Source organism: Primulina eburnea, chromosome 18 (assembly GCF_022965805.1).
Source record: "Primulina eburnea isolate SZY01 chromosome 18, ASM2296580v1, whole genome shotgun sequence".
NCBI lineage: Eukaryota > Viridiplantae > Streptophyta > Magnoliopsida > Lamiales > Gesneriaceae > Primulina > Primulina eburnea.
The window spans coordinates 18,668,320-18,740,408 of NC_133118.1; the positions used below are offsets into that span (position 1 = coordinate 18,668,320).

Here is a 72,089-nt window from a genome sequence, read left to right on the forward strand (position 1 = left end):
ACTCTGTCTCGATTGTCATTCTCATCTTACTGTAGTATACAATATATCACAGAAATCTCTGAGATCAATCTTTCTTTCCCCAGAAGGTACAAAGATTAATACTACAGCAATACAGATCCAACAGATAATGCATATCTCCATGCAACTCATTCCAGGATAATCTTAAGAAATGCATTAGTATATATCAATACATATGCAACATAATCATAAAAGATCAGTACATGTCACTATGTCATCAAGTGTGCCCTGGGTCTGTTCCTCAATCACATATCCAAATGGTCCAGCCCTCTAAGATCTTCGGGGACCTCTCTGTGGACAAACCTTAGCAAAATGCCCTGGTTGTTTACAGATATTGCAACGACCAAGCACTCCTTGGCAATGTCCTGTGGGATGTCTTCCCCCGCAAGTTCTGCAGTACACTCCAGCGTAACTCGAACTAGAATCACTAGAACTAGAGGAACCACTCCCTAACTTCTTGAATGGCTTCTAGTGAGCTTTCAACAAATCTTGCTTTCCACTCGTGTTGCCACGATCAACTCGAAGAGGGGATTGCTGTGTCTGGGGTTGCTTCACACACAACTTTGTTAATTGTCTAATCAAACTCGCCTCCGCTCTCTTCGTGCTACTCAAGACATCAGCAAAATGGTGAGGTCGTTGTATGTTCATCAATGCAACTATCTCTGAGTTCAATCCTCTGATAAACTGAGCCGTTACAGATTCATCATTCCCAGCTACCTAATGAGCAAAACGCATTAAAGTAGAGAATTTAGCAACATATCCTTCAATATTCAGCTGCCCTTGGCTCAAATTCTCAAATTCTTCTCTTTTGTCCTCTCGGTAGGAAACGGAGAAAAATCTTTGATAGAATTCAGTCTTGAAGACTTCCCACGTGATCATAGTACCACGTTGTGCTAATACTCCTTTGATTGTAATCCACCAATTCCTGGCGGCTTCTCGTAACTGATAAGGCACCATTCTAACCTTCTGTTCATCTGTACAAGCAAGTAAATCAAACAAGATTTCTATATCATCAAACCAGTTCTGACAATCTTCAGATGTCTCGGTACCACTCAGAATCGGCGGCTGTAATAACTGAAATTCTCTCATCTTAGCTTCTATCTGAGTTTCTGATGCGTCTGGCTGTTCAGTCGAAGTACTACCCCTTTCTGGAATTCTCCGAGGCGGTATATCTGAATATCAAACAAATCAATACCCAATCTATATAATCTGTCTCAGCCCTCCTCTGATCATATACCTCTGATTCAGACTCGGTTCTGATTCAGTCTTGGCAATTACATGCTATATCAACTCAGATAACAAACAACATGTAATAGGGAAAGCAATAAATCATGCTAGCACACACAATGTAAATCAACATTGAAATAATTATCATGCTAGCAATCACATGCAAGGAAAGAAAATTCAATCTACCCCGCTCATTCTCTTCTATCTCAGTCTAAAGGATCTATCGCTCTGATACCACCTGTTGTGGGGACCCGGACGCTAATCAAGTTCTTAATCATCGTTGGGACTAATTAATCAATTATAAAACAGGGTCTAAATTTTTTTTTTAAATGCGGAACGTAGTGAAATCAACTAATATACAACTCAGTATAAAATAAAGTACAAGTCCTGTATCGTCTACAAATCAGTAAAACTAAGGTTCAACATTTAAATATCAAGTGTCAAAACCCTATATACATCCAAGTCCGAAGTCTCCACTCTATCACGATCTCTCCTCATCTTCTGGACCCTGATCCTGTCCCACCTGTTGTCATGTACACATACAGACAAGACAACAGCCGGATAACTCCGGTGAGAATAAATCCCAGTATAAATCAACGAAACATGCAATCATATAAACAAATATAAAGCATGTAATCAGGTAACAGATATATGTATCAAAATCTGAACATAAGCAATCATAGACTGTCGACAATGATCATAACTCTATCATTCAGACTAGACTCAATCCTAGTCTAGGGATCCCGGTTTCCAAATGTGGTATTCCTATATCGAATTCCGTAATAGAAGGAACTCTGTTCCTATTACTCGATATAACCAAATATGGTGTTCCTATATCGAATTCCGTAATAGAAGAATTCCAATCCTATTTACTCGATATAACCAACATCCGGTGTCCTGACCTAACCGTCATGGACTGTAGCTCCATCGCTAGCATCCTATCTTGAGACATCGTGCAATGTGCCCGTGGCGATCCCGCCACTCTCAGGCACTTCCGTCCCAAGATTTCTATACTATCTTGTGACATTGTGCAATGTGCCCATGGCGATCCCACCACTATCAGGCACGGTTGTCACAAGATTACTCGACTGATACCTGTTGTCTATCTATCAAGAGAACAAGTAATCTGATACCTGCTATCTATATATCAAGAGAGCAAGTATATCAATTAACACGTGCAAAATCAATGCAATAAAGTAAAGTATGTGATTTAGAGAAACCCAAGTCTAAACCGACTCAAGTCCATCTCTCAATACCACATTGACTTATACCTTTCGTTTATAGTCTCGGTCTAAAGCAATCGAAGTTCTGAACTCAAGACTGTCTCTGTAAATCTGAAACGATATATCAAGAATCATAATATCAATATTTTATTCTCAATTCAACTCTGAATCTGATTAATCTGAATTAACTCAAATCAGCGACATAACGGCACAATCTCAGTATTCCCGTCAATACCATATCACCAGATATTAATTAGAAATCATAACCCATATTCGATACAATTTGTAATCAGTCTATAATCCAAATCTATTCAATTTCAATTAATATAATCTGAAAAATCATAACAATTTCATAATCAATCTGTTCTTCGATCTGACTTCGATTTTACGATGTCTAGTATATCAAGAACACTATATATGAAATATATTCAATTCCATCAACATCATAATTTCAAATGATAATAAAACTCAATGAAACTTACGTCCAGTTGTAGCTATCGACGAGAGGAGTACGGTACTGTGTCCGGATTTAATTTCTGATATACGGATCACACGAAATCACAAATCACAACAAACTAAAGTTGAAGGGATTTCTCGGAGAATTGGGCTCGGTTATTGCTGAATGAAGGAAAGTGAATATCTATATATATTAGGCATGCATGATGTGACAAGTGTCCACTCAAGTGCTAATTGCACTTTAGCCCCTGAAATCTTCAATATTTGCAATTCGGCCCCTATTCAATCTTTTCGATTCAATTTCAATCCTAAATAAGTTCAAACATCTTGGAATATAATTCAACACTCCATAATTCTCTAATTCAATAATCTCGGTTTAAAATAATATCATTTCTATAATCTCGGACCTTACATACCAGGTAGGTATTTTTCTTTAATTTATATTATTAGCTGATTTGTTTGTGTCAGATATTCGAATTTGAAATGACAGGTATTGTCAGATGCACACTGTAGTAGATTCAGGGTTATTCTGGTAACAGGAAATGTGTGATAATTCGAATAGACAGTTTTGATATAAACAGATGAAATCAGTGATGTCAGAATTTGTATTGAAATGTCTAAATCGCTGACAGATGAAGACAGAAAGATAGAAACTTTTAGATTAATGATCTTGATTATTGATTTCTAAATAGAAATGGGAGTACATTTCTATGGATCTGGTGATGGAATTACCGAAATCTTGCCAAGATTGTACCGGTATGTGGTTATAATTGAACGCTTGTTCAAATCTGCCTATGTTATATTGTACAGGATGACGTACAAATATGACCAGACGATTGAGAGGTATATCAGAAACAGAGGTCTGATGGTATTAATGCCAGAATTGATTATATTATACCATAAATTTTGATTGATTTTGCACTTTTAGCAGAATGTATAGCATGATTTTTCATCTATGAATTATAGATTGAAAGATAGTTGGAACGAACTATCTAAATACTGGAGGATATCCAGGAACTGTAGTGCTGGATTTTAGCACTAGTTGACGTGATTGATTGTAATTTATGAATTTTCGTACAACGAGAGCTATCAGATGAGTATTGAGATGTTGTACAGTCAATTTCCGTGGTATGTAGATTTATATTTCAATAATACTTGAGATTGAATCTGATAGGATCAGAGATCTGATATCGAAAATGCAAGAGAATCAGAAACAAATGAAGACGACTCGAAATGTTACATTAAACAAGCCAACGTCGGATGATGACTGTTGGTGTTTAAGGTTGAAGAATGAATATATTCTTGACCGAGATAAACAGATTTGATAACAACTGATAGTTTTGATTTGTTATAAACTGTTGACTGGTATATACGGATGTTGTATAGCCAATAGTGGTGATTGATTCTATCACAAGTTATTTCGAGTAGGATTATGATATTATACTCCTTGAATGATTATTCCTGTCTAGAATCAAAGATTCGTGAAAGAAAGATATTTCCGGATGAAGATTATTTCGCTGTTGGAAGTACATTACAGTCATTGGGGCATCGAATAGACTACCTGAAGGACAGAATATAATATGAGATTGATTTCAGAATGGATTCCTTGAGATGAGTTTTCTGATTAAACTCCATTATACATTTCTTCTAATATATTTGAATTAATTGCCATTGATTTCGGGGACAAAATCATATCTTAGGGGGGGAGAAATGTAATGCCCGAGAAATTAATTATCGTAATCTGAGACGATTATTGATTATGAATGGATATAATTATAGACGGGCTATTACGAGACCAGATTGGCCAAATCATATGAAGGGTGCGATTTTTGGACAGAACCATTGGCGCCCGAGCGGTAGAAAATGACCGCCCGAGCGCCAATGTTCAGCAAGGTAAGCTTTGGGCAGAGGATGTGACGCCCGGGCGGTAGTTTTTGACCGCCCGAGCGCCAAGGATGAGTGTGGAGGACAGAAACTCCCGCGCCCGGGCGGTATGTTTTAACTGCCCGAGCGCCGAGCAAGCGCCCGGGCGGTAAATTATCACCGCCCGAGCGCCGGCGGAAGTTTAATAAAATGAGACACGTATCATTAACCGAGCAACGTGTGAATATATATACATATATTCCTTCAAATTCATGGTGAGAATTGAGAGAAGTTGAAGGCTTGGGAAAAATCCTTACGCCTTTATATTTCAATCCGTCCGTCAAAATTTGAATCCGACTTCAGTACTGTAATCCTATCGACGTAGGCTACAACTGGACGTAAGTTTTGCTACGTTTTGACATGCTTTGAAATTATGTCATTTTCAGAATTGAATAGGATTCATGTATGATGTTCTTGATATGTTAGACATCGTAGAATCGAAGTCAGATTAAAGAACAAACTGTTTATGTAATTGTTATGATTTTTGGAATTGATTTGAATGAGAATTCATATCAGATTTGTATTGTTATTGAGATTATGAGTTGTACTGATGCTGATTTCGAATTCTGGTATTATATCTGTGATGTTTGGATTGACGGGGTTATCGAGACTGTATTGTTATGCCGTCGAAACATCAGTTGATTGAGCTACAGTCCATGACGGTTAGATCAGGACACCGGATGTTTGGTTATATCGAGTAAATAGAATTGGAATTCTTCTATTACGGAATTCGATATAGGAACACCATATTTGGTTATATCGAGTAATGGAATCACTGTTCCTTCTATTACGGAATTCGATATAGGAACACCACATCTGGAAATCGGGATCCCTAGGCTAGGATTGTATCTAGTCTACAACGTAGAGTCACATGCCTGAGTGACAGTTATATCATATTGTATTGATTAATACTGATTTATGTTCCTGAATATGGTATATGTCTATTTATGTTCCTGATATTGGTACATGTTTAGAATATGATTTATTCCTGTTATTGATTCATATCATGATTTTGATATATGATATGATTGTCTGTTATATGCTATTATATTGTTTATATGATTGCATGTATACATGATTTATACTGGGAGGGAATATAATTCTCACCGGAGTTATCCGGCTGTTGTCTTGTTTGTATGTGTGCATGACAACAGGTGGGATAGGAGCGGGGTCATGACAAGAACGAGGCTGAACTAGATAGCGTGGAGATCCGGGATCAGAAGCAACTTAGGATTCAGTACTGATATGTAATTGAACCTAGTTGAATTATTGTAGATAACATCAGATTTGTATGCTTATGTTTAATATGTAATTTGAGTTAAATTACATTAAGTTTCCGCTTTGTATTTAAAAAAAATAAAAAAATTAGACCTTGTTTATTATAATTGTTTGAATTATTCCTAAAGATGATTAAGGAATTATTTAGCGTCCGGGTCCCCACAGATAAAGTGAGGATTATTTGTTCATTTGTGAAAATCTGAAATATTTTATAATATTATATTCACATCTTACTTGATATGTTCATTTCAAATTATGAACAACTCAATATAATTTAATATGAACATAATGTGAATATTGATTTACAAAAAATATTTTTTAATACAATTTGCATAAATACAAATATAATATTAAATTTGCAGGTCCATATCAAATAAATATCCATAATATTTGACACAATATTTAACATGAAAAAATAATTTTTAAAATGTATTGAGAATTGCATCGAACTTCAAATTTTTTAATGTGTACAAATTATTTGACCAAATGCTATATGTATACCAAATTATACATATAACTTAATAACACATTAATTATTAATTATTTATTTATTATATTATTATTATTATTTTTATTTTAAAAATAATAATAATAAAAACATAATTATAACAACATGTGGGTCCCACAATAATAAATTTTTTTTAATTAATCATTTACGAAAAAAAAATTGAAATTGTGAACAATTGACTTGTACGTGACAATTGACTTGTACGTGGGTCTCCTTCAATGTTAATGCTTCGTCTGATTAATAATTCGCATTTCACATGCTTTTCTGAATGAATCATTACAGAATGCATTAATACTTCATCACTTCATCTTCTTCATGCAACTTTTGTGACCGAGAATTTGCTCTCAAAAAAAATTCTCTTTCAAATTCAGAAACTTTATACAATTTTCAAGATCTCATCCGAGAACTCCGAATTGCAACGTGAAGAAATTTTCCGAAGGAATTTTCAGGTACGTAAACTTTCTTAAAGTTCATATCCAAACTTCAAGCTTCTTAAAAAAAAATTCAAAGCAGAGGTATAACGTTGCTCTGATACCAAATGTTAGAATTTTTATCAAAATCATGTTTCTACATGTATATAAACATGATATATAATATGCGGAAGCTTAAATCGAGTGTTACCTCCGGCCATTGAAAATTTTGATTTCTCGGCTTTTCCTCTCGGTTGAAGCCTTCTAAGCACTGCACGCTCTCTTTAGATGGTGTATATTTCTTATGAAGTGTGTGTGCTTAGCGACCTCAATCATTGCTATCTATAGGCATCTCAGACCATCAACGAGAAATTCTGGGAGCATTATTTTCAAATGAATAATCGTGTACGCATCTCAGTTTCTGAAGTTGAGTCAGCGTACGCAATTTTTCGTCAAAAATTGTAGGCTTCTTGGCCGTTTCCAACTCCTACACGGTACATCTTCCTTTCTGATATGAGCCATTTTACTTGCATATATTTTTATTGACTCTTCAATCAAGTCATAATATGATTTTTAAACATCACATGATCATGGTTTGATAGCCAAAAACTGAAATTTTTGACAGCACCAATATTATTGAAAATTCTACACAGATTTTGTTCCACGTTGTGCTTCACGGTTGTGCATGGTTTTAGTGATTGCAGGGGTTGGCTCACGTCCAGGCTTTCCAGGCTACATCTAGGATTGATATAGAGTGTATTAAGAAGGGATTTGACCATTGGTGAAAGCCTCTTTTCCCCCCAGCAACTCGAATGGCAGCAACACTTCCCTTAGTGTCATATTGAGTTTCGAATTTGCAGCTTGCTGTCAAGTGGGATGAATCTGATCTTGGCTGCCCCAGGGGCTATAGCCATGGATGGAACATCTCCTTATGATGTCTAAGATGTGACCAAGTTGGCCTTTAAAGGCTTGGTCCATGGTTGCATCGGTTTTCAAATCAAAGAACAAAAACAGCCCCTTCGCCCCTTTGAATTCTGCATGTATCCCTCGGTTTTGGGTGGTTTGGGATGGACTTCGGTTGGCATCTGGCCCTTAGCCCTGGTTCACACCATACCCCTTGATGTCTAGATTGTGCCATGGTCAACCAAATGGCCACTGGAAAGGTCCATGACAGCAAACGAAGCGAAACTCCCCAAGCGTGCAGATTACATTCTCGGCTAGGAGTGTGGTCGTGTTTCTGGTGTGGTTCGGATTGTGGCTGGCCTAGGCCCCTTAGCCATGGTTCAAATCATTCCTTAGGACGTTGGTAAGAGGTTCTGGTCGGTGGTTCAAGCCCCAATGGCCATTAGCCTCGCAAACGACGCAAGCAAACACAAGCGCTGCAGCTGTAATTCTGGACAGCAAGTTTTCACGTTGGTTCGGAGGCTCGTTTGAGTTCCTGGTCGGTTTTAAGCCTATGGCCTTGGACCAAACAGCACTTCATCAAGTTGGGAAGGCCATGTTCTTGGCCGTTTGTGATTCGGATCATTTTAGAGGTCGTACGAGAATTTACGGTGAAATGTGCCAAAATGACTCTCGAAAGAGCGTTTCATGTTTTTCACCTCCGTTCACTAAATTTCGAGTACTGTAAATTTAGGAGCATTATTTCATCATTTTAGGCGTATTTTAATCATGACTAAATGATGGTTCGATGTCGGTTCGGGCTTGTACGGATTCACGATTAAATACGAAGTCGTTAGGCGTAATTGTCTCAGTTTTTGGATTCAATTACAAAGTTTGGTAAAGTTAAATCATTTGCATATTTTTCATGTTAGATTTAAGTTGCAACAAGCCTGGGAGCGATCCAACCCAATTAGTAAAATTATTACAGGATATTTAATGATGTTATTTAATTATATTACGTGCAAAATATTCATTTTTGAGATTTATGTGATATTGCTTGTGGTCAAATACTATCATGGGATTATTACTTCACCCGGTCGCCAGTTACCGGTCAGTTCAGTTTGGTAACACCCGGTCTCCAGTTACCGGTCAGTTCAGTTTGGTACCACCCGGTCGCCAGTTACCGGTCAGTTCAGTTCAGTTCAGGGGTCACTTGCGTAGACCATAATCTCGCTAGAAAATTTTACAAGCTATTTCATTACAGGTGTGGGGACCCGGATGCTAATCATCTTTTTAAACATGATTGGGACTAATTAATCAAGTATAATAAACAGGGTCTAATTTTTTTCTTTAAAATGCGGAAGGTAATGGAATCAAACTCCTATACATATCAGTATAAAAGTATAAATCTGGTAAAATATACAAACATACATACTCAGGTTCAACAACTACTATCAAGTGTTTAAACCCTAGCTCTAGTCCAAGTCCGGTATCACCACTCTAATCTCGATCTGTCTTCACCTCTGTGACCCTGTACCTGTCCCACCTGTTGCCATGCACACATACAAACAAGACAACAGCCGGATAACTCCGGTGAGATATAAATATCCCAGTATAAACAATGTATTACATGCAATCATACACAACATATATAAAAGCATAAACAAACATTGAAACATGTATCTAATCTGACTACATGAATCAATGACTCGTGATCTAATCTTATCTTATCTCAAATCTAGGGATCCCAATCTAAATTTAGACTTTGGTATACTGTATCGAGTGTCTACATTAAGCGTCGATCTACATTTAAGCGCGTCGATACACCATGAGTCTAGAGTCTTATCGGTTCTGAAAGAAGACTCGGCTGTTCTGCCCTAGCTAGGCTGTTCTGCCCTAGACTCGGACTCTGACTCTGTTCTAAGTCAATACATTAACAAATCAATCTGATAATCTGCAAATATCAATGCAATAAAATAAAGTATGTGATTTAGGGAAACTAAAGTGAAACCTACTTGATTTGTGCAATCCCGAATCAACATTTATTTATACCTTTCTTGCTGTCGTTCTGATACAATCAAAGTCTTGATTTAAAGTCTGTCACTGATCAATCTGGCAATAACAATATTAATATTCTGTATCAATATTCTAATCAAATCACAACATCTCTGTTTTATCAAAATCTGACGGTACAACCGTACAATCTTGTGATACTGATAATACTATATCAGTCTATATCAATTCCACACATTTACAATCAACCACGGTACAAATCTGATATCAATTCTAGTCAATTTCATTCTGAAATTCATAACAATTCCATATGATATCCGTTTCTTAATCTGACTTCGATTCTACGTTGTCTAACATGTCAAGAACAACATATATGACGTGTATTCAATTCTAACAACATCATATTTTCAAAACATGTCAAAAGTAGTAAACCTTACGTCCAGTAGTAGCCTGCGTTGCTAGGAACACGGTGCCGTACTCGGATTCAAGTTTGAACCGACGGATTGATCATAAATCGGATTATAAAATCCAAAAGCACTTTTTCCCCAAAGCTCTCGATTTTATTCTGAGATTTCTGAAGAATTATTACATGTATATATATATATATATATATATATATACACGAACATGCATAAAGCCAAGTGGCCCATTTCCGTGCAGCATGCCGCGCGCATATGCGCCACTCTTCTCGCGCATATGCGCCGATCCTTCTGGACAGGTCGCGCATATGCGCGACTTATCTCGCGCATATGTGCCGAGATGTTCGGCCGAACATCTTGAGATGTTCGGTTGAACATCTTTGCTCATAATGTAACGATGCCCGTCTTCTTCATTCAAGTTTATATAACCTCAATCATGTCAATTGATCAATAATTCATTCCAGATTAATCTTAAATTACGGTAATTATACCCAAATCATTTCATATTACGGTAATTAGATTCTTGGGCCTTACATTTCTCCCCCTCTTAGATCTGAGTTCGTCTTCGAACTCACAAGCATTTCATTCGTATCACCCAGGAGTATATATACAAAACTGTATAATAAATTACATCATCGAAATAACTCTGGGAATTCTTGTCTCATATCTGATTCGGTCTCCCAGGTTGCTTCTTCTACACCATGACGAGTCCATTGAACTTTTACAAGTGGAATCATCTTCGTTCTGAGTTGTTTTTCTTTGCGATCAATAATCTGAATCGGTTTTTCAACATAACTCAGAGATTCATCAAGCTCGGCTTCGTCTGGTTGAATAGCATGTGAAGCATCAGGAAGGTACTTCCTTAATAACGATACATGAAAGACATCATGTATCCCAGATAATGAAGGCGGTAAGGCGAGTCGATAGGCACGATCTCCTATCTTCTCGAGAATTTCATAAGGCCCAATATATCGTGGAGACAGCTTCCCTTTCTTGCCAAATCTGACAACTCCTCTGAAAGGTGAAATCTTCAAAAATACTCGGTCTCCTACATCAAATACCAACGGTCTACGTCGAACATTGGCATATTTGGCCTGTCTATCTTGTGCTGCCTTCATTTTCTTTTGAATTAGCTTCACTTTTTCTGTCATATCTCTGATCATATCTGGTCCAATTTCAGGAACTTCAGAGATATCATCCCAATATAGAGGGGATCTACACTTCTTTCCGTACAACGCTTCAAATGGTGCCATCTCAATACTCGTCTGATAGTTGTTGTTGTACGAAAACTCACAAAGCGGCAATGCATCTTGCCAAGTAGTGCTAAAATCTAGCACTACTGCTCTCAGCATATCCTCCAGTGTCTAGATGGTCCGCTCTGACTGTCCGTCTGTCTGTGGATGATATGCGGTACTCAGATGTAACTTCGTACCGAGAGCCTGCTGCAAACTCTGCCAGAAGTGCGAAGTAAATCGAGGATCACGATCTGATACAATCGACTTCGGCACTCCATGCAATCTAACCACTTCTCTGACATAGATCTCTGCCATCTGGTCAAATCTGTACGTCATCTTGTACGGTATAACACATGCGGATTTGGTCAATCTGTCGATCACGACCCAAATCGCATCACAACCTCGGGAGGAACGCGGCAATTGCGTCACAAAGTCAATGGAAATGTGATCCCATTTCCATTCAGGAATGGACAAACTCTGTAATAAACCTCCTGGTTTCTTTCTTTCTGCTTTCACCTGTTGGCAATTTAGACATTTGGAAAAAAATTCTGCAATATCATTCTTCATTTGTTTCCACCAGAACTGTCCTTTCAAATCATTGTACATCTTTCTGCCACCAGGATGAATACTAAATCGACTGTTGTGCGTTTCTGGCAATATCTGTCGTCTCAAATCTGAAACATCTGGCACAACTAGACGATTATTCACGTACAAACGTTATCACGTACCTGATACTCTGATCGATGTCCTGTTCTAACCATTGATATTGATTTCTGTACATTCTGATCAACCTTCTGAGCTGCCTTAATTTTCATAATCAGCTCTGGTTCTACTTGCACCGTATAAAGTCTCAACGGTATATAATCTGTTTCAAATTCTAATCCAGACAAACAGCAGTCTTCTATCATATTTGAAACACCAATCGTTGACAAGGATAAAGAACATAACTTTCGACTTAGTGCATCAGCTGCTGCATTAGACTTCCCTGGATAGTATTTGATTTCACAATCAAAATCTTTAAGCAAATCAAGCCATCTTCGCTGTCTCATATTCAATTCAGATTGTGAAAACAGATATTTCAAACTCTTATGATCAGAATATATCTCAAACTTCTCCCCGTAAAGGTAATGTCGCCATATCTTTAATGCAAAGACAATGGCTGCCAATTCTAAGTCATGAATTGGATAACGAGTTTCATGTGGTTTAAGCTGTCTTGAGGCATAGGCAAAAACATGCCCTTGTTGCATCAGCACACATCCCAACCCTCTGTGAGAAGCGTCGCAATAAACCACAAAATCACCAGTACCGGATGGAATAGTCAACACTGGTGCACTGGTCAATCTCTTCTTCAATTCCAGAAAACTGGTCTCACATTCTTCAGACCAAACAAATGGAGCATTTTTCTGAGTTAGCTGAGTAATTGGTTTAGCTATACTCGAGAAATCTTTAATGAAACGACGGTAATATCCCGCTAAACCCATGAAACTGCGAATTTCAGGCACTGATGTCGGTCTTGGCCAAGAAATCACGGCTTCCACTTTACAAGGATCAACTGATATACCATCTCCAGATATAATATGACCCAGAAATACTACCTGTCTTAGCCAAAACTCACATTTCGACAGTTTAGCATATAATTTCTCAGCTCTTAAAATTCGCAACACAGTTCTTAAATGCTCAGTATGCTCACTCATATTCTTTGAATAAATCAATATATCATCGATGAAAATAATCACAAATTCATCGAGATATTTCTGGAATACACGGTTCATCAATCCCATGAATACAGCTGGAGCATTCGTCAGACCAAACGGCATGACAATAAATTCATAGTGTCCATACCTGGTTCTAAATGCCGTCTTTGAGATATCAGAATCTCTGACTCTCAGCTGATGATATCCCGATCTTAAATCAATCTTGGAATATATTGAAGAACCCTGCAACTGATCGAATAAATCGTCAATACGAGGCAAAGGATATTTATTCTTTATCGTTGCCTTGTTCAGTTGCCGATAGTCGATGCAGAGTCTCATCGAACCATCTTTCTTTCTTACGAATAATACTGGAGCACCCCAAGGAGACACACTCGGTCTGATGTACCCCTTGGCCAGTAAATCTTCAAGCTGGTCTTTCAATTCTTTCAATTCAACTGGTGCCATTCTGTACGGAGCTCTAGAAATCGGTACTGTACCTGGCATCAGTTCAATGCTGAAGTCTATCTCTCTAACTGGAGGTAATCCCGGGATCTCTTCTGGGAAGACATCAGCAAATTCACGTACCACTGGCAGATCTGTCAATGCTGGACTCGACTTCAGTAAATCTACTGAATATACAAGGAATCCTTCTGCTCCTGTTTGTAACAATCGAGTCATAGATAATACGGATACTAAAGTAATTCTCGATCTAGAACCCTTCCAATAAAATTTCCACTCCTCAGCCATATCTGGTCTGAATCTTACTATCTTGTGGAAACAATCAACTGTTGCTCTGTACTTGGTTAGCATGTCTATACCGATAATACAATCAAAATCGGACAATCCAAGTACGATGCAATCTAATTCAATCTCATGCCCGTCATACTGTAGTATACAATGGTTAACCGAATTTACGGATATCAAACCCATCCCCAACGGAGAAGAGACAGACACTACAGTAGCTAAAGACTCTACAGGCAATGCATGACTTAATGCAAATCGTTCAGAAATAAATGTGTGTGAAGCACCGGTATCAATTAGTACGTAAGCAGAGTAACCACATAAAGCACAGTTACCTGCCACCACGTCATCTGGTGCTTCCTGGGCCTGCTCCTCTGTCAAAGCGAAGACTCTGGCCTGCTGTCTTGGAGGCTGCCCAACTGTCTGGCTTCCTCCTGGCCTCAGCTGTGACTGAGCTGGCGCTGGCTGAAATGTGTGAACAGCAGCAGATCGTCTCTCAGGCTGTGCTGCTGATCCTGATGACTCGGCCCCCTGTGATCTTTGGGCACCTCTCTGTGGACACACTTTAGCAAAGTGTCCCGGCTGTTTACAGAAGTTGCAACTACCAGTCACTCCCTGGCATTGCTCGGTTGCATGTCTTCCTCCGCAAGTCTTGCAGTAAACTCCAGTGTAACTCTGGCTCAGTCTGGAACCACCGGAGCTGGAAGAACTACTCCCCGATTTCTTGAATTGCTTTCCCTTAGCTTTCAAAAATTCCTTCTTTCCTCCACTACTGCTGCCGCTCTCAAACCTGGGAGGTGTCTGCTGTGGTCTCGGTGCTGGAGGCACAAATTAAGCCCCTTTATGTCTCATCAGACCGGCTTCTGCTCCCTTGGCTCTGTTCAGGGCATCAGTAAAATTATCCGGTCGCCCTGTGTTCACCAATGTGAAAATGTCGGGGTTCAGGCCATTGATGAACTGGTCAGCAGTAGCTTCTTCACTGTCAGCCACATGTGGAGCAAATTTCAGCAAGGAGGAGAACTTGGACACGTATTCTTCTATGTTCATCGGTCCTTGCTTAAGGTTGGCAAACTCCGCCCCCTTGTCCTTCCGGTACGACATTGGAAAGAAACGTTGGTAGAATTCAGTTCTAAATATATTCAAAGTAATCATCGTACCTCTATGCTCCATGGCTCTCTTCCTCGTAATCCACCAGTCCTTGGCAACGTCGTGTAACTGGTGTCCAATCAATTTCACCCTCTTCTCATCTGTATACTCCAAGGATTCGAACAGCATCTCTATATCATCGAGCCAACTCTCACACTCCACAGCGTTCTCTGTGCCTTTCAAGGTCGGCGGATGAAACGACTGAAATCGTTTCAGTAACGTTTCCATTGGAGTCGGAGTGACATCCATTGGAGGATTGGATGTACTTCCCTGTTCTGGTACTCGTCTCGGAGGCATATCTAATAATCAAATAGATTAGTAACAAATACAACAATTCTGTTTCAACCCTCCTCTGGTCATCTTACTGTTGATCTAGAATCAGTACTGATCCAATCTCAATAAAAAATATTACTATATCAATCAGATAAAGAAGTAACATGTAATAAAGCAGTAAGACATGCTAGCATTCAAAAGCAGGAAAGAAAACATCAATCTACCCCGCTCACTAATCTCTTCTATCTCAATCTAAAGGATCTATCGCTCTGATACCACCTGTTGTGGGGACCCGGACGCTAATCATCTTTTTAAACATGATTGGGACTAATTAATCAAGTATAATAAACAGGGTCTAATTTTTTTCTTTAAAATGCGGAAGGTAATGGAATCAAACTCCTATACATATCAGTATAAAAGTATAAATCTGGTAAAATATACAAACATACATACTCAGGTTCAACAACTACTCTCAAGTGTTTAAACCCTAGCTCTAGTCCAAGTCCGGTATCACCACTCTAATCTCGATCTTTCTTCACCTCTGTGACCCTGTACCTGTCCCACCTGTTGCCATGCACACATACAAAAAAGACAACAGCCGGATAACTCCGGTGAGATATAAATATCCCAGTATAAACAATGTATTACATGCAATCATACACAACATATATAAAAGCATAAACAAACATTGAAACATGTATCTAATCTGACTACATGAATCAATGACTCGTGATCTAATCTTATCTTATCTCAAATCTAGGGATCCCAATCTAAATTTAGACTTTGGTATACTGTATCGAGTGTCTACATTAAACGTCGATCTAAATTTAAGCGCGTCGATACACCATGAGTCTAGAGTCTTATCGGTTCTGAAAGAAGACTCGGCTGTTCTGCCCTAGCTAGGCTGTTCTGCCCTAGACTCGGACTCTGACTCTGTTCTAAGTCAATACATTAACAAATCAATCTGATAATCTGCAAATATAAATGCAATAAAATAAAGTATGTGATTTAGGGAAACTCAAGTCAAACCTACTTGAGTTGTGCAATCCCGAATCAACATTTATTTATACCTTTCTTGCTGTCGTTCTGATACATTCAAAGTCTTGATTTAAAGTCTGTCACTGATCAATCTGGCAATAACAATATTAATATTCTGTATCAATATTCTAATCAAATCACAACATCTCTGTTTTATCAAATTCTGACGGTACAACCGTACAATCTTGCGATACTGATAATACTATATCAGTCTATATCAATTCCACACATTTACAATCAACCACGGTACAAATCTGATATCAATTCTAGTCAATTTCATTCTGAAATTCATAACAATTCCATATGATATCCGTTTCTTAATCTGACTTCGATTCTACGTTGTCTAACATGTCAAGAACAACATATATGACGTGTATTCAATTCTAACAACATCATATTTTCAAAACATGTCAAAACGTAGTAAAACTTACGTCCAGTAGTAGCCTGCGTTGCTAGGAACACGGTGCCGTACTCGGATTCAAGTTTGAACCGACGGATTGATCATAAATCGGATTATAAAATCCAAAAGCACATATTTTCAAAACATGTCAAAGCTCTCGATTTTATTCTGAGATTTCTGAAGAATTATTACGTGTATATATATATATACACGAACATGCATAAAGCCAAGTGGCCCATTTCCGTGCAGCATGCCGCGCGCATATGCGCCACTCTTCTCGCGCATATGCGCCGATCCTTCTGGACAGGTCGCGCATATGCGCGACTTATCTCGCGCATATGCACCGAGATGTTCGGCCGAACATCTTGAGATGTTCGGTTGAACATCTTCGCTCATAATGTAACGATGTCCGTCTTCTTCATTCAAGTTTATATAACCTCAATCATGTCAATTGATCAATAATTCATTCCAGATTAATCTTAAATTACGGTAATTATACCCAAATCATTTCAGATTACGGTAATTAGATTCTTGGGCCTTACAACAGGGCTCCAAGGAGCAAACATTTCAATTATGATATTTTCATTTCAGTTATGCACGTATTATAGTTACTCATGAAATGATATTTTACGTTACACCTCATGACATGATATTTTCACTTGCACGCGATTTTATTATTTATTTACTCGTTATTTACGATATATGCATGCTGAGTCTTTAGACTCACTAGACTTGATTGTTGTAGGTACTGATGATGTCGGGACCGAGGACGGAGAACAGTGAGCTAGCTTGGGTCGACAGTAGTGGAACCCGAGGACCTCATTTTTAGCATTTATTATTTTCCGAATTCAATTTTTATCTGTTGATGGATTATTTGAAATCGATACTTTGCAAACATTAAATTATTCCGCTGATATTTTGAATATTAATCTTTATTTATCAGTTTATCTTATGAATGAGACATTTTAATTATTTAAAAAGAAGTTTTTTAATTTTTCCGCAAATTTTTAAACACGAATTTCGGGCCTTCACAGTTGGCATCAGAGCCTATGTTCCTGTAAAGGGTTGTACTACTACTGACCACGAGAAGCTCACGAAGTCACGTCTCGGCCTGTAAGTTTTAAATTTACGTATTTTATTTAAAGTATGAATTATTTTATCAGCATGCCTTCATGAAATATTTTACGTTCAGATTTTATTATGCAGTGTTTATTTAAATTTAAAATAAATTATGGAATTATGCATGTTAATTACATATGGGTTTTTTATGGAATAGTATGCCCCCTAGACGCCAGGTTGGATGCCCGAGAGGTGGCGGTGAGCACCGTCATGAGGACGGCGAGGATCAGAGGCAAGAGAGGCAGGGACCTCCACCCCCTCCACCTGATATGAATGCCCAGATGCTAGCTGGGATGAATAGGTTCTTCGCACAGTTTGCAGGGAACAATGCGCCAGCTGCCAGGCCGACGGAGCCTGAGGCTCTATGTGAGAGGTCCATGAGGATGAGACAAAGGAGTTCACCGGAACGACAGATCCCCTGTTTGCCGAGGACTGGATTAAGTCCTTCGAGGTTATTTTCGAGTTCATGAGGCTTGGAGATGAAGACAGGGTTTGTTGTGCGACCTATTTGTTTGGAGGAGATGCCCGCTTGTGGTGGGAAGGAGCATCTAAAACCCTGGACTTGGCTACCTGAGCTGGACGCGATTTACGGAGGTATTTTACTACAAATATTTTCTGAGGAGGTGCGTTCCACGTTGACTACAGAGTTCATGACCATGAGGCAGGGAGATTCGACTGTTACAGACTTCATTCGGAAGTTTGAGAGGGGCTGCCATTTTGTGCCCCTTATTGCAAATGATGCGGGTGCCAAGCTGAGGCATTTTCTAAATGGCCTGCGACCGATCTTACGGCGAGATGTTAGGGTAGGTGGTCCTACTACATATGATGTTGCTATCTCCAGAGCTCTAACGGCAAAGCAGGATCAGCTTGACATTGAGAGAGGCCGTCAAGGGAAGCGACCATTTCAGGCACCACACCGTCCTCCTCCTCCTCCTCAGCAGCAGCAGAATAAGAGGCCTTTCCACGGCCCACCCGGAAATCGCGGTCAGCAGCTGCAGCGGGGACGCGCAGTCCCTAAGACCTTTGAGCACCCAGTCTGTCCCAAGTGCACTCGCCGCCATGCTGGAGTATGTATGTATGGCTCAGGGAAGTGTTACAAGTGTGGTAGCCCAGACCACGTGCTGACGCAGTGCCCTCAGAGGAACCTGCCTACCCAAGGCAGGGTGTTTTCTCTCCATGCAGCGGAGACGAACCCGGAGACCATGATTTTGACAGGTACCTTTAAGCTTTAAATTAATATTTGAATTTCAATGTTTCGGAAAACAGGATTAAGATTTTGAACTTAGAAATTTCGATAGGATTACATGCTCTACTCAATATTGTTTTGGGGAAACTAGGCTAGAAGAACTGTGACCTTCGCATGTCTATAAGTTAGTCCTTGTAACTATTGGGTTAGCATGATATTCCAACCTTTCAGGGAGAATTTTTATAGCTCGTTCCGCTACGAAAGCCTTGATAGATTCAGGGGCTACCCATTCGTTCACCTCAGAGGTCTTTGCGAATTTCCTCAAAATTAAGACCATCGGGCTTGATACAGCGTTTTCATTGGTATTACCCTCTGGAGACGAGATGACAGCTACGAATGTGATCCGAGACATAGACCTCGAGCTCCATGGAAATCATGTTTATGCGGATCTTATTGTATTGCCGACGCCGGAGTTTTTACATCAATCTGGGAATGGATTGGCTACTGAGGAACAGAGTTTTGATCGACTACCAGCGGAGATCTGTTCTAGTCCGACCGCCAGGGATGGAGCAATTCCTATTTGAACCAGACATGTACTTTCCTTTATCGCGCATTATACCTTGTGTCTAGGCTAGGAAGCTCATGCGTAAAGGGTTTCTGGCATTTTTAACGACTTTCATATCAGTTCCCGAGGCACCCAGTCAGTCAGCCTCAGATGTCCCATTTGTCAGGGATTTCATAGACGTTTTTCCAGATGACGTCTCTGGTTTGCCACTGTGTGAGAGGTGGAATTTTTTATTGAGCTTATGCCGGTACCGCACCGATATCAAAAACACCGTACCGATTAGCACCGACAGAGATGGCAGAACTCAACAAGCAGATCAGGAACTTCTTGACAAGGAGTTCATCCGCCCAAGTTGTTCACCATGGGGGGCGCCAGTTTTGTTTGTGAAGAAGAAGGATGGCTCGATGAGGCTCTGCATTGACTACCGGGAATTGAACATGGTTACAGTGAAAAACAAATACCCACTCCCGCGGATTGAGGATTTATTTGATCAGTTGCAGGGAGCTTCAGTATTCTCCAAGATTGATCTGCGTTCTAGTTATCACCAGTTGAGGGTGAAAGACGCCGATGTTTCGAAAACTGCTTTCAAGACTCGTTATGGCCACTACGAGTTCCTTGTGATGCCATTTGATTTGACGAATGCGCCAGCGATCTTCATGGATCTCATGAATCGCGAATTTCAGCCGTATCTTGATCCGTTCGTGATAGTATTCATAGACGACATTCTTGTCTACTCAAAGAATCACGAGGATCACAGCAGACACCTGACCACAGTGTTGCAGACCTTGTAGAAGCACAAGTTATTCGCCAAGTTCAGTAAGTGCGAATTCTGGTTAGAGAAGGTGGCATTCTTAGACCACATTGTTTCTAGCAGCGGTATTGAGGTAGACCCAGCAAAAGTTACAGGAGTCAGAGATTGGGTTGTGCCGCAGAATGCATCTGAGATCCGCAGTTTTCTTGGGTTAGCAAGATATTATCGGAAATTCATTCAGGGATGCTCCTCTATCGCAGTTCCACTTACATCGTTGACAAAGAATAATGTGAAGTTTGTGTCGAGCGATGAGTGTCAGAAGAGCTTCGATACGTTGAAGCAAGCTCTTATTTTAGCACCAGTTTTGGCCATGCCATCAGGGCCGGGCGATTTTGTCTTGTATACCGATGCTTCGAAGCTCGGTCTTGGCGCTGTATTGATGCAGCATGGGAAGGTGATAGCGTATGCTTCTCGACAGTTGAAAATTCATGAGAAGAATTACCCCACCCATGATCTAGAGTTGGCCGCCGTAGTTTTTGCCTTGAAGTTTTGGAGACATTATTTGTATGGAGAGAAGTTCCAGATCTTTACCGACCATAAGAGCCTCAAGTACTTCTTTACGCAGAAAGAGCTGAACATGCGTCAGAGACGTTGGTTGGAGCTTGTTAAGGATTATGACTGTGACATTAGCTACCACCCGAGAAAAGCTAATGTAGTTGCCGATGCTTTGAGCCGGAAAGTCGCAGTGATGGCTCCACTAGCGATTTCGAGACCTCTTCAGTCTGAGATACAGATGTTCGAGCTAGAGACTTATCCTCGAGATAGAGTTCCCCGTCTATCTACCTTGACTATTCAGTCTTCCCTTCTGGACCGTATTCGCAGTGTTCAGTTAGCAGATGAGCAGTTGGACAAGTGTAAGAAGAGAGATGAGGCCAAGGGCAGTGTGTTGTATTCAGTCAGCGACGGTATAGTGAGATACCGAGACAGGATGTGGGTTCCTAGCAGTGATACTATCCGAGCAGATATTATATCAGAGGCCCACATGTCGCCGTACTCTATTCATCCAGGGAGTACGAAGATGTACAGAGATCTGCAGTTATTGTATTGGTGGCCCGGAATGAAGAAAGACATCAGACGTTTTGTATCCGAGTGTCTGACATGTCAGCTTGTGAAAGCAGAGCATCAGACACCAGCAGGTATGCTCAAGCCCTTCCTATTCCCGAGTGGAAGTGGGAGAATGTTATCATGAATTTTGTTGTCGGTTTGCCGAATTAAGTCAGAGGATCGAATGCTATATGGGTGATTGTTGATCGTCTTACCAAATCAGCGCACTTCTTGCCGATTAAGACGACTTTCACCATGCTTCAGTATGCAGAATTGTATATCCGTGAGATAGTCAGACTTCATGGTATTCCCTTTTCGATAGTATCTAACCGAGATCTTAGATTCACTTCCTCCTTTTGCATTCAGCGATGGGTACGAAGTTTTTTTTTAGCACAGCTTTCCACCCTCAGACAGATGGTCAGTCAGAGAGAGTTATCCAGATTTTGTAGGATCTTCTCCGTGCTTGCGTCATTGATTTCTCAGGGAGTTGGGAGTCGAAGCTGCCATTGGTAGAGTTCACCTATAACAACAATTTTCATTCGTCTATAGGTATGGCTCCGTATGAAGCATTGTATGGTCGTAAATGCAGATCGCCTATTCATTGGGATGAAGTAGGGGAAAGAGCAGAGTTGGGTCCGGAGATCATTCATCAGACCGCCGATGTAGTGGTCAAGATCCGTGATAGGATGAGAACTGCTCAGATTAGACAGAAGAGTTATGCAGATCAGCGAAGGAGAGATCTAGAGTTTGCAGTCGGCGAGCATGTCTTTGTGAAGATAGCACCTATGAAAGGTGTTATGAGATTTGGGAAGAAAGGGAAGCTGGTCCAATGAAATCAGCGAAGGAGAGATCTAGAGTTTGCAGTCGACGAGCATGTGTTTGTAAAGATAGCACCTATGAAAGGTGTTATGAGATTTGGGAAGAAAGGGAAGCTCAGTCCGAGATTCATTGGACCATTTGAGATCCTCGACAGGGTTGGGACGCTAGCTTATCGTGTTGCTCTTTCGCCGAATCAGGCCGGAGTACACAACGTGTTCCATGTCTCTTCGCTGAGGAAGTACATGTCAAATCCTTCGCATGTCCTGAATTTCGAACCGTTGCAGCTCACTTCGAACCTGTCTTATGAGGAGAGACCAGTGCAGATCCTCGACAGACAGGAGAAGAAACTTCGGAACAAACTGATTAAGCGAGTCAAAGTCAAGTGGCTTAACCATTCAGAGGAGGAAGCTACGTGGGAGTCTGAGCCAGAGATGAGGAGTCGGTATCCCGAGTTATTCGGTGAGTTTTAATTTCGAGGACGAAATTTCTTTTAAGAGGGGGAGAGTTGTCGAGCCCGATTACGTATAAGCCATGCATAATTACTATTATTTAAATTAAAGCGATTTTTTTTTATGAGTATTTAATTCATTATAAGTCATGATAATTGATTTTAAATCGTAGAAGTTTAGTTTTATATTTTTGGTTAAATATGTGAGGCCGGACCGGAGTTTGGAGATTTGAGATAAGATTAATAATAAGAAAAATTCCTAAATTTAATTTAAGCCAAGAAATAATTTATTTTAAAGATAAAGAATGTTTTAGGATTTTATTTAATTAATTAGACTTAAGTTATTAATTAATTATCTTATGTTCGATAGTTAATTAAATCTTAATTAAAAGGTGTAGTCAATTGAAATAAATTAATCTAGGCCTGATATACTCCAGAAATTATAACCTAACATTTAAAATGCAAGAATTAAGTAACATTTTTTACCTTCATTTTTATTAGATAATTTCGGCCACCCCTTAAGCAATTTAATTATGTTCAACTCTCCATTCTAGACTACCCTTCCATAACCTTCTTGGTATATTAACTCCCTCATTTTTGTTTATCACCTATAATTAATAATTTAAGCAATACCTCATCTTGCATTCTAGAAGCTCATTTCGGTCATCACTCAACACAATTCACGTGCAGCATTGTGGAGGGGACCATGGGATTGACAATCAACACATTCTTTGTACCTAGCATCTAAATGTATGACTTGACTTCTACATTTTTCCTTGTATCTTTCCCCCTTCATTCCTTAACACTCCCTACCCTTCCCTCATTCGAAAATATCAGTAAAATAGCAGAAAAACCGTGTGTGAGCAGCAGCATCATCGAGAGCTTCCAACAAGACAATAAGAAAAGAAAAAAAATCCGACTTCGTCGTGCCGTGTTCGTCTCGTTTGTTTGTTTTCTTCAAAACAAAATATCCAGGCATGTGTATGTTTTCCTTGACTCTTCAATCAAGTCATAATATGATTTTTAAACATTACATGATCATGGTTTTATAGCCAAAAACCGAAATTTTTGACAGCACCATTATTGAAAATTCTGCAACGATTTTGTTCCACCTTGTGCTTCACGGTTGTGCATGGTTTTAGTGATTGCAGGGGTTGGCTCACGTCCAGGATTTCCAGGATACATCTAGGATTGATATAGAGTGTATTAAGAAGGGATTTGACTATTGGTTAAAGCCTCTTTTCCCCCTAGCAACTCGAATGGCAGCAACACTTCCCTTAGTGTCATATTGAGTTTCGAATTTTCAGCTTGCTGTCAAGTGGGATGAATCTGATCTTGGCTGCCCCAGGGCCATAGACATGGTTAGAACATCTCCTTATCATGTCTAAGACGTGACCAAGTCGGCCTTCCAAGGCTTGGTCCATGGTTGCATCGGTTTTCAAATCAAAGAACAAAAACAGCCCCTTAGCTTCGCCCCTTTGAATTCTGCATGTGCAAGAAAAATTCCATACAACAACACCCATACGACAACGGTTTTTGTGCAAAACCGTTGTCTTTTGGGAATCAAAGACAACGGTTTTTTAAAACCGTTGTCTTTGAGGGGCCAAAGACAACGGTTTTAAACAACTGTTGTCTTTGGGGGGTCAAAGACAACGGTTTTAGGGTCAATGACAACGGTTCTATGAACCGTTGTCTATTAGCGTATTTTTTTGGAAAATAGACAACGGTTTTAAGAAAGTGTTGTCGAATAGCGTGGTTTTTGGACAAATAACAACGGTATGGGAAGACGTTGTCAAATTTAGCAACGGAATTTCAAACAGCCGTCGCTAAAATTAGCGACGGTTATTGACGGTTTGACAATAACCGTCGCTCAATTAAGATTAGTGACGGGTTTGAATAAACAGTCGCTAATTATATGAACTATTTTAAATCAAACCGTTGCATGTTTAAAATTAGCAACGGTTTAATTTTATCTGTCGCTAAATTTAGCAACGGTTTTTAAATCACCGTCGCAATATTTCGCGACGGTGTGAATTGCAACCATCACAAAATTAAAACATGCGACATTATTTCAAAACCTGTCGCTAAATTTCACGACGACGGTTTTATATACCATCGCAAATGCTACTTACCACAACAGGTAAAAACCGTTGTCGTTGAACAGACTTTCAACAACACCCTCAGTTACAACAGTTTTTAAAAGGCTACGACAACGGTTTGGGATGGACCTCGGTTGGCATATGGCCCTTAGTCCTAGTTCACACCATATCCCTTGATGTCTAGATTGTGCTATGGTCAACCAAATGGCCACTAGAAAGGTCCATGATAGCAAACGAAGCAAAACTCCCCAAGCGCGCAGATTACATTCTCGGCTAGGAGTGTGGTCGTGTTTCTGGTGTGGTTTGGATTGTGGCTGGCCTAGGCCCCTTAGCCATGGTTCAAATCATTCCTTAGGACATTGGTAAGAGGTTCTGGTCGGTGGTTCAAGAACCAATGGGCATTAGAATCGCAAACGACGCAAGCAAACACAAGCGCTGCAGCTGTAATATTCGAAAGCAAGTTTGCACGTTGGTTTGGAGGCTCGTTTGAGTTCCTGATCGGCTTTTAGCCTATGGCCTTGGACCGGACAACACTTCATCGAGCTGGGAAGGCTGTTTTTGGCCATTCGTGATTCGGATCATTTTAGAGGTTGTACGAGAATTTACGGTGCAATGTGCCAAAATGACTCTCGAAAGAGCGTTTCATGTTTTTGGCCTCCATTCACTAAATTTCAAGTACTGTAAATTTAGGAGCATTATTTCATCATTTTAGGCGTATTTTAATCATGACTAAGTGATGGTTCGGTGTCGGTTCGGGTTGGTACGGAGTCACCATTAAATAAGAAGTAGTTAGGCGTAATTGTCTCAGTTTTTGGATTCAATTACAAAGTTTGGTCAAGTTAAATCATTTGCATATTTTTCATGTTAGATTTAAGTCGCAGCGAGCCTGGGAGCGATCCAACCCAATTAGTAAAATTATTACAGGATATTTAATGATGTTATTTGTTGCGACTTTGATTGTTGCACTCCCAAGAGCAGGTTGTCCACAAGTAGTATAACTCGATGAGTTCGAATATCGTATCCACGAGGAAGCTAAGGTAATTACAAGTCCACTACAATGTCTTTTTATTTATTTTTTCTTTTAGTTATTTGAATCTTTAATTGGTAATTTTTACTTGTTCAAATTTTAATTTAAGTAGTTGAGATTAAAGGATCAACTCTTGGTATTTTAATAAAGTTAACATTAACGAACATTATTGAAATTCACTTAATAAAATGGTTCCAATATATTAAATAATCATATTTATATTATGTTATATATTGTTATCTCATAAGTATATAATATATACCAAAACTTATAAATGTGGTCAAGTATTTATTGTGCTATATATATTTGTAAACACTAAATCAAACAAACATTTAAATTTACTAATAAATTAATACTATGATATATTTATATATAGTAAATCAAGGTTCCCACTTTAAATGGTTAGTAAAACCGAACGAACATTTAAATGGTTCCAAAAATTTAATATTATAATATATTCATATATAATAAATCAAGGTATCCACTTTAAATGGTTGGTAATACCAAACTAACATTTAAATGGCTCCAAGAATTTAGTGTAATATATAGCAACAATAAATCAAAACTCTCATTTATAAGTAGGGTATAAAAATGCTTAAAGAAATAAATATAACATAAACAATAAATAATGATTAAATAATATAAAACATAGATTCTTAATTTTTAATAACTTTATTATCATGCCAAGAGTTTCACCTTATCATCTCAACTTTAGGAAGTTAGCTATTCATTATTCAAAGTGTAAAACTTTGAATATGAAATTAACATGCTAATTGTATTTAAATGAAGAAATAAAGAAAAAAATATAGAGAGGAATATTATGAACTCAAAGGTTTGTTCATAGAATGAGGGATAGTTCAATACATTACAATACACCCCTATTTATAGCCAAATTTGTGGAGACAACCACAAATAAAATATTATTTTTTTACACATAAGTCTTCATTGGTGTTCCAAGATATTATATTATATTACACATCACTTTTGAAAATCTTCATCTCCGAATTTGCTTCTTCACATAAAAAGAAACATGTGGATAATTAAGTTGTCTAGTTGTGGTATTTTTTTCAAACCATTTGACCAAGTAATTTGAGAGATATAGTCAAAATACTAGAGCATGGTAAAAATGCCACTCCTTTGGTAACTTTATTTGTTGCTTAATTTGATCCCAATTGTGAGAGGATTTTTATCTCATGATTGCCACCAATATTGTAGATATTAACATCAACTTTCTACAGGTCCAAGAATCATCTTAATCTCATTTGCAACGCCAAGTTTATTCTTGTTATATCGAACCTGTAAAAATTAGTAAAAACTTGTAATTACTTAACAACTTATATTTTATACAATTTATTATAAAACATATAATTTTTTTTTTTATTACAACTCACGCAGGGGAGGGGGATCGAACCCGGGGAGGGAGGCCAGCTAATCCAGCGGGTGAGACCATTGGCATAAAACATATAATATTTAAACATTTAATAAAACAAAAATTATATATTTATATTATAAAAAATTTAATTATTGTACATTTTTTATGTTTATCACAACTCCCAACCAGCTTATTGCTAGTCTCTAGCAATTTAAGAGTTAATAGCAATACAAAACATATTGATTAATTTAAATAGAAATGTAATCAGAACTATCTAAGTGTTTAAATTAAATTTGAAAAATGTCAAAGTTATATCAAGATCATCATAATTATAATTTATGATATAATTTGAGATGATCAATTCAAAGCTTATTTCAGGTAGTTAAATGTACACGGCCTTCAGAAATTCCTAGTAAGAGTCTCAACTCCATATCCTCACAGGTTAATAAATGTTTCAATTTATGACAATGATTTCTCTCATGGAGTTGGAATACAGAAAAATACTCAGAAAAATGGTTTACAGAATGCAGACAGACAAACGAGCCAAACTAATCAAAAGATAGAAAATCCATTGATTCAAAATCTAGTTGTTCTTATTATATATTTTTTTCCTGATTTTTTTTTTCATAACATCATGGAATCAGACTAAGTTTATGCTTCTTGACCACATATTTATTTAATTTGTACAATAAATTTATCTCTTTCTTTTTTTTTTTTATGAGAGATATATGGGTCGTAGCATATAACTTAAAAATTACATAGATCTTCAATATCTTTCTTTTTGTATTTTTCTCTTTTTTTTCAGGAAATATAATTTTTTTTTTTCAAAATAAGAACTCAAGATCTAAACAATAGATAGTCTCTCTCATGATCAATAAAGGCTCAAAAGCTGTTTTCTCAGTCCTCTCCACTCACTCACAACATATGTGTGAGTTTAAAATTTTAGGCACCATTATAAGGTATTGATGTCAACCGGGCAAATCGGGTAGTAGCCGGGTGTGCAATTTGCCAAGTCGGGTGCGTGGATATGCTTGCGATTGAATATTTTCCAGTGTAAGTTGCTAGTAATCCTGAAATCACGGAACGTTAGGGGGAGGGGGGGCGCCGAAAGTTATTCCGGCGTACCCACTCCGACGCTCAAGTCAGTAATGTACGCAAAGGAAAACTTTGAGGGTTAATCAGAATATTAGTGAGTGCTTGTGAGTAGGAAAAGAGAGGATACCCTTGTGAAATACCAACGGAGGGTATTTATAGATGCAGCTGGTAGATAACTTGCCCACAAAGTTCGGATGGTGGTCCATGATTCGGGGTCATGAGCCACGTTGCAAGGTAGTGGGCCACGTGCTAAGAGCTGACCTGGTCATGGAACATGGGAGAAAAGGGCTCCGTGATGTCCGGAAGACGTGGTGATCAGAAAGAGAATGTATCCCTATCTCGGGTGTTTTCCACCCGGGTGCCTCTGAGGTACTTCTTGGGCAGGGAAGTTTTTACCCCGGGTATTGGTTGGATACTCCCCGGGCGTTTTAAGATCCGGGATCCTTTTTCAACACCGGGTCGCTGAAGGTAATTGCACTTCGATATCTGTTCCCCGTTCTGATCTTGCCCGAGTTCGAGAACCTTCCGGGTCAGGGTCTTTACCCGGGCCCGGGTTCCCTTGGGGGCATCACCACCGAGCAGGCGAAAAGACAGGCGCAAATATCGAGATTTCATAAATCATATTTTTATAGTGATTAGAATATAAAAACTGACTTTTTTTCCAAATAAAAATTAAACATACTTAGATAGATTAATACATTTTCTAATTTAAATCTTTCAAATATGTAATGTATGATATTTTTGCAAAAATTACAAATATACAAGCAATAAACATGATTTTATTATAAAATATTTATATATATATATATATAATTTTTTTTAAAAATTTTTTCTCCCCCCAATCAGAATATGACATTGTCCCTAATGTCAAAATAACTATTAATAAGGAGTACATAATGAAAGAGATATCACCTGGAATTTTATTGAAGATAACAAACTGAAACAAACGCAAACCAATCCACAACTTTTGAATCAATGATTCAACTTTCTTTTCTAACTGTTTGATTGCGACCAATTGATCTTTGTTATCATCGGATCAGGCTTATGAACAAAAGCTTCCAAATCATCAATTAATTGGTCGAAAGTCGAAGCACAGATGAGCATCCGTCGTGAATTTTCTGAAATGAAATTCTGTTCGACAGCTTTATCAAGAAATGTCAACAAACTGTCATAATAATTATTGATATTCAACAAGCCCACAGGTTTATTATGCATATTAAGTTGTGCCCAAGAAACAGTATAAAATTTTTTTTTTCTAATGTACCAAAACCACCTGGTAGTGCGATAAAAGCATCAGAATTTTCAATCATTTGAGTGATTCTTTCATACATAGAAGAAACTTTTAATTCCTCCCCAACCATAACACCTGTAATATTTCCTTCGGCTAAAGTTGTTGGAATAATACCCAAAACCTGACTTCCTCAAAGATGAGCAGATGTTGAAACAGATGCCATTAACCCAATATTACCTCCCCCATATACCAAGTGAATTTTTCTCTCAGCCAATATCTTTCCAAGATTATTCGCTGCTTCTACAAACACTTCATTTTTTCCAGAACTCGACCCACAAAATACACAAATATTTTTCAATGTTTGTGTAGAGGATCCAGCCATGTTTTTACTTTCTTTTTTTGGTCTGCGAAAATAGAGAGAAAGATGAGAGATTTTATAGGGGTAATATGATATCATGACAAAATATGGTTCACAGCTGTAAACAGAATAAATAGTATAAACAATAATGACACACATGCATATAAACAGTAGTGTGATTGTGGCTCACAATTTTCCTCTGGTTTTACGTCTAGAAACGGCTTCAACGCCTTCTATGAGTCGAGGATATGCTTCCCATCCAATTTTCTTATAAATTGGCAAACAGGATCTTTTTTAGTCGGATTCCCAAGACTATGACGCTCATCTTGGAATTTTTTCCATAAACGGAGAAGTTCAATATGCACATGTCCACTAGAATGCGTCTCAAGAGTCAATAAGATGTTATCTAAAGACTCCTTACTCAGCCCATTCTTAATGAAACGAATTTTATCTTCTTTGTTATTAGAAACACATCCCAAAGATCTGCATCGTTTGTCACAAGTCCATCTTGCACACTTATGACAAAACCCTAAACTTTTGGCCCTTCATTTTTTAACATAGTACTTTTTCCTAATCCAGGCAAATATCGAATGAGCAATGATTGTGGAACTTCTCCTCCTAATCGGACCTTAGCTTCTATTACAAGACGAATATCTTCTGGAATTCCTTTTTGCATTAGCAATCTCAATCTTTCACACCTTCCTGCATAAATTTTTCTTAGAACATTTTCAAAAACAGAGGGAAAATATTTACAAATTTTTGAGAGAATTTCATCCATTTTGAAAAGAAAAGAAATGAATTTTTTTTATTTTTGTGTCAGCAATTGTGGGAAACTGATTTAACAGACTATGAGAGTCACGGAGTACCGTTATCCGACATTTAACCGGGAAAATAAAAAGATTAAGAAAACCTGAAATATAAAAAAAAAACAAACTTAAATGCAACACAAAATTAAAAAAATCAAGGATCAGAAAGGGAAATAAACTCTTCTTGAAAGATTTCATATTCTAAAAATGGTTTAAACCTTTGTCCATTTACTTTAAAAATATCACCATATTTAGGATTTTCAATATCCACAGCTCCATAAGTATACACATGCTTTACAACATATGAGTCTATCCATCTAGATCGTAATTTTCCTGGGAATATGTGAAGTCGAGAATTATAAAGCAAAACTTTTTTACCAATCTCAAAAGATTTTCTAAGAATTGTTTTATCATGAAATGATTTGATTTTTGCTTTATAAATCCTTGAATTCTCATACGCGTCATTTCTGAGTTCATCAAGTTCATTAAGTTGCAATTTACGCAATTTGTTGGCATCATCCATGCTTGAGTTTAAAGTTTTGATCGCCCAATAAGCTTTATGTTCCAATTCCACAGGCAAATGACAATGTTTTCCATAAACCAACCTATAGGGAGACATATTCAATGATGTTTTAAAAGCTGTTCGATATGCCCAAATTGCATCATTAAGTCGCAGAGACCAATCTTTTCTATTTGAGTTAACAGTTTTTTCCAAAATTTGCTTTATCTTCCTATTAGCTAATTCAACTTGTCCATTTGTTTGAGGATGATAAGGAGTAGTTACTTTATGAGTAATACCATATTTTTTCATTAATGAAGTAAATGGTTTATTAACAAAGTGAGTTCCCCCATCACTTATCATGGCTCGAGGAATTTCAAATCTACTAAAAATATTTTCTTATAAAAATTTTATGATGATTTTATGATCATTTGTTCGACATGGAATTGCCTCTATCCATTTGGAAACATAATCAACTGCAACTAAAATATACAAGTATCCAAACGACGGTGGGAAAGGTCCCATAAAATAAATTCCCCAACAGTCAAATATTTCAATTTCAATGATAGGATTCAAAGGCATCATGTTTCTTTTTGAAATCGCACCCAATTTTGACAATTTTCACAGATCTTGCAGATTTCGTGGGTGTCTTTAAACAAAGTGGGCCAATAAAATCCACACTGCAAGATTTTTGCAGCCGTTTTATTTGAAGAAAAATGTCCTCCGCATGCTTCTGAATGACAAATTTTAACGACACTACTTACCTCATTGTCGGGTATGCAACGTCGAAAAATTTGATCTGGACAATACTTGAACAGATACGGATCATCCCAATAAAAGTCTTTTACCTCATTCAAAATTTTTCTTTTATCTTAGGAACTCCATTGCGGTGGCATTTTTCCTGTCACAAGAAAATTTACTATGTTAGCAAACCAAGGTGTAGTAGTAACTGAAAATAGATGTTCATCAGGAAGATTATCGTTAATTGGTGTCATTTCACAAGATGATCCTGTTACTAATCTCGATAAATGATCGGCTACGACATTCTCGGTTCTTTTTTTATCTTTGATCACAATGTCAAATTCTTGGAGCAACAAAATCCATCGTATCAGTCGTGGCTTTGCATCCTGTTTGGTAATCAAATATCTAATAGCAGAATGATCAGTAAACACAATATTCGTTGATCCAATCAAATAAGAACGAAATTTATCTAATGCAAATATTACAGCAAGTAGTTCTTTTTCAGTTGTGAAGTAATTCATTTGAGCATTGTTTAAAGTTCTACTTGCATAATATATCACATAAGGCTTACCGTTTCTTTTTTGACCCAATACTCCACCAACTGCATAATCACTCGCATCGCACATGATTTCAAATGGTAAAGACCAATCAGGAGGTTGCATGATAGGATCTGATGTTAAATGTCGAATGATTTTATCAAAAGCATTTTGACATTCTTGAGTCCACTCAAATGCAGTGTCTTTTGTTAAGAGGATACAAATGAGATTAGAGATTAAACTAAGGTCCTTTATAAACCTCCTATAAAATCCATCATTTCCCAAAAATGAGCGAATTTCTTTAATAGTTTTTGGAGGGGTAAATTGGCAATGACATCAACTTTTGCTTTATCAACTTCAATTCCATGACATGACACGACATGTCCCAAAACAATTCCAGAAGTAATCATGTAATGACATTTTTCCCAATTTAAAATAAGACCTTTTTCCTCGCATCTTTTTAAAACTTTTTCTAAATTTTCAAGACAATTATCAAATGTATTCCCAAAGACAGTTAAATCATCCATGAAAATTTCCAAACAATTTTCAACCATGTCGCAAAAAATTCTTAGCATACATCTTTGAAATGTTGCTGGGGCATTGCATAATCCAAATGGCATCCTTCTAAATGCAAATGTTCCAAAAGGACATGTGAATGTAGTTTTATCTTGATCTTCGAGTGCAATGGGAATTTGATAATAACCTGAATATCCATCAAGAAAACGGTAGTATGGATGACCTGCTACTCTTTCTAAAATTTGATCTAAAAATGGTAATGGAAAATGATCTTTTCTAGTGGCGTCATTTAATTTTCTATAATAAATACACATCCGTCAACTAGATGGGACTCGACTTGTTAACAATTCACCTTTTTCATTTTTTTATCACTGTGATGCCAGATTTTTTTGGAACTACTTGTGTTGGGCTTACCCACTTACTATCAGAAATAGGGTAGATAATCACAACATCAAGTAGTTTGAGAACTTCAGTTTTCACAACATCTTTCATGTGTGGATTTAATCTCCTTTGTGGTTGTTGAGATGTTTTAGCATTTTCTTCTAAGTGAATTTTGTGAGTGCAAATTAGTGGATTAATGCCCTTAAGATCTTTTAGTGTCCAACCAATTGCATTTTTATGTCTTTTAAGCATATCAACTAATTTACCTTCTTGATTACTTGATAGTTTGGAAGAAATTACCATCGGATATGTTTCATCTTCTCCAAGAAATGCATACTTCAATTCTTCTGGCAAGGGTTTTAACTCCAATATGGGTGGTTCGTCTTTGTTCTCATATTTCGCCTCAAATTATTTTTCTGATCCTGGTAACGGGAGATACCTAATAAAATCATCAAGATCAATTTCAATATTTTCTTTAACAGTATCGATTGAACAAATATCTAATTGGTCACGAATACTCCCTTCTTGAATCTTTTCTTCCACAAGAGTTTCAATAAGATTTTCATCTTCACTTTCATCTCCTTTGTCATGTGGTTGCTTACAAAGATTAAACACATTAAGCTTCAAGGTCATGTTACCAAATGACAACTTCATTATTCCATTCCTGCAATTTATAAGAGCATTAGAAGTTGCTAAAAATGGACGACCTAAAATTATAGGAATTGCATTACAAGCTTCAATAGGTTGTGTATCTAAAACTATGAAATCGACATGATATATAAAGTTATCAACTTGGACCAACACATCTTCTACCATACCTCTTGGCACTTTAACAGATCTATCAACAAGTAAAAGTGTTACCGAAATAGGTTTTAACTCGCCTAGATTGAGTTTTTGATAAACTGAATATGGAATTAAATTCACACTAGCTCCAAGGTCAAACAATGCTTTTTTAACTTTTCGTTCTCCAATAATACAAGAAATAGTAGGACAACCTGGGTCTTTGTATTTCAAAGTATTATTATTTTGAATTATTGCACTTACTTGTTCGGCTAAAAATGCTTTCTTTTTCACATTCAATTTTCTTTTCACAGTGCACAAGTCTTTCAAAAATTTGGCATATGATGGTACCTGTTTTATTGCATCTAATAAAGGAATATTAACTTTTACATGTTTAAAAATATCATATATATCAGAATTCAAATTTGAATTTTTTGTATTTTTCAATGCATGAAAGAATGGTGGTGACACTGTCTGTTGAATATCCTCTTCGCAGGTTATGGGTTCCACTTCCTTACCCTTTGAAGTTGATTTATCATCATCTTCACAAGGTTCAAGAATGGATTTTTCCACAACCTTACCACTTCGAAGGGTAGTAACAGATTTTACCTGATCCATCGGTTGAGTTCCAGAAGTTCCAGTTTGTGAATGATGATCCTTGGGATTAGGCAGGGGTTGTGAAGGAAATTTACCTTTTTCATGAACATTAAGTGCAGATGCAAATTTAGCAAGAGTATCTTTCAAATCTGTCATGGTTTGAGCAGTTTGAGTATTGATAGACTCTTGCTTTGCAATGAAAGAATTCAATATATCTTTTAAACTCCTTTTAGGTGGAGGAACATAAGGTGCATAATTTTGAAAATTTTGTTGATTTTGGAAATGTGGTTGTGAAAATTGTGCAACATTATCATTTCTCCAACTAAAATTTGAATGATTTCGCCAACCTGGATTGTAATTTGAGAAAATGTTTCAAAATTTGGCCTTTTGAAATTGTTTAAAACATTGGCTTGTTAATGGAGACATTCTTTAAAAGAAGACAAACTGGGACAATATTTTGTAGAATGATCACTTGTATCACAGATGTGACACGCAATTTCTTGAACAGATTTTAATTGAACATTCTTTTTCAATTCAAGTGCCTCAACTTTTCTTGCCAAAGAGGTAAATCTGGCTTGGAGATCATGTTCATCCTTGAGAGTGTACATACCTCCACCAGATGTGGGAGATTTAATCTTGTTTGATGGTTCAATTATACCTACCGTGTCCCAATTTTGAGCATTTTCTGCTAATGAATCGATATACTCAATTGCCTTGTTTGGATCTTTATCTTCAAATGTTCCATTACACATAAATTCAACCATTTGCCTATCTTTAGGTGTTAAGCCTTCATAAAATTGAGAAACAACTCTCCAAATTTCAAAACCATTATGTGGACAAAGATTAATCAATTCTTTGTATCTATCCTAATACTGATAAAAAGTTTCTCCTTGTTTTTGAGTGAAAGCGATGATTTGCCTTTTGAAAGAATTTGTTCTATGAGATGGAAAATTTTTTTCAAAAATTGTTGTTGCAATTCATCCCAAGTTCAAATGGATCCCGATCTAAGATTTTGTAGCTAAGTTTTATCTTTATTTTTTAAAGAAAAAGGAAAAAAGCTTAAGTCGAATGGTGTTCATGCTACAATTTAGATCATTATATGTGCTGCACACTTCTTCAAACTCTCGTAAATGCATGTATGGATTTTCAGAATCTAAGCCATGAAAATTGGGTAAAAGTTGGATAATACCAGGCTTAAAATTGAAATGAGATGCGTCAGGGGGAAAAACTAGACATGAAGGTGCACTAGTACGTGTAGGATTCATGTGATCTCTAAGTGTTCTTCGTCTATCATGATCGTGTTGAGATTGAATTTCATCTTCATTTTCTTGGATTGGTTCTTCCGCCATGTTTTGTAAAAATAAAGGGTTATTTCGAATGAGTCGACCACTAAGTTTACGTGACCAAATGCTCATGCAAATGCAAATGCAAAAGAATAAAAACACAAAAAAGCAATAAAAATTCAAATAAAGAAAAATAAACTATAAACAAAATTAAATAGTCTTGAAATTAAATTACACTTCCCCGGCAACGGCGTCAAAAACTTGTTGCTACTTTGATTGTTGCACTCCCAAGAGCAGGTTGTCCACAAGTAATATAATTCGATGAGTTCGAATATCGTATCCACGAGGAAGCTAAGGTAATTACAAGTCCACTACAATGTCTTTTTATTTATTTTTTCTTTTAGTTATTTGAATCTTTAATTGGTAATTTTTAATTGTTCAAATTTTAATTTAAGTATTTGAGATTAAAGGATCCACTCTTGGTATTTTAATAAAGTTAACATTAACGAACATTATTAAAATCCACTTAATAAAATGGTTCCAATATATTAAATAATCATATTTATATTATGTTATATATTATTATCTCATAAGTATATAATATATACCAAAACTTATATATGTGGTCAAGTATTTATTGTGCTATATATATTTGTAAACACTAAATCAAGGTTTCCACTTTAAATGGTTGGTAAAACCAAAGAAACATTTAAATGGTACCAATAAATTAATACTATAATATATTAATATATAGTAAATCAAGGTTCCCACATTAAATGGTTGGTAAAACCAAACGAACATTTAAATGGTTCCAATAATTTTATATTATAATATATTCATATATAATAAATCAAGGCATCCACTTTAAATGGTTGGTAATACCAAACTAACATTTAAATGGTTCCAAGAATTTAGTGTAACATATAGCAACAATAAATCAAAACTCCTACTTATAAGTAGAGTATAAAAATGCTTAAAGAAATAAATATAACATAAACAATAAATAATGATTAAATAATATAAAACATAGATTCTTACCTTTTAATAACCTTATTATCATGCCAAGAGTTTCACCTTATCATCTCAACTTTAGGAAGTTAGCTATTCATTATTCAAAGTGTAAAACTTTGAATATGAAATTAACAAGCTAATTTTATTTAAATGAAGAAATAAAGAAAAAATATATAGAGAAATATTATGAACTCAAAGGTTTGTTCATAGAATGAGGGATATCTCAATACATTACAATGCACCCTTATTTATGGCCAAATTTGGGGAGACAACCAAAAATAAAATATTATTTTTAACACATAAGTCTTCATTGGTGTTCCAAGATATTATATTATATTACACATCACTTTTGAAAATCTTCATCTCCGAATTTGCTTCTTCACATAAAAAGAAACATGTGGATAATTGAGTTGTCTAGTTGTGGTATTTTTTTCAAACCATTTGACCAAGTAATTTGAGAGATATAGTCAAAATACTAGAGCATGGTAAAACTGTCACTCATTTGGTAACTTTATTTGTTGCTTAATTTGATCCCAATTGTGAGAGGATTTTTATCTCATGCTTGCCACCAATATTGTAGAATTAACATCAACTTTTTACATGTCCAAGAATCATCTTAATCTCATTTGCAACGCCAGGTTTATTCTTGTTTTATCGAACCTGTAAAAAATAGTAAAAACTTGTAATTACACAACAACTTATATTTTATACAATTTATTATAAAACATATAATATTTAAACATTTAATAAAACAAAAACTATATATTTATATTATAAAACATTTAATTAATGTACAATTTTTATGTTTATCATTATTTAATTATATTACGTGCAAAATATTCATTTTTGAGATTTATGTGATATTGCTTGTGGTCACTTACTATCATGGGATTATTACTTCACCCGGTCGCCAGTTACCGGTCAGTTCAGTTTGGTACCACGCCAGTTACCGGTCAGTTAAGCTTGGTACCACCCGGTCGCTAGTTACTGGTCAGTTCAGGGGTCACTTGCGTTGTAAGGCTCGAGAATTATCCGTGTCATCGATGTGAGAGTTGAAGAGGATTATGCATGACATGAAAAATATGAGTTTGAGCAAGCATGGCCGAGACAAGACCGCACCTGCGGTATTAACATCACCGCACCCGCGGTGTAATGCCAGAAAAATGAGATTTGGGCGAGGCCACACCGCACCCGCGGTGTTAACATGACCGCACCCGCGGTCATGGCTCTTGAAAAATTAATGAGGCTGCCGAGGCACGAGCGCACCCGCACTGTTGTTCACGCCGCACCCGCGGTCTGCATGCGAAGTGCCACCTTTGAATTGTACGATGACACATGGCAGGTTGTATATATATTTGGCAATGAAACCTCACTTCTTCCCTTTCAGCAAGAAAGAACCGAGACAAGCCATCAAATTCCTTCAAGCTTTTGCATATTAGAATTTAGATTGTGCAACAATTTGCCATCCGATTTTAAATCCGAGTAGAGATTCGTGTTCCTCTTGACAAGGGCTACGAAAGGACGTAAGTTCCTTATATTTTCAGCATGTTTCGAAATATACTTGTTGGGGAAATTCAGATTTGAGTTAGAATATGTGTTCTTGATATCTTGAGCTTGTTATATTTACTATCGGATTAATTTTCGGATATCGTATGCTTTTGTTCGAAATTCCAGCATGTGTTATGTGAAGATTTTACAGATTCTAGCTGGTGGATTGATGCTTAGATGAGATTATGAGTTGTTGGGATTGATTATGATATTGTTGTGGTGAGATTGTATTATCGGTATTGAAGAAATACGTCGTTATGCCGTCGATTTGATACCAAATGTGATTCTTGAGTTGTACAAGATGGTTGAGTTGTTTGATATATATAGCACATTCATTATCCCATTTCAGATTAATCTTGGCAGAGTTGACATTCCGACTTTGAGACTTCGACCGAAGATTCGACAAGAAAGGTATAATTCATGTGGTCTTGGGATTGCACAACTCGATTCAGATTTGATACGAGTTTCCCTAAATCACATACTAGATTGTTATTACATTGATTATGTAATGTTTCGTTTATTGATTTATATTCGAGTCTTGAGATAGGAGATGTTGGCAGATTTGCCAAAACTAGACGTTTCGGTGTATCGACGCATAGGAGCAGATTTGCTATATGTGTAGACCCTCGATACAGAGTTGACCGAAGTCTAGGAATAAGACGTACCGTTGCCCCGAGTGGTTGGGTAGGTGACAGACCGTCTTATTCACACCGGGATCCCTAGATTAGAAATGAGTCGAGTCAAGATTTAAATGTTGAATACAGATTTGTATTCTTCTACATGTTTAGATTTACATGCATGTTACTTGATATATATGCTATGCTTTGTACATGATTATTACATTGCATGCATCCATGTTTTATACTGGGATATGTTCTCACCGGAGTTATCCGGCTGTTGTCGTGTCTGTATGTGTGCATGGCAACAGGTGGGGCAGGATCAGGGTCACGACGAGAAAGAGAGAGTTGATAGCGTGGAGATCTCGGGCGTGGAAGATTCCTAGTGTTTCCTACTGGACTTGTAGCACTTATGTTTGTAGTTTTTATTGAACACTAGTGTATGTTTGTACGCACAGACTTGTATGTACATTACGTTGTTTAATTTCTATTGAGACATGTGATGCTTTCGTTAATACATTTGAATTAAAGTTAAAAGCAAATTTTTGACCCACATTTTCGAACAAAGATCCAATTAAATCCCAAAAGAATTGAGTTAGAGCCCGGGTCCCCACAACAGGTGGTATCAGAGCAGTAGGTTCTGTAGACTGAGATAGAATAGAATGAGCGGGGTAGATCGAGTCATCTTCCTTGCTTTTGAGATGCTAGCATGATTTATTGCTTTCCCTACTATATGTTGTTGTATTATCTGAATTGATTTACAGAATTTCAAGCCTGAATCAGAACCGATTCTCGATCAGAGGTATATGATCAGAGGAGGGCTGAGACAGATGATATTGATTGTGTACTAATCAGTTGTATGATCAGATTTATGCCGCCTAGACGAGTGCCACAGCCAGAGCAGGGTAGCACGTCCGGTGCACAGATGGATGTTACCGCTACGCCGATGGAGACCTTATTGAAGAGATTTCAGTCTTTCCATCCGCCTACCCTGAAGGGCACAGAGAGTGCAGTAGAGTGCGAGAGCTGGCTTGATGATATCGAGATGTTATTTGAGTCTTTGGCCTATACTGATGAGCGACGTGTGAAACTGATAGGGCATCAGATGCAAGAGGTTGCCAAGAGCTGGTGTGAAACGTCCTCATCTCTTATTGCTTTAAAAGTACTAGAAATTTTTTTTTTTTTAAAATCTCTCACATTTTCGGTCATTGCATGCACATGCACATAAAAATAATCTTGCACCATTTTAAAGTAAATCATCCAACTAGTATTTGAAAATTGAAAGGGAATAGTCAACCCAGAAATCGTAAAACGTTTTACCAAACCTAAAAAGCAATAAATATTGAAAAATGTAGCCCATACTAAACTCTCCAAAAACCTCTCAAAAGCATAAATAAATAGTCTTAAAATCTTTAAAAGAAATCATAAAGCGTAATGCGGAAAATAATGCGCTGGTCCTCGGGTTGTGTGCGCCATCAGTCCAGTAGTATCACTCATCAAGACCTTCCTCAGAACCACCTGCATCCATCACACCTAGTGAGTCTAAAGACTCAACACACCATAATCTTTATAACGAGTAATACATAATACAGTTAACATATAACGGTGAAAAATACTTGTACTTAAAATATCGTTTTCATGAAGATGCATAAACTTTAAACATAAACGTTTTCGTAAACATTTTCATGATGCATAAAAACATTTTCAAAAGGCATAAACATATCACTTAAACATATTCATATTCATGTCCATATTCGTATCCATATTCATATTCGTATTCATGTTCATGTTCGTGTTTGTTGAATTCAGATCGATGATTGTGACTTTCATATACGTGTTAGGCGATGGATCCATCTACATGTAACCACAGTACTGGGCGGCGGGGGACACCAGCAACACTCTCACCGGTCAACTGGGCCCTGGCCTTACGTAATATCATGTCATCATATACATATACATATCCGTGTCCGAGGAAATACGATCGTCGGGCTCCCACTGGGACCATAACCCTCACGATATCCCCAACATATCATCGTGTTAGTCACAATCCTTTCACATCCTTCAACATGTTATCATCACTTAAAAATCATACGTATAACGTTTTTCATTTTAAACCAAGCATGCAACATGTCTTTTAATTTCCATATTAAATCATAAAAATCCATAATCATTTAAAAATCATACTTTAACATATAAACTCCATAAACGTTTAAAATAAACATTTTAACATTTTAAATCATAAAAATCCATAAACTTTTAAAATCGACATTTTAACCTATTAAATCGTAAACATTTAAAATAAACATTTTGACATAAAAATCCATAACCATATAAAATAAACGTTTTAGCATATTAAAAATTAATAAACATTTAAAATAGACATTTTAGCATATTAAATCATAAAAACATCCATAAATTTAACATAATCATATTGGCATATAAAAGAGCATTCAGGGCACTGCCATGACGTTTACTAATTTCTAGGTGTAAAAAGACCGTTTTACCCCTACACTCGACATTTTACATTTTCGACTTTTTTCTTGATTTCATGACTCTAACATGTCCCAAATAATTATTTAAGCTTACGTGAATTTTTTGTGTAATTTTATTTGGTTTACAACTTAGACTTTTTCAATTTATCTTTTATTAGTGATTTTAACGGTGTTTTAATCCCGAAAAATACCAAACGTTAATATAAAATTCCTAAATTCTAAATTTAGTCTTTTTATATTATTTTAGCCCTTATGGATCACGACTCGACCCCCGTGAGTCGTTTTCCAATTTTTCTTTTTTTTAGAACTCAATTTGGCACCTAAACTTCGACCCCGAGCCAACTCCTAAATTTATCGAGTTACCCCCGAACCATATCGAGCCAAAACTTGCCCAACATATTAAAATTACCTACTGGACTCTAAGTTAGACAAGGAACCCACCCAAAACCCAAAAACGAGACAACCCAACCCGCTGCTAGTGCTGGCCGAGAAAACCTATTTGCATGGGTTCTATGTTTTGATGTCTAGACCCTAACCCAACGACCCAGCCCTTGAACCCCGGTCAAGGACACTTGCTTAGGACCCTAGTGAGTCACTCTAACCCAGGCCCAGCCCCTCCAACCCCGCCCCCGACCCCCTGGCGAAGGATGGAACAGACAGCGCTGCTGCGCGCTGTCTCTCGGCGAGAGTCCCTCCTGCACGGGACTCTTCGCTGATCACCCCAACGGGTCCTAGCCTGGCTAGGACTCCTCCTATGGCACCCCCACACCCTTGACTAGTCCTGGAACCAAGCCAAGCCTCCCCAGCCCTATCGAATCCCTGACCCGATCGCTCGAAGCTTGACAGTCCAAGTTGATTTCGAGTTCTTGACAGTTCTTGATCTTCTTGCTATATTTGTGGGGCGTGTGTGCGTCTTAGGTTAGAAGATTTATCGCCTAGTTTTCCCTAGACATCATGGCAGCCCTCACACACAATAAAATCGTGAATCCATGCATCAACAACTTGGTAATTCTCGGTGATTTGAAGCATGCACAAGAGGGGTCCCTTTTTTTTCTTTTTCGAAAATTGCTAACAGTTCATGCATCAATTAAATAAACAATACTATGGTATCATGGATGAGAAAAGGGAGATTAGAGGGTGCCTTTGCGTTATATACGCTCGAATAACCGACGACGACGAAGAACGGAGGAACGACGAGGCTAGACTCCACGTGAAAGCTCCCAACTCACGCTGCTGCCGATTTTTCTTTCCAAAATAAAGTGCCGTGTGTGTGGTGAAGGAGTGCAGCCGTGAATTGCAAAAGGGAGAGGAGAGGGGAGTTTTAAAAGTTTGAAAGTGTGTGGCCGATAGAATAAATCTAGATTTGTGGCAAGAATATACTTTAAATACTTATCTAATTTTCTAAATAGGCTTAGGCCTATTAAGCCATAAATTAAAGCCCATTTAAATTAATTAGATTTTAAATAAAATAGAAACAAGGTTTTCTTTTAAATAAAAATGTGAATTTAATAGCCGGGATGCCCGAAAGCTCGAATTTTATTTGAAAATTTAATACCGATAAAAATTACGTTCCGGCGTATAAAATCACCTCACAACCCCTATTTTTTGAAAATTACTTAAAAACATCGACCGCATTTTAAATAATTAAAAATAATTATTTAATAAAAATCTTTTACATTTTTAGCCCTCGGTCCACGTTCCTCGATCGTCACTCGAATAACCTTTAAAAGTACCATTTTATGCATGATGAAATTAAAAATCTAATTTAGCATTTAAGCATACATGTCACATAATTAATTAATGCAATGCCAACAATTAATTAAAATACCAAAGCATTTAATAATTGCGCGCATGAGGTTTACGTGAACTTTAAATTTTCGGGGCGTTACAATCTTCCCCCCTTAAATTGAATTTCGTCCTCGAAATTCGCTTATCCTTAATAACCCAAAGTTTAGACTTAGTTCTATTATCCCAAAAATCCATGCTTCCACTGCGCTTACTCTGATAAACTTAATTTCTAAAATATCCTTACGTCTTCTTGATCCCAAATAAATTTTCTTCTTAAATCCTTATTTTCAAATCACAACTTAAAAAGACCCAAATACTTGGTGCTATTACTATTATAACCTCGAATTTAAATTTTTCTTACGATTCCCAACATTAAAATATTAATAACCAAGCTTATCGTATATTTCTTTCCTTAATTTATACCCAAAATGTTTGTCGACTTATCCAATTTCGATCTTAAAATCCCAAACGCATCCGCTAACGCTTAAATTTTCAAGCCTAGTATCGATTCATCCTTAAAAACCCTTGATTAAAATTTCTTATAATACTGAAACCAAGATATCCTAAGGTTCAACATATTCTTAAAAGTCTAAATCCTCAAAATTCTTATCGTTTAAACCATTTAATTATCGCTTAATGTTAAACTAGTCCCCAAATTCCTTAATAATTGCAAAAATAAATTCTCAAGTTCCTCAAAAATTATCTTAATTGGTCCTTAATTTCCAAAAATCCTACAGTTAACCCATAAATTCTCGGTATTCTTAATTTTCTTCTACAGGTTTCCCATAACATAAATTTCGAAAAATTAAACTTATTTACCCAAAAAAAAATCAATTTCTATAACCGATATTACTTTTCATCAAAACTTAATATCCCAATTTATCTATTTTCTTATTCCTAAAGTCGTTGTAATCCTTGAATAATTATTCCTTACGTCTAATTCCCAAAAATTAATTCGACTAGTAACTATGAATCATAAATATTTTCTTAAAGAATCTACGAATCCCAAAATTATTCATAAAATTCTCGATTAACTTATAGCCCAAAAAGTATAACGTCAATTCTAAAACCCAAAAATCAATATCGTCCAATTCCACCACAAACCAACATGCGTTAAAATAAAATAATTTTTCATTTCATATCGTATCACGAATAAAAATTCTAAAGCATATAAATCATATATTATCATAACGCTATTAAACATGAGGCGTAAACACTTAATTCGTTTAATCATGTAGGTAACAACATATAAATCATATAAAGCATGTAAACTTACAAATTGAGGCTTGACGACTGATCTTCCCGGCGCTGATGGTGGCACAACCCTTTACAGAACCATTGCTCTGATACCAACTGAAACGTCCTCATCTCTTATTGCTTTAAAAGTACTAAAAAAATTTTTTTTTTTAAAAATCTCTCACATTTTCGGTCATTGCATGCACATGCACATAAAAATAATCTTGCACCATTTTAAAGTAAATCATCCAACTAGTATTTGAAAATTGAAAGGGAATAGTCAACCCAGAAATCGTAAAACGTTTTACCAAACCTAAAAAGCAATAAATATTGAAAAATGTAGCCCATACTAAACTCTCCAAAAACCTCTCAAAAGCATAAATAAATAGTCTTAAAATCTTTAAAAGAAATCATAAAGCGTAATGCGGAAAATAATGCGCTGGTCCTCGGGTTGTGTGCGCCATCAGTCCAGTAGTATCACTCATCAAGACCTTCCTCAGAACCACCTGCATCCATCACACCTAGTGAGTCTAAAGACTCAACACACCATAATCTTTATAACGAGTAATACATAATACAGTTAACATATAACGGTGAAAAATACTTGTACTTAAAATATCGTTTTCATGAAGATGCATAAACTTTAAACATAAACGTTTTCGTAAACATTTTCATGATGCATAAAAACATTTTCAAAAGGCATAAACATATCACTTAAACATATTCATATTCATGTCCATATTCGTATCCATATTCATATTCGTATTCATGTTCATGTTCGTGTTTGTTGAATTCAGATCGATGATTGTGACTTTCATATACGTGTTAGGCGATGGATCCATCTACATGTAACCACAGTACTGGGCGGCGGGGGACACCAGCAACACTCTCACCGGTCAACTGGGCCCTGGCCTTACGTAATATCATGTCATCATATACATATACATATCCGTGTCCGAGGAAATACGATCGTCGGGCTCCCACTGGGACCATAACCCTCACGATATCCCCAACATATCATCGTGTTAGTCACAATCCTTTCACATCCTTCAACATGTTATCATCACTTAAAAATCATACGTATAACGTTTTTCATTTTAAACCAAGCATGCAACATGTCTTTTAATTTCCATATTAAATCATAAAAATCCATAATCATTTAAAAATCATACTTTAACATATAAACTCCATAAACGTTTAAAATAAACATTTTAACATTTTAAATCATAAAAATCCATAAACTTTTAAAATCGACATTTTAACCTATTAAATCGTAAACATTTAAAATAAACATTTTGACATAAAAATCCATAACCATATAAAATAAACGTTTTAGCATATTAAAAATTAATAAACATTTAAAATAGACATTTTAGCATATTAAATCATAAAAACATCCATAAACATTTAACATAATCATATTGGCATATAAAAGAGCATTCAGGGCACTGCCATGACGTTTACTAATTTCTAGGTGTAAAAAGACCGTTTTACCCCTACACTCGACATTTTACATTTTCGACTTTTTTCTTGATTTCATGACTCTAACATGTCCCAAATAATTATTTAAGCTTACGTGAATTTTTTGTGTAATTTTATTTGGTTTACAACTTAGACTTTTTCAATTTATCTTTTATTAGTGATTTTAACGGTGTTTTAATCCCGAAAAATACCAAACGTTAATATAAAATTCCTAAATTCTAAATTTAGTCTTTTTATATTATTTTAGCCCTTATGGATCACGACTCGACCCCCGTGAGTCGTTTTCCAATTTTTCTTTTTTTTAGAACTCAATTTGGCACCTAAACTTCGACCCCGAGCCAACTCCTAAATTTATCGAGTTACCCCCGAACCATATCGAGCCAAAACTTGCCCAACATATTAAAATTACCTACTGGACTCTAAGTTAGACAAGGAACCCACCCAAAACCCAAAAACGAGACAACCCAACCCGCTGCTAGTGCTGGCCGAGAAAACCTATTTGCATGGGTTCTATGTTTTGATGTCTAGACCCTAACCCAACGACCCAGCCCTTGAACCCCGGTCAAGGACACTTGCTTAGGACCCTAGTGAGTCACTCTAACCCAGGCCCAGCCCCTCCAACCCCGCCCCCGACCCCCTGGCGAAGGATGGAACAGACAGCGCTGCTGCGCGCTGTCTCTCGGCGAGAGTCCCTCCTGCACGGGACTCTTCGCTGATCACCCCAACGGGTCCTAGCCTGGCTAGGACTCCTCCTATGGCACCCCCACACCCTTGACTAGTCCTGGAACCAAGCCAAGCCTCCCCAGCCCTATCGAATCCCTGACCCGATCGCTCGAAGCTTGACAGTCCAAGTTGATTTCGAGTTCTTGACAGTTCTTGATCTTCTTGCTATATTTGTGGGGCGTGTGTGCGTCTTAGGTTAGAAGATTTATCGCCTAGTTTTCCCTAGACATCATGGCAGCCCTCACACACAATAAAATCGTGAATCCATGCATCAACAACTTGGTAATTCTCGGTGATTTGAAGCATGCACAAGAGGGGTCCCTTTTTTTTCTTTTTCGAAAATTGCTAACAGTTCATGCATCAATTAAATAAACAATACTATGGTATCATGGATGAGAAAAGGGAGATTAGAGGGTGCCTTTGCGTTATATACGCTCGAATAACCGACGACGACGAAGAACGGAGGAACGACGAGGCTAGACTCCACGTGAAAGCTCCCAACTCACGCTGCTGCCGATTTTTCTTTCCAAAATAAAGTGCCGTGTGTGTGGTGAAGGAGTGCAGCCGTGAATTGCAAAAGGGAGAGGAGAGGGGAGTTTTAAAAGTTTGAAAGTGTGTGGCCGATAGAATAAATCTAGATTTGTGGCAAGAATATACTTTAAATACTTATCTAATTTTCTAAATAGGCTTAGGCCTATTAAGCCATAAATTAAAGCCCATTTAAATTAATTAGATTTTAAATAAAATAGAAACAAGGTTTTCTTTTAAATAAAAATGTGAATTTAATAGCCGGGATGCCCGAAAGCTCGAATTTTATTTGAAAATTTAATACCGATAAAAATTACGTTCCGGCGTATAAAATCACCTCACAACCCCTATTTTTTGAAAATTACTTAAAAACATCGACCGCATTTTAAATAATTAAAAATAATTATTTAATAAAAATCTTTTACATTTTTAGCGCTCGGTCCACGTTCCTCGATCGTCACTCGAATAACCTTTAAAAGTACCATTTTATGCATGATGAAATTAAAAATCTAATTTAGCATTTAAGCATACATGTCACATAATTAATTAATGCAATGCCAACAATTAATTAAAATACCAAAGCATTTAATAATTGCGCGCATGAGGTTTACGTGAACTTTAAATTTTTGGGGCGTTACATGGTGGTTGACGACGAAGAGAGCCTTGGAGCACCGAGGCATTGACATCACGTGGAAAGTCTTCAAGGATGAGTTCTATAAGCGCTTCTTCCCCGTCTCCTACCGAAAAGATAAGGGAGCTGAATTTGCGAATCTGAGACAGGGACAGTGGAACATCGAGGAGTATGTCGCTAAATTTTCTGCTTTGCTACGATTTGCACCGCATGTGGCCGGGAACGACGAGGCAGTGGCCGATCAGTTAATCAACGGATTGAATCCGGATGTTTTTACGTTGGTGAACACGGGACGGCCTAACACTTTTTCAAAGGCACTGAACCGAGCAAAGGGAGCAGAGGCTGGCTTGATCAGGCATCAAGGAGCTTCCTACGGTGTTCAGGGGCAGAGACCGCCACAGTCCACGACCGTACAGTTTCCACCACCTCCTCCTCGTTTTGACAGTGGAGCTAGTGGTAGTGGCAAGAAGGAATTTCTGAAAGCTAAGGGCAAACAGTTTAAGAAATCTGGGAGCAGTTCATCGAGTTCGAGTGGATCTCGACAGAGAGGTCAGGGGTCAGATTATAGTGGCGCATACTGTGGTTCATGCGGAGGGCGACATGCCACGGAGCAGTGTCAAGGAGTTTTGGGACGCTGCAACATCTGCAGACAGCAGGGGCATTTCGCCAGAGTGTGCACACAGAGGAGTTCTCAGCGATTCCAGAGTGCAGGATCGTCTGCACCAGCGCCACAGATGGAGAGACAGGCATCTTCTGTACACTCCTTTCAGCCACCCTCCACACAGACCCAACAGAGACCAGGAGGTAGTCAGACCGTGAGTCAGCCTCCCAGACAGCAGGCACGTGTTTTTGCCCTGACAGAGGAGCAGGCGCAGGAGGCGCCAGATGACGTCATTGCAGGTAGCTGTTTTCTTTGCGGTTATCCTGCATATGTGTTGATTGACACAGGTGCATCTCATACATTCATCTCTGAACATTTTGCATTGAGACATGCATTACCTGTGGAGTCGATGTCTACAGTAGTGTCTATAGCTTCTCCGTTGGGAAGTGGTTTGATATCTGTGACTACTGTTAGGCACTGCATGCTTCAGTTTGAGGGGCATGAGATTGATCTTGATTGTGTAGTACTTGGTCTAGCTGATTTTGATTGTATAGTTGGTATAGACATGTTGACCAAGTACAGGGCCACTGTAGATTGTTTCCACAAGATTGTCAGATTCAGACCTGAAATGACAAATGAGTGGAAATTCTACGGCAAGGGTTCCAGATCTCGGATTCCCTTAGTATCTGCTCTGACTATGAGTAGATTGCTTCAGAGAGGAGCAGAGGGCTTTCTCGTATATTCAGTAGATCTACTGAAGTCGAGCCCAGCATTGACAGATCTGCCAGTGGTTTGCGAGTTTGCAGATGTTTTTCCTGACGAGATTCCAGGGTTGCCTCTGGTTCGAGAGGTTGATTTCAGCATAGATCTTATGCCCGGTTCTGTTCCTATTTCGAGAGCTCCGTATAGGATGGCGCCGATAGAGCTGAAAGAGTTGAAAGCACAGTTGGAGGATCTTTTGTCCAAGGGATATATCAGACCTAGTGTATCTCCTTGGGGTGCTCCGGTGCTTTTCGTTAGAAAGAAAGATGGCTCGATGCGATTGTGTATTGATTACAGGCAGTTGAATAAGGCAACAGTGAAGAACAAGTATCCTTTGCCTCGCATCGACGTCTTGTTTGATCAGCTACAGGGATCTTCTGTATACTCGAAGATTGATTTGAGATCAGGGTATCATAAGCTCCGAGTTAGAGACGTTGATATTCCGAAGACTGCATTCCGAACCAGGTATGGACATTACGAGTTTATTGTTATGCCTTTCGGTTTGACGAATGCACCAGCGGTATTTATGAGTTTGATGAACCACATTTTTCAGAGATATTTAGATGACTTTGTGATTGTGTTTATTGACGACATTTTGATGTATTCGAAGAGTTTGACTGAGCATGCAGATCACCTGAGGATTGTATTGAAGACTTTGAGAAATGAGCAGTTATATGCCAAACTGTCCAAGTGTGAATTCTGGCTGCGACAGGTTGTCTTCTTAGGGCATATTATATCTGGAGAGGGTATTGCAGTAGATCCAAGTAAAGCTGAAGCTGTTATCAGTTGGCCGAGACCGACTTCTGTGCCAGAGATACGCAGTTTCATGGGTCTAGCCGGGTATTATCGACGTTTTATTCGAGACTTCTCCAGTATAGCGAAGCCTATCACACAGTTGACCCAGAAGAATATGCCATTTGTCTTGTCCGAGGATTGTGAAGCCAGTTTTGTAGAGTTGAAGAAGAGGCTGACTAGTGCGCCTGTCTTGACGATTCCTACCGGTACAGGTGCGTTCGTTGTATATTGTGATGCATCTCACAGAGGGCTAGGATGTGTTCTTATGCAGCGTGGACACGTGATAGCGTACGCCTCTAGACAGCTAAAGCCGCACGAGACTCGTTATCCGATTCATGATCTTGAATTGGCGGCGATTGTTTTTGCACTCAAGATCTGGTTTCATTATCTGTATGGCGAGAAGTTTGAGATTTATTCCGATCATAAGAGCCTGAAGTATCTCTTTTCTCAGTCAGAGTTGAATATGAGGCAGCGACGATGGCTTGATCTGCTGAAAGATTTTGATTGCGAGATCAAGTACCATCCAGGAAAGTCAAATGCAGCGGCAGACGCTTTGAGTCGAAAGGTATGTGCTCTTTCCTTGTCGACTGTAGGTGTATCGAATTTAGTAGAAGATTGTTGCTTGTCTGGATTGACATTTGATACAGAGAGTAGACCGTTGCGACTTGCTGCGATTCAGATTGAGCCAGACTTGATTATGAGGATCAAAGAAGCGCAGAGAACCGATCCGAGTGTGCAGAGATCAATTGATATGGTCAGAGCTGGACATATTTCAGAATATCAGGTAAGAGATTCTGTTCTGTATGTGAATAACCGTCTAGTGGTGCCAAATGTTTCAGATTTAAAACGACAGATTATGTCAGAGGCACACTGTAGTCGGTTCAGCATTCATCCTGGAGGCAGAAAGATGTACAATGACTTGAAGACGCAATTCTGGTGGAAGCAGATGAAGACAGATATTGCAGAATTTGTGTCTAGATGTTTGAATTGCCAACAGGTGAAAGCAGAGAGGAAGAAGCCCGGAGGTTTACTTCAGAGTTTGTCTGTTCCTGAATGGAAATGGGACCACATTTCCATGGATTTCGTGACGAAGTTACCTCGATCTTCCCGGGGTTGTGATTCGATTTGGGTCATCATTGACAGATTGACCAAATCTGCCTGTTTCATTCCGTACAGGATGACCTATCGACACGATCAGATGGCAGAGTTGTATGTCAGAGAGGTCGTCAGATTGCATGGTGTGCCGAAGTCAATTGTATCAGACCGTGATCCACGATTTACTTCTCACTTCTGGCACAGTTTGCAGCAGGCTTTGGGTACGACTTTACACCTAAGCACTGCTTATCATCCCCAGACGGACGGACAGTCAGAGCGGACTATCCAGACTTTAGAGGACATGCTGAGAGCTGTAGTACTAGACTTTGGTACTAATTGGCAGGATTCATTGCCGTTGTGTGAGTTTTCATACAACAACAACTATCAGACGAGCATAGAGATGGCACCGTTCGAAGCTTTGTATGGCAAGAAGTGCAGATCTCCGTTGTACTGGGATGATATATCTGAGGTACCAGAGTTGGGGCCTGATATGATTCGTTAGATGACCGAGAAAGTGAAGATCATTCAGAAGAGAATGAAGACGGCACAGGATAGGCAAGCAAAGTACGCCAATGTCAGACGCAGACCGTTAGTATTTGAGCAAGGAGACAGAGTATTTTTGAAAATTTCACCTTTCAGAGGCGTTGTCAGATTTGGAAAGCGTGGAAAATTGTCTCCTAGATACGTCGGTCCGTACAAGATCCTTGAGAAGATTGGCGATCGAGCTTACAGACTTGCTCTTCCTCCTTCACTGTCCGGTATACATGATGTTTTTCATGTATCGATGTTGCGCTGTTATATGCCAGATAGTTCTCATATCATTCAGTCTGACGAAGCCGAGTTAGACCAGACTTTGAGCTACGTTGAACAGCCGATGCAGATTCTGGATCGGAAGGAAAAGAAGCTTAGAACCAAGACTATTCCGCTTGTGAAGGTTCAGTGGAGTCGTCATGGCATCGAGGAAGCAACTTGGGAGACAGAGTCTGAGATGAGACAGAAGCATCCCGAGCTATTCCTTTGATGTGAGTCTTTCTTCCCGTTTTGATTTTTCTTCTTTTGTATATACTTGCTTGATTACTTGCTTATGAGTTCGAGGACGAACTCCCATCTAAGAGGGGGAGAAATGTAAGGCTCGAGAATTATCCGTGTCATCGATGTGAGAGTTGAAGAGGATTATGCATGACATGAAAAATGTGAGTTTGAGCAAGCATGGCCGAGACAAGACCGCACCTGCGGTATTAACATCACCGCACCCGCGGTGTAATGCCAGAAAAATGAGATTTGGGCGAGGCCACACCGCACCCGCGGTGTTAACATGACCGCACCCGCGGTCATGGCTCTTGAAAAATTAATGAGGCTGCCGAGGCACGAGCGCACCCGCGCTGTTGTTCACGCCGCACCCGCGGTCTGCATGCGAAGTGCCACCTTTGAATTGTACGATGACACATGGCAGGTTGTATATATATTTGGCAATGACACCTCACTTCTTCCCTTTCAGCAAGAAAGAACCGAGACAAGCCATCAAATTCCTTCAAGCTTTTGCATATTAGAATTTAGATTGTGCAACAATTTGCCATCCGATTTTAAATCCGAGTAGAGATTCGTGTTCCTCTTGACAAGGGCTACGAAAGGACGTAAGTTCCTTATATTTTCAGCATGTTTCGAAATATACTTGTTGGGGAAATTCAGATTTGAGTTAGAATATGTGTTCTTGATATCTTGAGCTTGTTATATTTACTATCGGATTAATTTTCGGATATCGTATGCTTTTGTTCGAAATTCCAACATGTGTTATGTGAAGATTTTACAGATTCTAGCTGGTGGATTGATGTTTAGATGAGATTATGAGTTGTTGGGATTGATTATGATATTGTTATGGTGAGATTGTATTATCGGTATTGAAGAAATACGTCGTTATGCCGTCGATTTGATACCAAATGTGATTCTTGAGTTGTACAAGATGGTTGAGTTGTGTTTTGATATATATAGCACATTCATTATCCCATTTCAGATTAATCTTGGCAGAGTTGACATTTTGACTTTGAGACTTCGACCGACGATTCGACAAGAAAGGTATAATTCATGTGGTCTTGGGATTGCACAACTCGATTCAGATTTGATACGAGTTTCCCTAAATCACATACTAGATTGTTATTACATTGATTATGTAATGTTTCGTTTATTGATTTGTATTCGAGTCTTGAGATAGGAGATGTTGGCAGATTTGCCAAAACTAGACGTTTCTGTGTATCGACGCATAGGAGCAGATTTGCTATATGTGTAGACCCTCGATACAGAGTTGACCGAAGTCTAGGAATAAGACGTACCGTTGCCCCGAGTGGTTGGGTAGGTGACAGACCGTCTTATTCACACCGGGATCCCTAGATTAGAAATGAGTCGAGTCAAGATTTAAATGTTGAATACAGATTTGTATTCTTCTACATGTTTAGATTTACATGCATGTTACTTGATATATATGCTATGCTTTGTACATGATTATTACATTGCATGCATCCATGTTTTATACTGGGATATGTTCTCACCGGAGTTATCCGGCTGTTGTCGTGTCTGTATGTGTGCATGGCAACAGGTGGGGCAGGATCAGGGTCACGACGAGGAAGAGAGAGTTGATAGCGTGGAGATCTCGGGCGTGGAAGATTCCTAGTGTTTCCTACTGGACTTGTAGCACTTATGTTTGTAGTTGTTATTGAACACTAGTGTATGTTTGTACACACAGACTTGTATGTACATTACGTTGTTTAATTTCTATTGAGACATGTGATGCTTTCGCTAATACATTTGAATTAAAGTTAAAAGCAAATTTTTGACCCACATTTTCGAACAAAGATCCAATTAAATCCCAAAAGAATTGAGTTAGAGCCCGGGTCCCCACATGCGTAGACCATAATCTCGCCAGAAAATTTTTACAAGCTATTTCATTACACGGCTCCAAGGAGCAAACATTTCAATTATGATATTTTCAGTTCAGTTATGCACGTATTATAGTTACTCATGAAATGATATTTTACGTTACACCTCAAGACATGATATTTTCACTTGCACGCGATTTTATTATTTATTTACTCGTTATTTACGATATATGCATGCTGAGTCTTTAGACTCACTAGACTTGATTGTTGTAGGTACTGATGATGTCGGGACCGAGGACGGGGACCAGTGAGCTAGCTTGGGTCGGCAGTAGTGGAACCCGAGGACCTCATTTTTTAGCATTTATTATTTTCCGAACTCAGTTTTTATCTGTTGATGGATTATTTGAAATCGATACTTTGCAAACATTAAATTCTTCCGCTGTTATTTTGAATATTAAACTTTATTTATCAGTTTATCTTATGAATGAGACATTTTAATTATTTAAAAAGAAATTTTTTAATTTTTCCGCAAATTTTCAAACACGAGTTTCGGGCCTTTACAATCACTATGGAATTCGTCCTTGGATTGCCTAGATCAGTCAGAGGCTTTAATGTCATTTGGGTTATTGCGGATCGACTCACAAAATCAGCGCACTTTTTGCCAGTGAAGACGAATTTCTCCATGACGTAGTATGTGGAGCTTTATATCAGGGAGATAGACCGTTTACATGGGTTCCCAGTTTCGATTGTGTTCGAAAGGGACACGAGGTTTACCTCGTACTTCTGGAAGAGCTTACATGCAGCAATGTGGACAAGGTTTCTGTTCAGTACAGCTTTTCACCCGCAGACAGATGGCCAGTCTGAGCGAGTGATTCAGATTTTGGAGGATTTGCTTAGAGCCTGTATGATTGATTTTCAAGGGACTTGGGAGTCTAAGATACCGCTAGTGGAGTTTACCTACAACAACAGCTTCCAATCATCTATAGGTATGGCTCCCTACGAAGATTTGTATGGAAGAAAGTGCAGGTCACCAGTTCATTGGGATGAAGTTGGTGAGAGAGCGGATCTTGGTCCAGAGATAGTTCAGCAAACTGCCGATGTGGTGGTCAAGATTCGTGACAGAATGAAGACTGCCCAAAGCCGACAAAAGAGCTATGCTGATAAGAGGAGGAGAGATCTCGAGTTTGCAGTTGGTGATAACGTATTCGTCAAGATAGCACCTATGAAGGGTGTAATGAGATTTGGGAAGGGAGGCAAGCTGAGTTCGAGGTTTATTGGGCCGTTCGAGAATTTGGATATAGTTGGGACATTAGCTTACCGTGTAGCCCTTCCGCCGAATCTGGCCGGGGTACACAACGTGTTCCACGTTTCGATGCTGAGGAAGTACCTAGCTAATCCTTCGCATGTTCTGAGTTATGAACCGTTGCAGTTGATGCACGACCTGTTTTATGAGGAAAGACCTATCCAAATCCTCGACAGACAGGAGATGAGACTTCGGAACAAAGTGACCAAGTTGGTCAAAGTCCGGTGGCTAAACCAATCAGTGGAAGAGGCCACTTGGGAGTCAGAGGTGGATATGAGACTTCGCTACCCAGAGTTGTTCGGTAAGATTTAATTTCGAGGACGAAATTTTTATAAGTGGGGGAGGAACTGTAGTGCCCAAATTCAGTACGCGTATAACCCATGCATTTATTTAATTATTAAATCATTTAACTAAATTTAAATTGATTTTAGCAATGCATGATTTATGAAAATACATTATTTTAAATTATTCTTGTTTATGTGATGCACGTTAAAATATTTTTCGAGTTTCATGTTTCAGGCTTTTATTCAAGGCGGGATTGAGGAAAAGACCCGATGACGATTTTGGCAAATAAAATGCGGTATTTTATTTTTAAAGCTAGGATGGGACATTTTAAATAATTTATTTAGTTTTAGAATTTTTAAAACCTTTAAAGGCCTAGTGCATGTGTATTCTTATTTTTATTGGGGGATTTTAATAAGTTTAATATTTGATTTATGTTTAATTATCAAGTTAATTATTTTATTAAACCAAGATTTATTTCCCCTTAATTTCCTTCTTAACTCACACACGCACACATGTTTACACACACTAAAACTCACGCTAACACACATCACACACACACATTCAGCTTTCATAATTTTAAAAGAATAGAACTAGGGTTCTTGAGTTAGACGGCAGCCGCCCCTTCCCTTGTCAATTTCCAGCAAGTTTTGATCGATTTTATTTCAAGAAAACGTGCCACGTTCGTCCCAGATCAACCTCGCTTCTATCTCCGCTTCGGTGACGTTGTTTCGGTAATGTTTGATATCAAAAAGGCACGTATAATCTCTCTTTTGCTGCGTTTATCATGTCATATTTTGCGTTGCGTTATTTTATGCGTAAAATTCATGTATGATGTTCATAGTTTGAGCGGATAATTGATTGGATCGATTTTGAAGGAAACTTTTAGATCTAAATCACGTTTTTACTGTTCTAGTTAAAACTGCTAATTTTCGGTCAAGATTTTGAGAAACCTTTCAATACAAAAAACGTAGAACTTTTCGATACCTTCGATTTGATATAAGATTCGAGATTTTGTGAACGAAAATTGAGTGAGTTATGGCGTTTTTCGTGGGACTGCTCAAATTGAGACTTTTACGTAAATTGTGTTCTTGAAGTTATTTGTTGCAGGTTTCGTTGGGGATCAACGGGTGATCGTTGCTGCATATAGGTATATTGGTAATGATGTTTGGATTATTTTTGAGGTTTTATTTCATGTCGTTAGGCAATTGAACTAGTTGGAAGTCGTAGGAATCGATTTGATGTCAATTGTCGTATTTTGTGTCGTACGTGTTGTAGGGTGAACGTCGTGCTTTGGGGTGTTTGCACAAGTTTGGTTCGATGTTATGGAATGCTAGGATGGGTCTCGAGGTTTCGGTTCACGGTCCAAAATCGAGTCTAGAATGATAAACATCATGTGTTCAGAATTTTCGTGAGTTTGAGAGTTGCGCAGGTACACGGACCCAGACACGGACCCGGGCACAGGGTCCGTGCCTTTTATTTCTTCTTTTTGCCATTTTTGCGTGCAGACACGGACCCCCACACGAACCAGGGCACGGGGTCCGTGGCCTTGTTTCTTCTCGGAGTCAGAATTTGAGAAGCTACCTGGACATCTACACGGATCCTATCACAGGGTCCGTGTCCTTCCTTCTTCTCGGTAAGTCTTTTAGCGAACCTACACGGACCCATACACGGACCCGGGCACGGGGTCCGTGTACTCACGTTTTTGGGAAAAACTTAAGGTTTTCTTTGGGGTTTGATTGTCATGGTTTAGTGCAAGGATTATCAAGGTCGAGTCATGGGAAATTTTAGAAGGTTCTAAGAATTGATTGAGCTTGAAAGTAAGCATGATAATTACGTCTAAGTTATGCAAGTTAAGCTTTTGATGTCATGTAGTATGTGCAGCAGCGGTCCCAATCGAACTCCAACGATTCCCTCAACGCCAAGTAAGTATGTTGACGTGCAAGAAAATATTTTTAGTTTTTGAGGTATGCTAAATGTCTTGTGACCAAATTATTTTTAAGATTGGAAAGCGTTAAATTATGAACGGGGACCAATCCGCCCGTTAAATTATGAACGGGTTTAGATCGTGATTGGAAAGCGTTAAATTATGAACGGGGACTCATGTATGTGGCAGTGGATACGTCCCTGTCAGCCCAGTACTGTGGTTTAGTCTGATCAGGAGAATTATGTTATGGGTCACTTGCTTTGAAACATGCCTCTACGCAAATAAAATTATGAAGTATTTATGTTTAAGTATGTTCAAGTATGCAAGCATGTTTATGAAAGTTTCACGTTATGGCATGTCTAAGATATGTATGTATGTTCAAGTTTATTTCAAGTTCAAGTTTAAGTATGTGAGGACCCGGGCTCTAATTCTTTTTCTTGGGATTAAATGGATCATTAATATAAAAAGTGGGTCAAATTTTCTCTTTTTACATTAACTCAAATGTAATTAAACAACATCAGTTCTTTATTTATTTTACAACATACAAACATAACATACATATCTTATTCTGTATGTTGTCAACTGACCAGTATTAAAAGACAGTACATAATAAAAGACAACTACTGGTCCATCTGCTACGCCCGTGATCTCCACGCTAACACGATCATCTCTGTCTCGACCCAGATCCTGCCCCACCTGTTGTTATGCACACATACAGACATAACAACAGCCGGAAAACCGGTGAGAACAAATCCCAGTATAAACATGTATACATGCAATAAAACAATCTAAACATGAAACATGCTAATATGAATGTCATTCATATATAATCATGCAATGCGAGTCTAATCATGTCTAGATGCGACTCGACTAAAACTCTAGGGATCCCGTTGTGAATAAGACGTCACTGTCTGTCACCTACCCTACCAATCGTGGTGCTGTACATCTTATTCCTAGATTTCGGCCTGATCTGTATCCGCGTCTACAATAGGGGCGGTGATCTTCCCCTAAGCTGTGATATCGCCGAACATCTAGTAGTCTGCCTGATCTCCAGACTGCCCTATCTTAATGCATGAATACAAAATCTGTAAACAAGCATAATGCAATGCTACCTGATCTGTAAACAAAGCATAACAAGATCTGCATACAAGTTCTATAAACAAATCTATAACAATCATAATCATATCAAGGTATAAACAATAAAACAAGTATGTGATTTTGGTTGGGAAACTCAAATGTGATCTCATTTGAGTCGTGATTCCCCAAACAAAACATGTACTATACCTTTCGTCGCGCAATTGCTGTCACGGTCGTCAATACGAATCTGAAATGGAAATGTGGATACGCACTCTATCAATTTCTAATCTAAATCAACACATAACCAAGTTACTACGTGATCTCGATACAATTTGACGGCATAACGACGTAATTCTCGATACCGGTCAATCAAATTCTCAACATATACCAACATAGACCAATATCCCATTTCAAGAATCAATAATCGATCTCATAAATACATTATACTCTCCCAAATCTGCACATAACTCAAGTTATACAACTAAAATTCCATTAAAATAGTGTATGACATCCGTTTTTCAATCCGGTTTCGATTCTACAATCCTCAACTTAACAAGAACACATAATCTAGTGTAATTCATAATTTCCCCAATCCATATATTTCAAAACATGCTGGAATCAAAGAAAACTTACGTCACTTTGCAGCTAATACGGAGAGGAGTTCAAAACCGTAGTCGGATCAAAGTTTGGATAGTTAAATCTTGTACAATCGCAATGTAAAGGTGTTTAAGAAAGAAAGCTTTCCTCCTCAGCAACCTGCCGATTCTTCTGTTGAATGAGGAGAATCCGTGCCACATTATATATATATCTTGCATGCCTAACACACATGGCTCATCCCTCAAAAGCCACGCATGACCGCGGGTGCGGTGATATAGGAGCGCGGGTGCGCTGTGCCCACGGCAGTTCCAGTATTTTTCATAGTGCATCGACCGCGGGTGCGGTAAAGTTGCGACCGCGGGTGCGATACCCCTACGGTACTTACACCGCGGGTGCGGTATGGTTAAGACCGCGGGTGCGGTCTTGCTTCGCACCAATTCTTATTTTTCCCTCTTTACACCGCGGGTGCGGTGTTGTCTTATACCGCAGGTGCGGTATGGCTTCGAATTACAATTGCATAATTCTACATTTCAAGCCAAACTTCTTCATCTTCTATTTCTTATCTCTATGCACCTTGCTCATAGCATATCTATCAATTCAGAATGATCACTCAGTGTTCTGGGCATTATATTTCTCCCCCTCTAAGACATCAGTTCGTCCTCGAACTTGAAATAAATCAATTAGAGTATTTAAAACAGCATTACTATCTAAAACTGAATAAATACTTACATCATATAAATAGCTCGGGGTGTTTCTGTCGCATATTTGCTTCCGTTTCCCACGTTGCTTCTTCAATGCCATGACGACTCCACTGAACTTTCACAATTGGAATAATCTTTGTTCTGAGTTTCTTTTCTTTTCGATCAAGGATCTGTATCGGTTGTTCCACGTAGCTCAAAGTCTGATCAAGTTCAGCTTCGTCAGGTTGAATAACATGAGAAACGTCTGGCATATATCTTCGCAACATTGATACATGGAACACGTCATGTATCCCGGATAGAGAAGGAGGAAGTGCCAGTCGATAAGCTCGATCGCCAATCTTCTCAAGAATCTCGTAAGGACCAATGTATCGAGGAGATAGTTTCCCGCGTTTGCCAAATCGAACAACGCCTCTGAACGGAGAAATCTTCAAGAATACTCTATCTCGTGCCTCAAATACTAACGGTCTACGTCTGATATTGGCGTATTTTGCTTGTCGATCTTGTGCTGTCTTCATCCTCTTCTGAATGAGTTTCACCTTCTCTGTCATGTCACGAATCATATCTGGCCCAAGTTCTGGTACCTCTGAAACGTCATCCCAGTATAGCGGAGATCTGCACTTCTTGCCATACAAAGCTTCAAACGGTGCCATCTCAATGCTCGTCTGATAGCTATTATTGTAAGAGAATTCGCAAAGAGGTAGAGAATCTTGCCAACCAATGCCAAAATCTAGCACGACGGCTCTTAACATATCCTCTAATGTCTGGATAGTCCGTTCTGACTGTCCGTCTGTCTGCGGATCGTAAGCAGTACTCAGGTGTAATGTCGTACCTAAGGCCTGCTGTAAACTGTGCCAGAAGTGTGAAGTGAAGCGTGGATCACGATCTGATACAATAGACTTCGGCACTCCATGCAATCTGACTACCTCTCAAATATAAATCTCTGCCATCTGATCCTGTCTATACGTCATTCTGTATGGGATGAAACATGCAGATTTGGTTAATCTGTCAATAATTACCCAAATCGCATCACAGCCTCGGGAAGATCGGGGTAACTTCGTTACGAAATCCATGGAAATGTGGTCCCATTTCCATTCCGGAATAGACAAACTCTGAAGTAACCCTCCGGGCTTCTTCCTCTCTGCCTTCACCTGTTGGCAATTTAAACACTTAGACACAAATTCGGCAATGTCTGACTTCATTTGCTTCCACCAGAACTGTGTCTTCAAGTCATTGTACATCTTCCTGCCACCAGGATGAATGCTGAACCGACTACAATGTGCCTCTGTCAGAATCTGCTGTCTCAAATTTGCAAGATCTGGCACAACTAGACGGTTATTCACGTATAACACATGATCTCGTACCTGATATTCTGATACATGCCCTGATCTGACCATTTGGATCGATTTCTGCACATTCTTATCGGTTCTTTGTGCTTCTTTGATCCTCATAATCAAATTGGGCTCAACTTGGATAGCAGCAAGTCGTAATGGCTTTTTATCTGTATCCAATGCTAATCCAGAACAACAGCAACTTCCAACTAACTTTGTAACACCTATCGTTGATAAAGATAAGGCACATACCTTTCGACTCAAGGCATCTGCTGCTGCATTTGACTTTCCTGGATAGTATTTGATTTCACAATCAAAATCTTTAAGTAGATCAAGCCATCTACGCTGCCTCATGTTCAGCTCTGATTGAGAAAATAGGTACTTTAGGCTCTTGTGATCGGAAAAGATCTCAAATTTCTCGTCGTAGAGATAATGACGCCAAATCTTTAATGCAAATACGAGAGCCGCCAATTCCAGATCATGAATGGGGTATCGAACTTCATGTGGCTTCAATTGTCTCGAGGCGTATGCGATCACATGGCCTCGCTGCATAAGAACACATCCCAAACCTCTATGAGAAGCATCACAATAGACAACAAAATCACCCGTACCTGAAGGCATAGTCAACACTGGAGCACTAGTTAGCCTTTTCTTCAGTTCTAGGAAGCTAGACTCGCACTCCTCTGACCAAACAAATGGTGCATTCTTTTGCGTCAATTGAGTTATTGGCTTTGCAATACTGGAGAAATCTTTGATAAATCTTCTGTAGTATCCGGCTAAGCCCATGAAACTGCGTATTTCTGGTACAGAAGTCGGTCTCGACCAACTGATCACAGCTTCCACTTTACTTGGATCTACAGAAATACCATCTCCAGAAATGATATGTCCTAAGAAGACAACTCGATTCAGCCAAAACTCACACTTTGACAATTTAGCATACAGTCGTTCGTTTCTCAACGTCTGCAAAACAATTCTGAGATGCTCTGCATGCTCATTTCTATTCTTCGAATACACCAAAATATCATCGATGAAGACAATCACAAATTCATCTAGATATATCTGAAACACTTGGTTCATCAAGCCCATAAATACCGCAGGAGCATTGGTTAAACCAAAAGGCATGACAATAAATTCGTAATGTCCATACCTGGTTCGAAATGCTGTCTTCGGTATGTCTATATCTCGAACTCTGAGCTGATGATACCCAGAACGCAAATCAATCTTCGAATATACGAAGGATCCCTGCAACTGATAAAACAGATCATCAATCCTAGGCAAAGGATATTTATTCTTGATCGTTGCCTTGTTCAGTTGCCGGTAGTCTATACACAATCGCATCGAACCATCTTTCTTTCGCACAAACAGCACCGGAGCGCCCCAAGGAGATACACTAGGTCTGATATATCCCTTGGCCAGAAGATCTTCTAATTGTGCTTTCAATTATTTTAGTTCGATGGGTGCCATCCTATACGGGGCTCTCGAAATAGGGACGGTACCTGGTGTAAGATCAATACTGAAGTCTACCTCACGAACCGGAGGTAATCCTGGGATCTCATCTGGAAAAATATCTGGAAATTCCCGCACTACTGGTATATCTGCCAATGCCGGGCTCGACTTCTGCATATCTACAGCATAAATAAAGAAACCATCTGCTCCTTGTTGTAACAATCTGTTCATAGTAAGAGCCGAAATCAAGGGAATCCGAGATCTGGAACCCTTCCCGTAGAATTTCCACTCGTCTGTCATCTCGGGTTTGAATCTGACAATCTTGTGGAAACAATCCACGGTAGCTCTGTACTTTGTTAACATATCAATACCGACTATACAATCAAAATCAGCTAGACCCAACACTATACAATCTAGGTCAATCTCATGCCCTTCAAACTGTAGAATGCAATGTCTAACCGTAGTTACAGATATCAATCCACTTCCCAACGGAGAATTAATAGATACAACATCTAGCAAGGACTCAACAGGTAATGAATGCAATAATGCAAATCGTTCTGAGATGAATGTATGCGATGCACCTGTATCTATCAAGATATAAGCAGGCTAACCATAAAGAGAGCAGTTACCTGCTATCACATCATCTGGTGCATCTTGTGCTTGCTCTTCGGTCAATGCAAACACTTGGGCCTGTTGCCTCGGAGGTTGACTCACCGTCTGACTACCTTGGCCTCTGGGTGGAGTCGGTGCTGGTGGAGGCTGAAAAGAGTAAACCGATGATGCCTGCCGCTCAAACTGAGGTACTGATCCAGATGCTCTTCCACTCTGGCCTTGCTGTACACCTCTCTGTGGACAGACTTTGGCAAAATGCCCCGGTTGCCTACAAATGTTGCATCGGCCTGTAACTCCCTGGCACTGTTCAGTCGCATGCTTTCCTCCACATGAACTGCAATAAACACCTGTATACCTGCTACTCTGATCAAAACCAGTCTGTCTTGATCCGCTGGAGCTCGACGAACTGCTCCCTGGTCTTTTAAACTGTTTCCCCTTCGCCTTCAGCTGTTCTTTGCGTCCACTACTACTACCACCACTTTCGAATCGAGGAGGAGGAACTTGGGATGGAGGTAGTGGCGGTCTTGGACTCGGTGCAACATACGGAGCACTCCGTTGCCTAAGCAATCCTGCTTCAGCTCCTTTGGCACGATTCAATGCATCCGAGAAATTATCGGGTCTCCCAGTATTGACCAACGTAAAGATATCTGGATTCAGGCCATTTATAAACTGATCCGCCATGGCCTCGTCATTCCCTGAAACATGGGGTGCAAAACGAAGCAAAGAGGAAAATTTAGCAACGTACTCTTCAATGTTCAATTGCCCTTGCCTCAGGTTTGCGAATTCAGCGCCTTTATCTTTACGATAGGATACAGGAAAGAATCGCTGATAAAACTCTGTCTTGAATACTTTCCAAGTAATCTCGGTACCCCGCTGCTCTAAAGCTCTCCTAATGTTCAACCACCAATTCTTTGCTATATCTTGCAATTGATGGCCAATTAGCTTTATTCTCTTCTCGTCACTGTACTCCAAAGAGTCGAATAACATTTCAATGTCCTCAAGCCAACTTTCGCACTCGATGGAATTCTCGGTACCTTTTAAGGTGGGAGGTCGAAAGGATTGGAATCGCTTCAGCAACGTCTCCATAGGGGTTGCCGTAACATCCATAGGATCTCCGGATGTGCTCCCCTGTTCTGGCGCTGCTGGTCGTAGAGGCACTGCTGCTCTTCTAGGAGGCATATCTAATAAACCAACGGATTAGTATACAAATATACAACTGTCTCAGCCATCCTCTAGTCAGTTACCTCTGATCTAGAATCAGTTCTGATTCAGTCGATCACATGCTGAACGAAATCAAATCACAACAACATGTAATAAGGAAAGCAATAATCATGCTAGCACATCATAAGCAAGGAAGAAGACTCGATCTACCCCGCTCATTCTATCCTATCTTAGTCTAAAGGAACTATCGGCTCTGATACCACCTATTGTGGGGACCCGGGCTCTAATTCTTTTTCTTGGGATTAAATGGATCATTAATATAAAAAGTGGGTCAAATTTTCGCTTTTTACATTAACTCAAATGTAATTAAACAACATCAGTTCTTTATTTATTTTACAACATACAAACATAATATACATATCTTATTCTGTATGTTCTCAACTGACCAGTATTAAAAGACAGTACATAATAAAAGACAACTACTGGTCCATCTGCTACGCCCGTGATCTCCACGCTAACACGATCATCTCTGTCTCGACCCAGATCCTGCCCCACCTGTTGTTATGCACACATACAGACATAACAACAGCCGGAAAACCGGTGAGAACAAATCCCAGTATAAACATGTATACATGCAATAAAACAATCTAAACATGAAACATGCTAATATGAATGTCATTCATATATAATCATGCAATGCGAGTCTAATCATGTCTAGATGCGACTCGACTAAAACTCTAGGGATCCCGTTGTGAATAAGACGTCACTGTCTGTCACCTACCCTACCAATCGTGGTGCTGTACGTCTTATTCCTAGATTTCGGCCTGATCTGTATCCGCGTCTACAATAGGGGCGGTGATCTTCCCCTAAGCTGTGATATCGCCGAACATCTAGTAGTCTGCCTGATCTCCAGACTGCCCTATCTTAATGCATGAATACAAAATCTGTAAACAAGCATAATGCAATGCTACCTGATCTGTAAACAAAGCATAGCAAGATCTGCATACAAGTTCTATAAACAAATCTATAACAATCATAATCATATCAAGGTATAAACAATAAAACAAGTGTGTGATTTTGGTTGGGAAACTCAAATGTGATCTCATTTGAGTCGTGATTCCCCAAACAAAACATGTACTATACCTTTCGTCGCGCAATTGCTGTCACGGTCGTCAATACGAATCTGAAATGGAAATGTGGATACGCACTCTATCAATTTCTAATCTAAATCAACACATAACCAAGTTACTACGTGATCTCGATACAATTTGACGGCATAACTACGTAATTCTCGATACCGGTCAATCAAATTCTCAACATATACCAACATAGACCAATATCCCATTTCAAGAATCAATAATCGATCTCATAAATACATTATACTCTCCCAAATCTGCACATAACTCAAGTTATACAACTAAAATTCCATTAAAATAGTGTATGACATCCGTTTTTCAATCCGGTTTCGATTCTACAATCCTCAACTTAACAAGAACACATAATCTAGTGTAATTCATAATTTCCCCAATCCATATATTTCAAAACATGCTGGAATCAAAGAAAACTTACGTCACTTTGCAGCTAATACGGAGAGGAGTTCAAAACCGTAGTCGGATCAAAGTTTGTATAGTTAAATCTTATACAATCGCAATGTAAAGGTGTTTAAGAAAGAAAGCTTTCCTCCTCAGCAACCTGCCGATTCTTCTGTTGAATGAGGAGAATCCGTGCCACCTTATATATATATCTTGCATGCCTAACACACATGGCTCATCCCTCAAAAGCCACGCATGACCGCGGGTGCGGTGATATAGGAGCGCGGGTGCGCTGTGCCCACGGCAGTTCCAGTATTTTTCATAGTGCATCGACCGCGGGTGCGGTAAAGTTGCGACCGCGGGTGCGATACCCCTACGGTACTTACACCGCGGGTGCGGTATGGTTAAGACCGCGGGTGCGGTCTTGCTTCGCACCAATTCTTATTTTTCCCTCTTTACACCGCGGGTGCGGTGTTGTCTTATACCGCAGGTGCGGTATGGCTTCGAATTACAATTGCATAATTCTACATTTCAAGCCAAACTTCTTCATCTTCTATTTCTTATCTCTATGCACCATGCTCATAGCATATCTATCAATTCAGAATGATCACTCAGTGTTCTGGGCATTACAAAGTATGTACGCTCTATTTTGAAATTGCATGTGGTTTTATTACGTATTATTCGTTACTTTCAGTTTATACGTGTTGAGTCTTTAGACTCACTAGAATTGATCGATGCAGGTGAGGATGACTATGTTGAGACGAGGGGTCGGGACCAAGGAGCAGGCTTGGAATGAGCAGAAGGCTAGACCCGAGGACCGCCCACATTATTTTAAGATTTTAAGCATGAAAATACTAATACTCTGATTTTATGTTTTGATGCGAGAAGTTTTGAGCCAGCTTTTCTTTTAGCAAAATTTTTATTGGTGATGGATGATTTCAAAGATATAATTTTTATGAACGATGAGTTGACGACCGTATGGATGTTTTTATTTAAGAAAATTTTTAATTTTTCCGCAAATTTCAAGTAGTAAAAGTACGGTACGTCACACATGAACCACTTGTGTTGATTGTTTATAAGAAGATCCTCCTTAACACAAGTGATATAGCTGGGTCCCTTCCGAGCATTGTTGTTTCAGTTTTGCAGGAATTTGAAGATGTATTTCCGGAGGAGTTATCTAAGGCTTACCTCCATTGAGAGGAATCGAGCACCAAATCGATTTTCTGTCTGGGAGTGCATTGCCAAATCATCCAGCTTATAGGAGCAATCCGGAGGAGACTAATTAGCTTCAATGACAGTTGTTAGATAGGGGTTTTGTGCGTGAGTCCATGTTACCTTGTGTTGTACCTATTTTACTAGTTCTTAAGAAAAATGGCTCATGGCGTATGTGTGTACACTGTAGAGCAATCAATAACATAACCATTAAGTATAGACATCCCATACCTAGACTAGATGATATGTTAGATGTATTGGATGGCACATGTGTCTTTAGTAAAATTGACTTGAAGAGTAGTTATCACCAAATTAGAATGAGAGAAGGTGATGAGTGTAAAATTGCTTTTAAAACCAAATACGGGTTATATGAGTGGATGGTAATGCCTTTTGGCTTAACTAACGCTCCTATCACCTTTATGAGGTTAATGAATCATGTTTTACGTGCACACATAGGAAAGTTTGTTGTGGTTTATTTTGATGATATCTTAGTGTATAGCAAAAACTTGGATGAGCATGTTAATCACTTGAGACTTCTACTAATCACACAAAGGGCTGAAAATTTGTATGCTAACTTAAAACAATGTTATTTTTGTATAAGCAAACTTGTCTTTCTTTGTTTTTTGGTAAGCTCACAGGGTATACAAGTGGATGAAGACAAGGTCAATGCCATTCGAGATTGGCCAACGCCTGCTACTGTTGGTCAAGTTCGAAGCTTTCATGGTTTTGAAAGCTTCTATAGGAGGTTTGTCAAGGATTTTAGCACATTGGCAGCGCCTATGACGTCAGTGATTAAGAAGAACGTTCCATTCCATTGGGGCGAGGAGCAAGAGAAGTCTTTTAATCTTATTAAGCAAAAATTAATTAATGCTCCTTTACTTGTTTTACCTGATTTTGCTAACACTTTTGAAATTGAATGTGATGCTTCAGGTGTAGGAGTTGGTGAAGTGTTGATGCAAGGAGGACGGCCAGTGGCGTACTTTAGTGAGAAGCTCAATGGGGCAGGGCTGAACTATCCTGCGTACGACAAGAATTTGTACGCACTTGTGAGGACGCTAGATACGTGGCAGCACTAATTGAGGCCTAGGGAGTTTGTGATTCATACGGATCATGAATCCTTAAAGCACCTTAAGGGCAAACTTAAGCTGAATAAGCGGCATGCCAAAAGGGTGGAATTCATAGAGACATTTCCCTACATCATCAAGTACAAACAAGGTAAGAAAAATGTAGTGGCCGACGCACTATCACGAAGGTACGTAACTGTCTCTACCTTAGAATCTAAAATTTTGGGGTTTGAGCAAGTGAAAGAATTATAAGTGCTAGATTAGGACTTTAAGGGTGTATTTGAAACATGTATGCATGGTCCACATGACAAATTTTATTTGCATCATGGTTTCTTATTTAGAGAAGATATGTTATGCATTTCTTAATCTTCAATTCGTGACTTACTTGTTAGGGAGGCACATGGGGGTGATTTGATGGGACACTTTGGTTTGGCAAATACCTTGAGTGCTTTGCATGAACATTTTCATTGGCCACATATGAAAATTGATGTAAAGCGTGTGTGTGATAAGTGCATAACTTGTAGACAAGCTGAGTCTAGGAAACAACTACATTGATTGTATACACCACTTCCCGTCCCTAGTAAACCTGGAGTTGATATTTCTATGGACTTTGTTTTGGGGTTGCCTAGGACAAAGAAGGGGAGAGATTCTATATTTGTTGTTTTGGATAGATTTTCTAAGATGGCACATTTTACTGCTTGTCATAAGACTAATGATGCATCTAACGTGGAGGACTTGTTCTTTAAAGAGGTCGTTAGGTTGCATTGTATGCCTAGAACTATCGTGTCTGATCGTGATGTTAAGTTTTTGAGTTATTTTTGAAGACGTTGTGGGCTAAACTAGGTACAAAATTGTTGTTCTCTACTATCTTTCACCCTCAAACGGATAGAAAAACTGATGTTGTTAATAGAACTTTAGGAACACTTTTGTGTGCTATACTTAAAAAGAACTTAAAGAATTGGAAAGATTGTTTGTCATTTGTTGAATTTGCTTATAACCCTTGCATGCATTATATTACTAGTTATTCGCCATTCGAGATTGTGTATGGTTTTAATTAGGGGTGGGCACGGGTCGGGTTTTTCGGGTTTCGGGTAGTTCGGATCGGGTACCCGATTTTTTCGAGTAGCATTTTCATTACCCGAACCCGACCCGACCCGACCCGATTCTGGATGCTACCCGTCTTTTCGGGTACCCGATAAGGTCGGGTTCGGGTAGGGGTCGGGTTCTGGTTTTTTTTTTTTTATACAAATAACATTTTATCATTTTGGACCATAAACCTTGTTGACCAGTCTTACTTTTGGTCCTGTATTTCCCTTTGACTTAACGGAGTTTCGCAAAAAATTAACTTTCTGGAAGTATTTAGGATGAATGCCTTCCATTGCTTAAATGTTTAAAAAAAAACTGAGGAAAGAAAAAACGAAAGACATGAGAGTTTTCATTGTAAATCGAAATAACCTATTTTTAATCGGTTCAATTAATTTTAATTAAAACAAAAAAAGCTTAATTGGTTTGATTTGCTCAAACCTCCTTTACTGTCCACATGCTAAGGGGCAGAAGACTGTAATATAAGAGCTGATAACATAAATTATATTTTTTTAAATCATAAAAAAAATCACTAGCAAAAGGCAATTGATTTGAAATATTTCTAAAATGTGATGATTTTGGACGGCAACCGCAGCAGTGATTTACCAAACTCAAGGCAAGAAAGCATGTAGTTATAAACAAAGTCTAATTGTTCATTGAAAATGGAAATGGGTTGAGATAGAAATTGTAGTATTATCTAATGAGCCAGTCACTATTTCAGGACCGTTTAATTATAAGCCCACATGTTTTTTTTATTTTTAAAAAATGATCGGGTACCCGATAGGGTAATTCGGGTAGCAATTATATACCCGAACCCGATCCGACAAAATTATAGTCGGGTTCGAGTAGTACCCGAACCCGACTAATTACCCGATTTTACCCGACAATTGCACCCGATCGGGTTCCGGTCGGGTGGAACCCGAAAAACTCGATCCTATTGCCCACCCCTAGTTTTAATCCTTTAACTCCGTTGGATTTGATGTCTTTACCTGTGAGTGAAAGGTAAAATATGGATGGCAAGAAGAAGGCTGACTTTGTTAGGAATTTGCATGAAAGGTCAAGGCTGATATTGAAAAGAAGAATGCACAATACACAAAGCAAGCCAACAAGGGAAAAAGAAAGTGGTCTTTGTGTAATGCCCAGAGCAATGATTGACATGTACGAATTCATAAATATGTTGTGAAGATTGTACATAACCATAAGAAATAAGAAATGATATCATATATGATTTTCAGTATGATTATGACTTGTTAGGACAGAAGTACTGTATTGGATTATGATTGAGAATATGATAGTGTTGATATCTATTGAGAATTAGATTGACCGGCATCGAGAATATTGGAGTATTTATATTTCGGTGAGACCGGAAGGACCGAACCGAGATCGGAACGTACGATCAGAGTTCGCACCGTCCGTTCGGAGTTCGGAGCGTCCGAGCCAGGTGGCTGGACACATGGATGGCATGCAATAGTTCGGATCGACCGATCGTAGTTCGGATCATCCGAGACAGTTGGCTAGAGACGTGGAAGACATGCAGGATTCGGAACGTACGAAGTAAGTTCGGAGCGTCCGAAGGGTGTCAGATCGGAGCGTCCGAAGTGGATCGGATCTTCCGATCATTGTCTATAAATAGAGGCGAGGTTTCGTTAGATTTGAAAGCATTAGAAACATTTCTTAGAAGTGTTAAGAATCATTCCTATTGCAGATTCATCTTCACGACTGTAACAGCAATTCTACGACGGAAGGTATACTACATGCTTTGTTTTGGGGAATCACGACTCAAATGAGATCACATTTGAGTTTCCCAACTAAAATCACATACGAGTTTTATTGTTTATATCTTGATATAGGTATTATTATAGATTTGTTTATATGCAAATCTCGTTATGCTTTGTTTACAGATCATGTTACATTGCATTAGATGTTTATTAGAACTTGTATTCAATTCCTATTATGCTTTGTTTACAGATCATGTTACATTGCATCTGATGATTATGCTTGTTTACAGATTTTGTATTCATGCATTAAGATAGGACAGTCTGGAGATCAGGCAGACTTCTAGACGTTCGGTTCTATCCCAGCTTAGGGGAAGATCACCCCCCTATTGTAGACGTGGATACAGATCAGGCCGAAGTCTAGGAATAAGACGTACCGTCACCCCGATTGGGAGGGTAGGTGATAGATCGTCTTATTCACACCGGGATCCCTAGAGTTTTAGTCGAGTCGCATCTAGACATGATTAGGCTCGCATTTCATGATTTTATATGAATGACATTCATATCAGCATGTTTCATGTTTTATAGTATTTATATGCATGTTCACATGTTTATACTGGGATTTGTTCTCACCGGTTTTCCGGCTGTTGTTATGTCTGTATGTGTGCATAAC

General features: G+C 38.5%; 1 protein-coding gene across 2 annotated transcripts; it reads left to right on the plus strand.

The window, feature by feature from the left end:
* The first annotated feature begins 7,682 nt into the window (after window positions 1–7,682).
* On the plus strand, window positions 7,683–54,901 carry LOC140820242 (uncharacterized). 2 transcript variants are annotated; one of them, XM_073180579.1, is made up of 4 exons: window positions 7,683–9,035; window positions 9,122–9,189; window positions 17,432–19,218; window positions 54,650–54,901. In XM_073180579.1, exons 3-4 carry the CDS (start codon window positions 18,483–18,485, stop codon window positions 54,685–54,687), a joined length of 774 nt encoding a protein of 257 aa, XP_073036680.1. In that variant the 5' UTR covers window positions 7,683–9,035; window positions 9,122–9,189; window positions 17,432–18,482; the 3' UTR covers window positions 54,688–54,901. The 2 variants fall into 2 exon arrangements, with proteins under 2 accessions (XP_073036680.1, XP_073036679.1); XM_073180578.1 differs by having other exon boundaries at window positions 7,683–9,189.
* The last annotated feature ends 17,188 nt before the right edge of the window (window positions 54,902–72,089 follow it).

Coding starts and splice junctions, on each gene's coding strand:
- LOC140820242 (XM_073180578.1), top strand. CDS start 18,483: ATGAAGACAGGGTTTGTTGTGCGACCTATTTGTTTGGAGGAGATGCCC. Junction 19,219..54,649: donor GGAGACCATGATTTTGACAG/GTACCTTTAAGC, acceptor TGATTGTTGTAG/GTACTGATGATGTCGGGACC.